A 60,948-nucleotide genomic window follows, 5' to 3' on the forward strand; every position below is an offset into this window, starting at 1 on the left:
CCTCCCAGCCGTGGTCTCTTTGGTTTTAAGCTGAGAATTCTGGTCTGAAATTATCAGAATAAAAAATGTTTAAGTTCATGGAGAAATAAATGGTTAGATAAAACAAAACAACAAACAGAGGCCCATGGAGTTTTTCTTTCATATACTGACTCTTCTTAGTCACTGTGACAGGGAAGAATGCACCAGCAGCTAAAGACAGATTTAGGATTTCAGCAAGGTATAGAATTTGACAAGGACACAAACAAGGGGTGAAAATGGCAAGTGACAGGCCAGGGAACAAGTTTGTTAAGAATGAGACAACTGCTAATAGTCTAAAAGAGGGCAAGCAAACTTTGAGGACAGTGGGAAAATGGGCAAATAGCACACTTGGGAATGTTCTGGAAAGAGGAAGCAGTACTCAGTACTCTGTAATGGGAAAAGAACTTAAGAAAGAATGGATATATGTATATGCATAACTAGTTAGGTATTCCTGAATACCTAAAACTAACACAGCATTGTAAATCAACCATACTCCAATAAAAATGAATTAAAAAAAAGAGAAAGCAGGACAGAGCTTATTCTTATAGCAAAAGTGGTAGAAACAGCAAGGATTATGTTCAAATCTTGTAATAACCTACAATGGAAAAGAATCACAACAACAAAAAAAGAATACAGATATATACATACATGTTGTAGTGCTAGAAACAGCAAAGATTATGTTCAAATCTTGTAATAACCTACAATGGAAAAGAATCAAACAAACAAAAAAAAAGAATATAGTTATATACATAAATGTTGTTGTTTAGTCGCTAAGTCATGTCCAACTCTTTGCGACCCCATGGACTATGTAACCCACCTGGCTCCTCTGTCCAGGCAAGAATACTGGAGTGGGTAGCCATTCCCTTCTCCAGGGGATCTTCCCAACTCAGGGATAGAACTCTACCACTGAGCCCTGAGGAACACCCTATATACATATATATTAATACACATATGGCTGGTGGACTAAGTCCATGTGTCGCAAAGAGGTGGCCATGATTTAGCGACTAAAACAACATATATGCATGACCGAATCCCTCTGCTGTACATCTGAAATGTATCCAACGTTGTAAATCAGCTATACTTCAATTAAAAAAAAAAAGTGGGAGAGAAAAGAGAGAAAGGAAGGAGAAGGAAAGTAGAAGTTTCAAAAGGAAATTCACCCCAAGTGGCTGGACACAATTTCTCAGACAAAAATGACCTTTGAGAAACTCTGTAAAGGGGCTCCTTTTCCCCAGGGCTCACCTGCACAGGTGTCTTGGAGAAATCTCCTCTTCCGGGTTCTCAGCTCCCCCTGGGTGAGCAGGCGGGGCTTGCAGAGATGATACCCTGGCACGTGGGGAAAGACACATGAGGTGGGGGGTGTGCAGGGTCAACACGGGAACTCTGCCCAGAGTAGGGCCGACAGTTTTAGCATGTGTGGCCCCATGAGCAGTAACACAATGATGGTTGTTGTTTAGTCGCTCAATCGTGTCCCACTCTTTGTGACCCCACGGATTGTAGCCCAACCGGCTTCTCTGTCCATGGGATTTCCCAGGGAGGAATACTGGAGCGGGTTGCCATTTCCTTCTCCGGGGATCTTCCTAGACCAGGGATCAAACCTGCATCTCCTGCATTGGCAGGCGGATTCTTCAATACTGATGCACCTGGGAAGACCAATATGATAACCCAAGACCCGAAACTATCTCACATCATGCCCTCCAGGGATCCTCAGACCCAAGCTCAGAGACACACATAAGGGGCATGAAAGCTTCCAATCATGAAGAAAATCAGGTTGATATAATGAATAAATCTTCACTCTCAAAAGGAAGACAGGAGACTAGGGGCTAGTGCCTGCAGCCCAGACATTAGCCACCTGCTTCTGTAAGTCAAGTGGTATTGGAACACAGCCCTGCCTATTTGTTTACATGCCATCTGCGGTGGTTTCGACACCATAGTGGCAGCATTCAGCAGTAGCAACAGGGACCCAGGGTCCACTGAGCTGAAAATATTTACTCCTTGGCCCCTTAACAAAAAGAGTGCTCACCCCCATTCTACACAGTCACTTTTTTTTTTTTTTTTTTTTTTTAGCTATGCTGCAAAGCTTGCAGGAGCTTAGCTCCCCAACCAGGGATCAAACCTATTCCCCTTCCAGAGGGGAAGTGTCAATCCCTAATCACTGGACTGCCAGAGAAGTCCCTACAATATCACTTCTTAAGGAAGGGCCACATACTCCTCCCAAGAGCAAGAATAGTTCCTGCAACACAGCAGGTGCTTGCGAAAGGTTTGCAGCAAAAACCTATGAATGGCACTTCCCTGGTGGTACAGTGGATAAGAATCCACCTGCCAATGCATGGGACATGGGTTTGATCCCTGCTCCAGGAAGATTCTACATGCTGAGGGGCAACTAAGCCTGTGCACTACAACGACTGAATCCTTGCACCGTAGAGCCTGTGCTTTGCAACAAGAGACACCACCACAATGAGAAGCCTGTGAACTGCAATGAAGAGTAGGCCCTGCTCACTGAAACCAGAGAAAACCCACATAGCAACAAAGACCCAGTGCAGCCAAAAAAATAAAATAAATAATTTAAAAAAAAAAAACAAAACCTATGAATGACATCCTGCCCATTGTGTACATATGGTGGGGTGTCACTCCAGGACCTTGCTTCAGACGTGTAAACTCCCCCATCATTAAACCACTGATCACTCTGAAGAACAAAAACAAACAAAACCTACTAACGAAGAGAGGTGGCCGACCACACTCACCCACAGAAGTCAGGTTCCTGCAGTTCTCCAGCATCATGTCTTGGTACAGGATTTTTTGAGCGGGGGCCAGCTGGGCCCATTCCTCCTGGGAGAAGTCCACCAACACTTCCTGGAAGGTCACTGGGTCCTGAAATATCACAAGCTCATCTCCATCAGTGTCCCAGGAGGGCAGGGCATCAGGAAGATGGAGCCAGACGACTGAGGCTTGGGAAGTTCAGACAGAAAGGTGACCTTGACCTCAGCAGCCCCATGTAGCCCCATTGATATGTTCATTCTTCAACACACAGTTGAACTCTTCTCCAGCTTGTCTGTGAACTCATCCTGCCTGGGTCCCCTCAGTCAGGTACACCCAGCCCTGAGCTCCCCAAGGTCCTGGAAGAATACTTGGTAAATGAATGAGTTAAAGCAACTATACTCCAATAAAAATTATTTTTTAAATAAATAAATGGTGACAAATTTTATTTTTTTTTAAATTTAGATAAACAAATGAGTGATGTTCCCAAGAGTTCCTGAGACAAAGTAGTCTCAGATTTTCTTGATTTTCTGTCACAGCCCAGAAGTGACTATACTGAGAAAAGTTCATAAATACTGAGGCAGTGCCAGCATTCTCTGGGAAGCTCCTTCGCCACCTTAGAGGAAGAGTAGGGACAAGTCCCGGTGGGGTTGGAGGCTGCAGGCCACCCACCCTCAGGGAAGGGAGATGCCATGTTGGATGGAGGGGGATTTCCAGTTACCTCTGACCAGGCTGTTGGCAGCTCTGCAGCTACTGCTTCCTCCTCCATGTTCCCCTCTTGGTGACAGGTGGGGTCCTGAGCAGGCATAGCTAGAGGACAGGGGAGATGCCGTGAGAAACAGGCCAAGCCTGGATTCCACTCCACCCAAGCCTGGACACTACTTCATACCACCCTGAATGAAGCACAGGCAAGCCCGCCCACCTGCCTTCAGGGAGGTTTCCTAAAAGGCCAGGGAGGCCCTGTCTCTCTCATATTTAGAAAAGGGGCCTGTGGACCTTGCTGGCCGGGGGAAGCCTAGTTATCTCCCATGACTATTGTGGGTAATCAAGTTTCAGAACAGTTTTGCAAGTCAGTCGTCCAAATTTATAAATTGAAAACAAGGAGGGGAATGCCCTGGCAGTCCAGTGGCTAGGACTCCAGACTTTTACTGCCAAGGGCCCAGGTTCAATCCCTGCTTGGTGAACTAAGATCCCACAAGCCAATTGGCAAGGGGGAGAAAAAAGAAAGAAAAAGGAACGGGATGTCCCTGGTAGTCCAGGGGTTAAGACCCTGCACTCCTAGTGCAGGAGGCCAGGGTTCTATCCTTGGTCAAGCATAACCAAAAAAAAAAAGGATGGGAGGGAGGAGGGAAGGAAGGAAGCAAGGAATAATACAATATTATCCCCCAAATATCCCAAACCCTAAAAAGCATCCATCCTGGGGCGCAGGGGCTCCTGGGGCTCCACTCCCACCTCGTCCTGGCCTTTGGAAGCCCTGGAGGGAGAGAGTCTCAAAATACTGGCCAGGGCACGAACTAGCTCTGGGAGGGGGCTCAAGGGGGAAGAAAGCCCGTGTGGGAGTGGCTGGAGCTTGGTGACTGGAGTGTCTGGGGAGGAAACCTGAAGGAGCAGAGGGACCAGGAGCTGAGTCAAGACCAGAGCAAAGGATAGACTTCCCTGCGTCCAGTGGTTAAGAGTCCTCCTGCCAACGCAGAGGACACAGGTTTGATCCCTGGTCCAGGAAGATTCCACACGCTGCGGGGCAGCTAAGCCCATGCTCCACAACAAGAGAAGCCACAGCAATGAGATGCCCATGCAACGTAACTGAGAGTAGCCACCCCTCCCCCCCCCGCACCACCCCACCACTCGCCCCCAGCTAGAGAAAAGCACCCGCAACAACAGAGACCCAGTGCAGCCAAAACTAAATAAATAATAATAAAAGACCAGGGCAAAGGGACATGTGGGTTTATATCCCATGACTAGTTGAGCAGAAGAATCTGGCACCAAGAGTGTTCTGTTCCTATTTTTATTTTTTTAAGATCATATTGACTGCTGCTCACAGGACAGAACAGGAGAGGGCAGAAATAGAAGCAGTGGGCTGGTAAGCAGCAGTGGCAGGGCCCAGAATGCCTTGGAAGAGGCCAGGAGCAGCAGAGACCATTCTAAGTCATTAGTATGGTATACATATCAGAGGAAACACCAAAGGATTTGCTAGGGAATTCAACTGGGGTGGGAGGGGAGCCAGTTGACCCTCAGCCAATGGGAAAAGGTAAAGAAACCAAGGAAGGATCACTGGATCTTTTATATTCACAATATTGAATTTTTGGAGGTGGGGAGGGGAGGAAGGCACAGCTTGCAGGATCTTAGTTCCCCAACCAGGGATTGAACCTGGGCCCCAGCAGTGAAAGCGCTGAGTCCTAACCACTGGACAACCAGAGAATTCCCAACAACTGAACTTTATGCCTGAGCCCTGTGGTCCTAGAAAACAGTGATGGGTAAGAACCACCTCTCCAACCCTTTCTGTCCTGCCATTAAATACCCTTCCCCACACAACTCAGGTAAGACCCAAGGACGACTCTGTTTACCTAGGACAAGGCCAGACAGAGGCTATCCGAATTCCCAATATCTGTCTTGTGAGTGAGTAGCTGAACTGTCTGTTCCCCTTGAACAGACTGGACAAAACTTCACCAAGCTTCCATCAGGCTTCTCCCAACCCCCCAACCCCCAACCCTCCTGAGTCATTGAACTTTGACCCACCCATGAACCTGGAAACCAGTTGTCCGCCCTGACAAACTACCCTACCACCCCATGAGTCATCCCACTTCTCAGCTTTGTTTATTCTTTCCTATCAAAAAAGTCTGACTTGGGATTTCCCCGGCAGCCCTGTGGTTAAGACTCCATGCTTCCAATGCAGGGGGCACAAGTTCAATCCCTGTTTGGGGAACAAAAATCCCACATGCTGCACTGTGCAGCCAAAAAGAAAAAAAAAGCCTGACCCTAAGATGGGAGATTTCAGCCTACAGCAAGTCTCTCCTTACAATATTAGTACACTGGCTAAAAGATGGCCACTACTTGAGAGGGAAAGATGGAGGAGAAGCAAGTTTGTTCAAGGTGAGGTTTGGCAGAGGCAAAAATATATGTATTATGTATAACATGTGAAAATTAATATGCATATATCATATATATTTTACACACAATATGCATAATGTATTTTACAGATTTAACAAATGGCATAATTTCCCATCAAATTTAAAAGGGTTATCCCAGGTGGTGCAGTGGTAAAGAATCCGGAGATGCAAGAGACTTGGGTTCAATCTCTGGGTTGGGGAGATCCCCTGGAGAAGGTAATGGCAACCCACTCCAAGGTTCTTGCCTAAAGAATCCCATGGACAGGGGAGCCTGGCAGGCTACAGTCCATGGGGTCGCAGACACGACTGAGCATACACATCACACATACACCCCAGAAAGCTCAGGCACTAGTAAACTTGGGAGGACAGAGGGTAAAGGGCATCTATTCATTCTGACTATGCTCTCCCATCTCCTTGGCAAAAGAGGAGGGGGCTGTTGTCAGCTAGAGGTTTCAGGAAGGTAAAGGAAATTTCCTCTTGGGGCAGTGCCACCTCTACAAGGCAGACTCCCTTGGAAAGAGGCTTGATACAGCAGAGGGGTTTTTTTTTGTTTTTTGCAAGAGGGATATCAAGGCCTGTTCTTAGGCTTGTGGGAGTGACAGGGGCTGGGGGGAATAATTTCAAAATGTGGTGGACCAGCAGGCTGAGAGAGAGCTTCAGGGGATGTCTCTTTTTTTGGGGGGGGGGGCCTACACTGGCTCTAAGTTGCAGCATGTGGGGTCTAGTTCCCTGACCAGGGATCAAACCAGCACCCCCTGCATTGGAAGCACGGAGTCTTAACCACTGGACCACCAGGGAAGTGCCCCAGGGATGTCTTATCTGGGCTCCAGGTTCAGGCAGCCACCTGCCCTCAGTACCCAGTAGAAAAAATTGTCTTTGCCACAGATGACAAAGATGACCAGGGGCCCATGGCAGTTGGGACTGTGCTGGGGATAATTTTAACTTATGTGTATAAAAATTTTAAATATCCCCATGCCTTCAACTAGCAACTTGCAAGATTGTAGCTAAGAGAAACCTTGGCAGAAACCTTGGCACCTATGTAGATATAGACAGATAAATAGATGTGTGTGTATATTCAAACTTGTTTACTATTATACAAACTGTTTATAATGGGTAAGAACTGGAACTAACCAAAATATCCATTAGAGTATAGCAAGGGGCTAAAGATTGACCAGATATTTGTATGTGGGATATGATTATGGCTTTTAAAACCAAAAAACTGACATAGATCTTGAAGTATTAAACACATTCACATAATCTATAAAATTATGTGCATGCTCAGTGGCTCAGCCTGTCCAACTCCTTGCAACCCCAAGGACTGTAGCCTGCCAGGCTCCTCTGTCCATGGGATTCTCCAGGCAAGAATACTGGAGTGGGTTGCCATTTCCTACTCTAAGGGATCTTCCCGAACAAGTGATCAAACTCAAGTCTCCTGCACCGCAAACGTGCAACTCTTGCACTGCAGGTGTATTCTTTACCACTGCACCATCTGGGAAGCTTGTAAAATATATGTATGTGTTAAATATGACTGAGAAAAAGGCCTTCAATGAATACTTCTCCAAAGAAAATACATAAATGGCCAATAAGCACACAAAAAGATGCTTGACATCACTAATCATTAGGGAAATGCAAACATGAACCATATTGAGGGACTTTCCTGGCAGTCCGGTGGTTAAGACCCCACACTTCCAGGGGCCATGGGTTGGATCCCAGGTCAGGGAACTAAGATCCCACAGGCTGGTGGGGCAAATAAATAAATAAATAACAAGATATCACTTCATACCCAGTAGGATGACTCTTATCAAAAGAAAAAAACTAACAATTGTTGGTGAGGATGTGGAGAAACTGGAACACTTATGCATTGCTGGTGGGAACGTGAAATGTGCAGCTACTGTTAAAAAGTGTGATGGTTCCTCAAAAACTGAATCACAGAACTACCTTACAGACCCAGCAATTAGAGTTTTTTCATTCTTTTGGATGTCCATACCCAGCAATAGTATATACATCCAAAAGAACTGAAAACAGAGACTCAAACAGATATGTGCACATGAATATTCATAGCTGCATCATTTGCAAAAGAGGAAAGGTAGAAAAAGTCCCCATGTTCATCAACAGATGAATGAATAAGCAACATGTGTATACTTACAATGGAATATTATTCAGCCTTGTGTGTTAGTTGCTCAATCGTGTCCAACTCTTTGTGACCCCAGGGACTGTAGCCCGCCAGGTTTCTCTGTCCATGGAATATGAAAAGTAAAAGTCACTCAGTCATGTCCAACTCTTTGCAACCCCATGGACTACAGTCCATGGAATTCTCTAGGCCAGAATACTGGAGTAGGAAGCTTTTCCCTTCTCCAGGGGATCTTCCCAACCCAGGGACTAAACCTAGGTCTCCCACATTGCAGGCAGATTCTTTACCAGCTGAGCCACAAGGGAAGCCCAAGAATACTGGAGTGGGTAGCCTATCCCTTTCTCCAGCAGATCTTCCCAACCCAGGAATTGAACTGGGGCTTCCTGCATTGCAGGCAGATTCTTTACCAACTGAGCTAACAGGGAAGCCATTCAGCCTTATAAAGGAATGAAATTCTGACACATGCTACAACATGGAAGAATTTTGAAAATATTATGCTAAGTGAAATAAGCTGGACGCAAAAGGACGGATACCATATGATCCCACTTATCTGAGGTACATAGGTAAGGGTCAACTTCACAGAGAAAGAAAGCAGAACAAAGGGTACCAGGGTTTGGAAGTTAGGGTTCTGGGGAGTTACTGTTTAATGGGTACAGTTTCCATTTGGGAAAATGAAAAAGTTCTGGAGATGGATGGTGGTGCTGACTGCACAACAATGTGAATATACTTAATGCTACTGAAAAGTACCCTCAAAAAAGGTTAAAAACTGGGATTTCCCTGCTGGTCCAGTGATGAAGTCTTCACCTTCCAATGCAGGGGGTGAGGGCTGGATCCCTGGGTGGGAGCTAGTAAGATCCCATATGCCTTAGTGCCAAAAAACCAAAAGGCAGAAGCAATATTGTAACAAAGTCACTAAAGACTTTTTTTTTAATGGTTTAAAAAAAAAAAAAAACTTTAAAAAAAGTTAAAAGGAACATTTTATGTTATATATCATTTACTACAATTTGCAAAAAAACTGCTAAGGCCTACTGAGATAGGTAACACTGGGACCCTCTGGAGAAAAGCACAACACTGTTTCATGGATATTTGGCAGGGGAAACATGAAGGGAGATGTTGATATTTTTACTCTACAGTTTTCTGAATTACTTTAATTTTTTCATATTCAGTTTATTTCAATAATATAAATATTCCTTCCACAATTCCTACTTTATGGAAGTTGTGAAAAGTGAAAGTGTTAGTCCCTCAGTTGTGTCCAACTCTTTGCGACCCAATGGACTGTAACCTGCCAGGCTCCTCTGTCCATGGAATTCTCCAGGCAGAAATACTGGAATGGGTTGCCATTCCCTCCTTCAGGGGATCTTCCCAATCCAGGAATCAAACCCACATGTCCTACGTTGCAGGCAGATTCTTTACCGTCTGAGCCACCAGGTAAGCTTAGCTGAAATAAAATGTGTTTTGACTAATTGTTTAAAGAAAATAACAATAGGGACTTTCCTGGTGGTCCAGTGGCTAAGACTCGGCGCTCTCAATGCAGGCAGCCTGAATTCCGTTCCTGGTCGGGGGAACTAGATCCTGTATGCTGCAACTAAGACCTGGTACAGCCAAATAATACATAAATAAACTATTAAAAATAAATAGATTTTCATCTTTATTTTTAAAAAAATTAAAAAAATAAAATAACACTACCATGCAAAATGACTTTTCAACTGGGCATAGAACAAAAGATACATGGCATGTAACATTTTCAGTTTGTTTCTGTTTTAAACTACAATATTTACTTTGAAAAGCACAGCACTGTTTCTTTTAGAAATATTCACTTCCCCTTTCTACATATACCAAAAATGATTCCTTCTCACCTCTCTCTAGAGTTAGACTCTTATCCAAAAAGTAGCAGGCATGAGATTGCAGCCACAAACAACTACAGATGGAAGATAACTAAAGTGTTAAAAATCGCATAAGGACAAATGGCAACCTCTGCCCCAATTCCATGCTGAATTCTCTTCTGTTCAACCTCCTTCATGAGTAGGAATGTACCCTTAGCTTAAAACTATCCCAATTTGCTGTTCAAGCAGTCATTGCTTTGGGAAAGATCCCAGTGTCCTCCTTACTTGCTGCAAGTAATAAATCCTTACCTCTCCTGCTCTTTGGCTTGGTTATATCATTTGGCTAGATGCTCACCAAGAGATGAACCCACATTTCAGGTAACATTGCGTCCTTTTCTCATCACTCTCTGCCCTTCCAGGTCAGGTCTCTCTTTCCTTCATTCAGGCAATACACCAAGCTCTGTCCTGCTTCTGGGATTCTGAACTTCCTTCCACCTCTCAGACCCCCTTCTTCCACAGCCTCTGCCCAGCTCTGTCCTACTTATCTTTCTGTTCTTAAATATCAGCACCTCCTAATATCAAGCCCCCTTCCCTGCTTGTCCATATAATTAAGCTCATCTGCCCATTATAGGCCCTCATATCAGTTTCACATCTGTTTCTTCTCTAAACAGCCTACTGGGGGAGACAGCACTGTGCGTTTTTTATTCTTCTGGTGCCCATGCATTGACTTAGGTTTGGCTCACACTCAGCACCCAATGAGTTTTGTTGAGCGCCCTGGACAATGTTCAGTTACAGCTAGACTGAGAAGGTGCACACATCCAATAAGAGATACAGTACAAATATTAACACTGGAATTAATTTAAATGGCTGTCCACAATATAAGCCACTCATGTTATTTAAGAAACGGTAAGGCAGGCAATGGGGTCGCAGAGTCAGACACAACTTAGCGACTGAACAACAAGGTGTGATAAGTTTTTCAGAAACAAGGAACCTGTGTTGCTGAATTTCCTCCAGAATCATTTTTCCTCCAATTTTTCACCCATGAGTTTTTAACTTCACTGAAAAAAGAAAAAATCTCACTTGGTCAAAACACATCTCGTTTAAGGCTACTAAATTCGATTTTCTTTTACTAATATTAAGAAAGCTGCTTCCTCTCTTTTACTGAAGAATCCTTTTGTTTTAATGAAATACAATCTCATGTATTTCACTTTGGATTCTTGTCACGCTTTCACTACAAATATACAACACCAAAATCCCTTTTAATAATATCAATATTAAGAGATCCCTATATTTTTAAACTCAGCGGCGATCACAGCCACTGGAGGAAAGTTGGAGCTGATTCTGGATGTAAAGAATTGGATAAACTTACTTTAATTTCAAGACCTGTTATTTCCGTTTTCACTTCTCCTCCTTTGTTTTCTTTATTACACTTGCTTATTTATACTCACCCTAGAATCCTGAAATTATTTTCCCAAGTGAATTTGTCAAATATAAATAAAAATTGAAAACAAGTTTATCTTAACCTCACCTCAATGCCGCTCACGAAAGCAAAAGTCTTGTACAAATAAAATTCTCTTGTACAAGGCAGGCAGAAAGGGACCTCCTTGATTAAATTTCACGGGCACACACAAAAAGTTTTTTCACCGGCAGGCGCCTTTCGCTGGAAAAACGGACGAAACGGTCAGATCACGAGAACCCAAGGACACGAGGATGGAAGGTCAACGCCAGCTGGATACCCAGTCGCTCGAATCCCCGCCTCCGGAGACGTAAGGCCCCACCCTCTCTCAGACCCCGCCCCTTGGAGCTCCACGCCCCCTCCCCCCTATGCCCCGCCTCCCAGAATTCCACATTCACGCCGAGACCCCGCCCCGCTGAGCCAGGTCTCCCCGCCCAGAGCCCGCCCCGCCCTGCCCCCGCCTAGACCCCGCCCCCAGAGGCCCATCTTCCCGCCCTTCTCAAGACCCCGCTCTGCGAGCACCGTCACCTGCCTCCCGAGCCCCAACTCCAAGTCCTTACCCAGACCCCACCCCACAAGCACCCTCTCCTCGCCCTCGCCGAGTTCCCGCCCCCCAAGAGGCGGAACCGCACACGGAGCTGCTCCTCGGCGGCTGGAGGCAGGTCGCTAGGAAAACAGTGGCGCGGTTTCGATAAGGATGGCCGCTCCAGGGACGCCCACTCTATTTCCTTAGAAGGGGGAAGACTCGGGGGCCGACCTAGCAGCACCTGAGGCGGCGAGAGCGGCGACAACAGCATCTTCTAGCCTCGGGGCCGGAGAGTCGCAGTATCCTCCCACCGGAGCCGTTGGGCCCGCGGGGCAGGCTCCAATAGGGATCTTGGGGGCGGGGCCGGGCGGGAGCCTCGGGCTGGGCGGGGCACCAGGGCCACTGAAGTCGGTTGGACCCGTCCTCGTGCACTGAGAATGCTTTTCTCCCAGGTCTAGCAACTCCTTAGTACCTCCTTTCACTAAGGCATACTAAGTTTGCTGGTGGTCTGTTATGCAGCAGTGGATAACTATTACAACCCTCTTCAGTTTTTTATTTCTATTATTATCTTTGAACCTGTGTGTTAAGTAACTTCAATAGTGGCCGATTCGTTGCGACCGTGTGGACTTTGTAGCCCGTCAGGCTCCTCTCTCCATGAGATTCTCCAGGCAAGAATACTGGAGTGGATTGCCATGCCCTCCGCCAGGGGACCTTCCCCACTCAGGGATCGAACCCGCAACGCTTAAGTCTCCTGCGTTGGCAACTGGTTTCTTTACCACTAGCGCCACCTGGGAAGAACTTCTCTTACATTTGTATATTAATCTTGAGACTTGTTCAGTCGCTCAGTCGTAACTGACTCTCAGCAACCCCATGGACTGGCAACACACTAGGCTTCCCTTTCCTTCACTATCTCACTGGAGGTTGCCCAAGTTCATGTCCACTGAATTGGTGATGCCATCCATCCATCTCATCCTCTGTTGCCCCCTTCTCCTCCTGCCCTGAATCTTTCTCAGTATCGGGGTCTTTTCCAATGAGTTAGCTCTTTGCATCAGGTGGTCAAAATATTGGAGCTCCAGCAGTCGGTCCTTCCCATGAATATTCAGGGTTGATTTCCTTTAGGATTGACTGGTTTAATCGCCTTGCTGTCCAAGGGCCTCTCAAGAGTCTGCTCCAGCACCACAGTTCAGAAGCATCAATTCTTCAGTGCTAGGCCTTCTTTATGGTCCACCTGTCACATCTGTACCATAGCTTTGATGATACCTTTGTAGGCAAAGTGGCGTCTCTGCTTTTTACACTAAGTTCATCATAACTTTTCTGTCAAGGAGCAAGTGTCTTTATAACTGCAGTCACTGCCCACAGTGATTTTGGAGTCAAAGAAAATAAAATCTGCCACTGTTTCCACTTTTCCCCCATCTTATTTGCTATGAAGTGATGGAACCAGTTGTCATGATCTTAGTTTTTTGAATATTGAGTTTCAAACCAGCATTTTCATTGTCCTCTTTTACCCTCATCAAGAGGCTCTTAAGCTTCTCTTCACTTTCTGCTATTAGAGTGGTGTCATCTGCATATCTGAGGTCACTGATATTTCTCCCAGTAGTCTTGATCCTAGCTTGTTATTCATCCAACCCAGCATTTTGCATAATGTACTCTGCATATAAGTTAAATAAGTAGGGTGACAATATACAGCCTTGTCATAATCCTTTCCCAATTTTGAACCAGACCATTGTTCTATGTTCAATTCCAACTGTTGCTTCTTGACCTGCATACAGGTTTCTCAGGAGGCAGGTAAGGTGGTATGGTATTCTCATCTCTTTAAGAATTTCCCCAGTTTGTTGTTATCCATGCAGTCAAAGGATTTAGTGCAGTCAATGAAGCAGAAGTAGATGTTTTTCTGGAATTCATTGATTTTTATATGATCCAACAGATGTTGGCAATTTGATCTCGTCCCTCTACCCTTTCTGAATCCAGCTTGTACATCTGGAAGTTCTCAGTTCACGTACTGCTGAAGCCTAGCTTGAAGGATTTTGAGCATTACCTTGCTAGCATGTGAAATGAACACAATTGTACAGTAGTTTGAGTATCATTTGGCATTGCCTTTTTTGGGGATTGGAATGAAAACTGACCTTTTCCAGTCCTGTGGCCCCTGCTGAGTTTTCCAAATTGTAGACACTATACATACATACATCTAAGTTTTAGTTTAATTTCCCATTTGATTGCTTGGGGGGAGTTCTGAGAGTTGAGAGACCCACTTTGATTTAAATCAAAGATGTAAATCAGTATTCACCTGATAAAGTAGATGCCCAACAAATATGCATTCCTTTATTTTTCCCCTTATGAGGAATGAAGGGGAATACAAATGTTAGTGCTTTCTTAATTCCTGTTATAAAGTTATATTTATAATTTACATGGCAAATATAATGATGGGTTGCCACCTGCTGGGGATCCAGGGTATCATGTGCTGTCTCAAGCAGCTGCTCTTGAAACCAACCACAAAATAATCCTTTCTGTATTGGATAGTTCTCATTTTTTAAAAAAAGCATTTTCCTGGCAAAGCCCCCTTGCCTGCCCACTTGCATCTCTCACAAGCATCCTGGATTCCTTCTGCACTGAGACATAAAAATAGCTGAGTCTCAGGAAGTCCAGATACAAGATACTGACACCCACTCCAGGTAGAAAAAGTTAATGATTAATGATGGTAGGCTGTCCACAAGCATGTAGACCCCAGATCATTTGGACCTGAGGGTTAATGATGCTGACTCCTACTTACCACACCACCAGTGCTCCAGAAGAATTCAAGCCCATCACTCCCTTGATCCTTATCACCTACGCCTGAGCATTAGCCCTGTCTATAAGACCTCTCCCTATTCCCTAAGGAGTGGGGCACAGTTCATGAGGCACTAGCCTGCTGTATTCCCTCTTTGCCTGGAGAAGGAATAAAGCCACTCTTTTCTTCTCCTCCGTAAGTAAATTTTCCTTTCCCAGGATAGCTTTGGGTTCTAACAATGCTTACTGCTTGGAGTTTGGCAGGAAAGGAGTGACAGTTTGGCAAATGAGAAAACTAGGACTCAGAGTTATCTAGACACAGTATTTCCACATTAACCACCCCCCTCAACCCCCAACAATCAGACTGAAGGGTTTTAGGGACTGTCTTAGAATTTCTGGAGGAAGAATGAACAGCAAGGGCAAAGATCCTGAGGCAGGAAATGTTTGGCCTCTTTGACCAACAGCAGAAGTTCAGTACCTAAGGTGATGGAAGTGAACTGGGCAGGATGGAAACCAGCAGGAAATAAAATTAGAGAAGTAACAGTGTCAGAGTATATGGGGGTTATCTGGGCAACTATAAGAATATTGGGTTTAACTCTGAGTGCAGTGGGGAACCCCTGAGGGCTTTGAGCTACAAGAGGAGCATTATCTGATATATATTTTTAAAAGATCTCTGTCTTCTGTGTGGGGCTTCCCAGGTGGTGCTAGTGGTAAAGAACCCACCTGCCAATGCAGGAGACACAATAGACAAGAGTTCGATCCCTGGGTAGGGAAGATCTCCTGGAGGAGGACATGGAAACCCATTCCACTATTCTTGCCTGGAGAATCCCGTGGACAGAGGAGCCTGGAGGTCTACAGTCCATGGGGTCGCAAAGAACTGGACACAACTGAAGTGACTGAGCATGCACGTCTTTTGTGTGACTCCAAGGAAGCAAAGATAGAATTGGGGAGGATGATTTTAAAAGTTAAGGCAAGAACCTCCCTGGTGGTCCCGTGGCTAAGACTCCCACTCCCAATGCAGAGAGCCCAAGTTCGAGCTCTGGTCAGGGAAACTAGATCCCACATGCTGCAATGAAAATCAAAGATCCTGAGTGCAATGAAAATCAAAGAACTGGAGCAGCCAAATAAATAAAATAAATTATTTTTTAAAAAAGAAAGTTAAGTCAATAATCCCGATGACAGATGGAAATGTCTGAACAAGCATGTCAGGGGAGAATAGACAGAGTAGGACGCCATTTGCAAAAAGTATGTGTTTAATTGCATGTACTCCCCCTTCACCAAAATAACATCTATATTGACATTTCCCCCGACTGTTTGGAGCATTTTCTCGGAGCTATCTGAGGAGCTGTCTCCCAGGCTACAGTCCTCATTTTGCTACAAATAAAATTTAACTCACAAGTCTCACTCTGTGCTTTTTTTTTTTTAAGCCAGCACTCTATCTCCTTCTATCTGAGACCTCAAGCATGCCCCTGGACCCTTTAGGACCTGTGACTAATGAACCTGTGTTTTCAAGTTCCCTGATGATCATTGATGAAGTGCTTCTTGGAATTGTCAACAAAACAATTAATTAGTAGTCAATCCAAGGACGAAATATAGAATTTTATTCTAGCCAAGCTAAGGGTTATCCGTATAATCTGGGAGAGAGTCTTTTAGAAAGCCCTGAGGACTTTTCCATTGGTTAGAGATCAAAGCACAGTTATATACTTTTTTTTCCAGGAAAAGAAAAGAAAAAAAAATCAAAGTGACATGCTGAGAGTTTACAAAGTACAGATTGGATATATAATGGTTCACTGTGATTCTAACAGGGTTGTGAAAGGAATATTATCTCTCAAGGAGTTACCTTGCTGGAGAAATTTGCTCTTTATAATTAAGCAGGTATTCCTGTGTCTTCTAAGGAGGTCTGATTTGTCTATCATACAGATGCACATTGCACACAAAGGGGAGGAGGTAATGGTCCAAATGGGCAAAGAGAGAATCCTATGTTTACATTTTTTCTCACCCTGCCTTAAAATAAGTTTATTTCATCACAATCATAATAAGAAACCATAAAGGCCAGTCCAGCCACACAGTGTTGGCCCCCATTGGGGGAATGTCCACGGGGGCTCATCCCAATGAGTCTGGGCCCAGGTGAGTGCCCAGGCACCCCTAGATGATAGCAACTCTATCAATATGCTGTTGTTCAGTTGCTAAGTCGTGTCAGACTCTCTTCGACCCCACAGACTGCAGCATACCAGGCACCAGGCTTCCCTGTTAACCATCTCCAGGAGCTTGCTCAAACTCTTGTCCATTGAGTCAGTGGTGCTATCCAACCATCTCATCCTCTGTGGCCTCCTCCTCCTCCTGCCTTCAGTCTTTCCCAGCATCAAGGTCTTTTCCAATGAGTCAGCTCTTCAAATCAGGTGGCCAAAGTATTGGAGCTTCGGCTTCAGTATCAGTCCTTCCAAAGAATATTCAGGGTTGATTTCCTTTAGGATTGACTGGTTTGACCTCTTTGCTGTTCATGGGACTCTCAAGAGTCTTCTCCAGCACCACAATTCAAAAGCATCAGTTCTTCATCACTCAGCCTTCTTTATGGTCCAACTTTCACATCAAAACAGGTATGCCTCTAAGTTAGTCTGAGTTAGGGAAGAGACTCCATTTCTCTGGCTTCCTAGGTCCAAGTAGGGGAAATTTCAGCTGAAGTGACAGTTCTGATTCTTTTCTGCTCATAAAACACCCACACACTTTATTTGACTAGTGGATTTGGAAGAAGGAGCTGAGTTTGAATGGTTCATGCCCTTTCTCTCTGGCTTTTGGAGTCAGCTGGACCCCAGAGAGAGAGTGTTGCCCTAAAGGTCCAGGAGAGAGTGACAAAACATGAAATCTGGTGCAATGGATCAGGGAACCTGCAACCTCTATTGGACTGAGATGCAGAGTCCACTCTGAGTCCAGCTTTTATTCCTGATTGCAGACTAGAAAACTTTCTTTGATCTATCTTTCCCAAGATACTATGTTGACATAGTCCAGATCTTGTTTTTACACCAGGCCATTCCCTTCTGGGATAGTCTAGGGAACAGTCAACAAGTGTGTAGACAGTGTTCATACCTAACGCCGACCCGGTGTTCCAAGGTCCATGCTTTCATGATCCCAGTCATACTCCTTTCTGGGTCTGGCCTTGGGGTCTGTAACAAGGCTATTATTCTAAGAAAAACATGATGAAAAAAATGTTTTTTTTATCATTGTTGATATATCATCAACACAGTTTCTTGATATATGCTGTTTTTCCAGGTGCTATTTCTATGAAATTTCTCAAGGCTGTGACAGTACATTATTAGAAATTCCCACTTCAAGAGGGTATTTTGGTCAGGTTGGGACCATGTAGCTGATATCCAGAGGAGCCTTGTGGTTGACTAGCTGTGCCATGCCTGAGTAGGTTGGGCACATTAAGGGGTGAAATGTCAGAAAACCCATCGAGTTGCATAAGGAAGCCACGTGTTCCAGTCCTGCCTTTATGGGCCATGAAGCTGATGTTTTCATTGCTAGTTCCTGTGACTGGTCTCGACCTCAGAAGCGAAACGAAGAGATGCCAATGATTGTTTTCTGTCCAAAGTCACAATAATAGAATGCCAACTGAAAATTGTCGCTTGCCCTCTGATTCTATAAGAATGAAGTCACTAGTGGGAATTCCCGGTGGTCTAGTGGTTAGGACTTGGTGCTTTTAGTGTGGGAGCCCAGGTTTGATCCCTGGTTGAGGAAGATCCCACAAACTGTATTGTGTCGCAAAAAAAAAAAAGAATAAAGTCACTAGCCATTGCAATGACTTCAACACACCCTGGAAGGAGTTCAGGATAGAAATCAGGAATGAGGCACTCTGTGCACAGAGAAAAACTGGCAGAACAGGTCTTCCAAGGGTTAGATATTTCAGGAGATTTTCCGAGTCTAATTTCTTCTCATATTTAGAAAAGCACTAAAATTATTAAGAGAGACATCTGCTCCTTGAGACTAACAGAAACCTTCTACCAAAATGTGGCTGGATTGCACCTATCCCCCTTCACTAGAATCATATATCTACTCACCTCCTCCCCTATTTGAGAGCAATTCCTCAGAGCTGTCTGAGAGACTGTCTCCTGAGCTTTAGTCCTCATTTGGTCCCAAATAAAAATTAAATCACAACTCTTACATTGTGCTTTTCTTTTTTTAGTCGACAAGACAACATTTTAGAAGATGATAAGCCAAACTTCTTACAGTGATTCCCTGTGGGGTCTAGGATGAGAAATAGACTCACTTTCTGTAATGTTAATTTTATTTACAAGGGACTTCCCTGGCAGTCCAGTGGTTAAGACTGTAACAGTTAAGACTTCCCTGCAGGGTCCACAGGTTCAATCCCTGGTCTGTGAGCTAAGATCCCACATCCCATGTGGTGGCAAAAAAAAAAAAAAAAAAAAAAAAAAAAAAAAAAAAAAATATATATATATATATATATATATATATATATATATATATTTACAACATCAGGACAATTTCTTTTTAACCAAAAACTAAATGTTTTCAAGGCTTGTATGTGTATGTGTGTGCTCAGTCTCTCAGGTGTCCATGACTCTTTGCAATCCTATGGACTACAGCCTGCCAGGCTCCTCTGTCCATGGAATTTTCCAGGCAAGAATACTGGAGCAGGTTGCCATTTCCTAGTCTAGTGGAGCTTCCTGACCCAGGGATTGAACCTGAGTCTCTTGTGTCTCCTGCACTGATAGTTCCCTGTGCCAACTGGGAAACCCTCTCTTCAAGGCTTTTTTTTTTTTTTTTTTTTTTAATATATACTTATGTACTTGGCTGCTCTTGGTCTTAGTTTTGGCATGCAGGATCTTTAGTTGGGGCACGTGAAATCTAGTACTCTGACCAGGAATCGAACCCAAGTCCCCTGCATTTGGAAACATGGAGTCTTAGCCACTAGACAACCAGGGAAGTTCCACGAGGCTTATTTTATACTTTATTTTCTAATTGAAATATAGTTGATTTTACAGTGTTGTGTTAATTCCCACTCAAAAATTCTATGTTTAAACACAAATAACCATCCATAGGTGAATGGATAACAAATTACTGCCTCTAGTCATATGATGGACTACTACTCAGGAAGAAATTTTTTGTTTGTCTGTTTGTTTTCTTTTTTTTTCTTTTTTCTTTTTGTTAGGAAGAAATGTTTTTTACTTATTTTTTTCTGTTTGTTTGGTTTTTAGGGGACAATTTGTTGGTTAATGTTTGGAGTTTTGGTGGGGGTTTTTTTTGTTTGTTTTTGCCATACTGCACTGCTTCCTGGATCTTATTTCTCCCACCAGGGATCGAAGCTGGGCCCCCTGCAGTGGAAGTGAGGATTCCTAATCACCTGATCACCCAGGAATTACTTTGAACAAATTTTTGATCCTTGAAACAATCTTGATAAATCTCAAAATTTTTATGCTGGGTAAAAGGAACAAGACCTCTCCTCCCAAATACACACACACACACACACACAAACACACCATATGATTGTATTTCCACAAAATTCTTAGAAAAGCAAAATAATTTCTAGTGACAGAAAGGAGATCAATGGTTGCCTAGAGCCTGTGCTCTGCAACAAGAGGAGCCAACCCAATGAGAAGCCCAGGCACAACAACTAGAAAGTACCTCCTGCTAACCACAACTAGAGAATGCCTGCATGCAGCAACCAAGACCCAGCACAGCCAAAAATAAACAAATGAGTAAATAAAGTTTTTAAGACAAATAAATAAAAGACAGTTGTTGGAGGATATAGGGAATGAAAAGTGACCACTGAAATGAGAAGGCTGAAGTGACCACTGAAATAAGACTGAAAAACAAGGCAAGCAGCTTTATATAGTCAATGGATCGATTTATTAGAGGGTGACTTGCTCATGGGCTTCCCAGGTGGTGCTAGCAGTAAAGAATCTGTCTGCCAGTGCAAGAGACATAAGAGATGCAGGTTCAATCCCTGGGTTGGGAAGATCCCCTGGAAGAGGGCAGGGCAACCCACTCCAGTATTTATGCCTGGAAAAATCCCATGGACAGAGGAGCCTGGAAGGTTCTGGTTCATAAGGTCTCAAAGAGTCAGACATGACTGAAGCAACTTAACACACTCACAACTTGCTCACAGGGTGGGATCAGGTATATGACAATTGAGAAGCATTCATGGCCTCACTCTCACCCCTGAGGGACCTTTGGACAATGTTTAGTTAACCTAGGGTCTGGGGGAAGGTGCTGGGAAACAGAATGTACATTGCTAAGTCAAGATTTATAAATGAGTAACTAGTCTCATGGGCACTGGGAATACAACAGTGAAAGTTTTCATCGCTGTTTGGGGACTATCAGAGCATAGAGGCCAACCAATCCTAACGACTGTTAAACAATATCTCTTAACTACAAGGCCCTTGATGACAGAGGTTTACTGTACAGTACATTTCTGCATGGGGTCAGTAGAAGGACAGGAGGAATTATAAGGGCCCAAGATGGCATCAGTTATGCTAACAGCCATCCTACCAATGTCTCCACATCTGTCTCCTTACTATACACAATTCAACAAGCTCCAGGTACATTCTGTTTTATTTTATTTGTATTTTTTAGTGGGGGTGTGAAGTAAAAGAGTAGCTTTATTGCTTTGCCAGGCAAAGGGGGCCACAGAGGGCTAATGCCCTTAAAACTGTGTGTTCCGATGTGGAAGGGGCAGTGAGGCATTTTTATAGTAATACATCAAAGAGGAAGGCATGATCAGCTCATGGACATTCTTCTGATTGGTTGGTGGTGAGGTAGCTGGGAGTCAACATCATCAACTTTCTGGTTCCAACCGTTCTGGGGTCTCTGTGCTTATGGAGAGCACACAGCCACTTTCTCCCACCTGGTGGGGGTTTTGTTACAGTAAGTCCCCTGTAGGAACCTTCAAGCTGAGAACTTTTGCAGATACAAACATAATCTGGTTCCAGCCAGAAACCAGAACCTGTGCCATCAACGTCATGCATTAACGAAAATGCAGCTGCACTCCATCTCCTATTGCTGACGGTCCTTCAGCTCTACCACTTTCCACCTCCTCTCCGTCCTCCAGTCAGTAACTCTTCTTGCCTGTTCACTAGAGGCCAACTCCTGTTTGCCAGCCATTGTACTGTACTACTGAATTTTCAATAAATTTTTTTAAGTTGAAGAAAGTAGGGAAAACCACTAGACCATTCAGGTATGACTTCAATCAAATCACTTACGATTATATAGTGGAAGTGACAAATAGATTCAAGAGATTAGATCTGATAGAGTGCCTCCATTCATAGAACTATAGATGGAGGTTTGTGACATTGTACAGGAGGCCGTGATCAAGACCATCCACAAGAGAAAGAAATGCAAAAAGGCAAAATGGTTGTCTGAGGAGGCCTTACAAATAGCTGAGAAAAGAAGAGAATCAAAGGATAAAAGGCAAAGGAGAAAAGGAAAGACATACTCATTTGAATGCAGAGGTCCAAAGAATAGCAAAGAGAGATAAGCCTTCCTCAGTGAACAATACAAAGAAATAGAGGAAAACAATAGAATGGAAAAGGCTAGAGGTCTCCTCCAAAGAATAAGAGATACCAAGGGAACATACCATGCAAAGATGGGCACAATAAGGAACAGAAATTGTATGGACCGAACAGAAGCAGAAGATAGTAAGAAGAGGTGGCAAGAATACACAGAAGAACTATACAAAAAAGATCTTCAAGATCCAGATAACCATGATGGTGTAACCACTCACCTAAAGCCAGACATCCAGATTGTAAAGTCAAGTGGGCCTTAGGAAGTATCACTATGAACAAAGCTAGTGGAGGTGATAGAATTCCAGTTGAGTTATTTCAAATCCTAAAAGATGATGCTTTGAAAGTACTGCATTCAATATGCCAAGAAATTTGGAAAACTCAGCAGTGGCCACAGAACTGGAAAAGGTCAGTTTTCATTCCAATCACAAAGAAAGGCAATGCCAAAGAATGTTCAAACTACAGCACAATTGCACTCAGCTCACACACTAGTAAAGTAATGCTCAAAATTCTCCAAGTGAGGCTTCAATAGTACATAAACCATGAACTTCCAGACGTTCAAGCTGGATTTAGAAAGGGCACAGGAACCAGAGATCAAATTGTCAACATCTGTTGGATCATAGAAAAAGCAAAAGAATTCCAGAAAAACATCTATTTCTGCTTTATTGATTACGCCAAAGTCTTTGACAGTGTAGATCACAGCAAACTGTGGAAAATTCTTAAAGAGATGGGAATACCAGACCACCTCACCTGCCTCCTGAGAAATCTGTCTGCAGGCCAAGAAGAAACAGTTAGAATCGGACGTGGAACAATGGACTGGTTGCAAATTGAGAAAGGAGTACCTCAAGGCTGTATATTGTCACCCTGCTTATTTAACTTATATGCAGAGTATATCATGAGAAACACTGGGCTGGAGGAAGCACAAGCTGGAATCAAGATTGCCAGGAGAAATATCAATAACCTCAGATATGCAGACGACACCATCCTTATGGCAGAAAGTGAAGAGAAACTGAAGAGCTTCTTGATGAAAGTGAAAGAGGAGAGTGAAAAAGTTGGCTTAAAGCTCAACATTCTCACAAAGAGTGAACTAACACATATATACGGAATTTAGAAAGATGGCAACGATGGCCCTATATGCAGGGCAGAAGAAGAGACGCAGAAGTACAGAACAGAAATTTGAACTCTGTGGGAGAAGGTGAGGGTGGGATGTTTCGAAAGAACAGCATGTATATTATCTGTGGTGAAACAGACCACCAGCCCAGGTGGGATGCTCGGGCCTGGTGGGCTGGGAAGACCCAGAGGAATCGGGTGGAGAGGGAGGTGGGATGGGGGACCGGGATGGGGAATACGTGTAACTCTATGGCTGATTCGTATCAATGTATGACAAAACCCACTGAAAAATAAAAATAAATAAATAAATAAATAAAAGCTCAACATTCAGAAAGCTAAGATCATGGCATCCGGTCCCATCACTTCACGGCAAATAGATGGTGAAACAATGGAAACAGTGACAGACTTTATTTTCTTGGGCTCCAAAATCACTGCAGAAGGTGACCACAGTCATGCAATTAAAAGACACTTGTTCCTTGGAAGAAGAGCTATGACCAAACTAGACAGCATATAAATAGCAGAGACATTACTTTGCCAACAAAGGTCTGTCTAGTCAAGGCTATGGTTTTTCCAGTTGTCATGTATGGATGTGAGAGTTGGACTATAAAGAAAACTGAGTGCCAAAGAATTGATGCTTTTGAACTGTGGTGTTGGAGAAGACTCTTGAGAGTCACTTGGACTGCAAGGAGATCCAACCAGTCCATCCTAAAGGAAATCAGTCCTGAATATTCATTCAAAGGACTGATGTTGAAGCTGAAACTCCAATACTTTGGCTACCTGATGTGAAGAACTGACTCACTGCAAAATACTCTGAAGCTGGGAAAGATTGAAGGCAGGAGGAGAAGGGGATGACAGAGGTTGAGATGGTTGGATGGCATCACCAACTTGAAGGACATGAATTTGAGCAAGCTCCAGGAGATGGTGAAGGACAGGGAAGCCTGGTGTGTTGCAGCCCATGGGGTCGCAAAGAGTTAGACATGACTGAGTGACTGAACTGAAATGAACTGGACTTTCAAGGTACCGTATTATAAGATTTAAAATGTTTTCCATATTTTTTGTTTGTTTTTCTGCATTATTTGTGTGAAAATTGTTATAAACCTGTTACAATATAGTACTGTACAGTAATTGTGTTATTTGAATACCTAGGTTAACAAATAGGACTTATGAACACACTCTTAGAACAAAACTCATTCATATGTAGGGACTTACAGTATCTAAAAAACAGCTCAAAGACAATGTTATTGCTTGAGGGGAGAACCAGGACTCCTGCCCCAAGGCTTCACTATGGTCCAAGTACTTATATATTTTTGGTTGTGCTGGGTCTTGGCTGCTGCACTTGGGCTTTCTCTAGCTGTGATGATGGGGGGCTACTCTTTGGTGCGGAGCATGGGCTTCTCATTGTCATGGCTTCTCTTGCTCTGGAGCACAGGCTCTAGGCATGCAGGCCTCAGTAGTTGCAGGACACAGGCTCAGTAGTTGTGATGTAGTTGCTCCATGGCAAGAGGATCCTCCCAGACCAGGGATCGAACCTGTGACCCCTGCATTGGAAGGTGGATTATTATCCACTGTGCCACCTGGGAAGTCCCAGAAACATTTTAAAACAGAGGACAGCCTTAAGTCCCCAAGTCCTTATCTAGGAAAAGGCACTGATTGTGATGGGGAGGATCTCAAGTGAGGAGGAGCTGTCTGATGTCCTACAACTCCACCAACCTTCAGAGCTAAACTCAAGGAAGGGACCACTAAGATAGAATGAGCCTCCACCAGGTGATCCTGGGAAAAACACACCTCTAACTAGTGGTGTGCTGCAGCCAGTTCATGCCAGCGTAGCGGAGCTGGTTGCTAAACTTTCATGAATTTCTTGAGCCAAGTTGTTAAACTGTTGGTAGTTTGAAACCAGCCATGGCAGAGAGTCTTACACCACAAAAATCTGCACATGCTACAAGTGCGGGGCGGAGGAATCAGAACTCCCCCCCGCCCCCGCCACCACCTGCTAACCCCAGCCATTAAGCATTTCTGTGTACCCCACTGCCTCTAACTCCATATCTGTTGCTCCATTCCCACTGGAAAGGCAGGAAAGGAGCTGCTCCAGGCTGAATATCAGTAGGAAATGGCAACACACTCCAGTACTCTTGCCTGGGAAATCCCTCGAACAGAGGAGCCTAGCAGGCTCCAGTCCATGGGGTTGCAGAGTCAGATATGACTTAGTGATTAAACAACAACACTCCATCTCCAGGGCGACCAGCAGAGGCCAGGACAGGGCTTCTGTCGATCTCTCCATCACACCCCCCCTCCCAACAGTATATACCAGATCTCCAAACACCCTCTACCAAGGTGACAGATCGCTTGGTCATTTCCCTTCCTGAGATGTTCCCAGGGCCCATGCCCCAGCCTGGATCAACCTGTTCCCCTAGATGCCTTGGGCAGGAGCTGCTAGATTTGGTCCCAGTGTGGGACAAAATAGACCCTAACTATGGCCACATTAGGGGAGCAGTCATACCCTGGTCTTCATGTGGTCAGATGGGAAGGACTGCCCCAGTGGGAAAAGAATGAAACATCTGGGTCCTCTCTGATAGGTGAACTTGAAAAAAAGAACCAAGGGTATCCAGCTCAGCCCCCTTTCCTGTCTCCTGGCTCTGCCCACCACAAAGCAAGCACACTGAACTGGCAGGCAGGTGGTGAGCCTGCAAAGCCATACACACCCAGCTCCAGTCAGAAGTAACACTCATGGATAAACAACACGGTCCTAGGGACTTCACTTGGTCCAGTGGTTAGGACTCCATGCTTCCACTGCTGGGGGCACAGGTTTGATCCCTGGTCGGGGAACTAAGATCTCACAAGCTGTGAGGTGTGGCCAGAAAAGACCAAAAAAAAAAAAGACTCAACAAGGTCCTATTGCATAGCACAGGGAACTATATTCAATGTGTACTAAGCTGCTTCAGTCCTATCTGATTCTGTGACCCTATGGACTGCCGCCCACCAGGCTCCTCTGTCCATGGGATTCTCCAGGGAAGAATACTGGAGTGGAAAAAAAAAAAAAAAAGAATACTGGAGTGGGTTGCCATGCCCTCCTCCACTGGGTCTTCCCAACCCAGGGATCGAACCAGCATCTCTTATGTCTCCTGCATTGGCAGGTAGATTCTTTACCACTGAGCCATCTGGGAAGTCCATTATATTCAATATTCTGGGATAAACCATAGTGGGAAAACATATAAAAAAGAATGCATAGGGATTCCCCTGGTGGTCCAGTGGTTAAGACACCCTGCTTCTGAGAGAGTTAAAGCTTAGGGCCCTTTAAAGAGGCCAACACTCTCGCTCATACTTTCCTTAAGCCTTGTGCAACAATGTATCTTGCCTGAGAACTGGCCTTGCTTTAGGTCTGGAACTAATGACTGCACAATGTCTTACTCATGGAAATGCTCTTTGTAGACTCTACGAATAATTATAATTGTAACAAATCTTGCCTGGGAACCTGCTTCTCAAGACTTGTAGTCCTGATGACACAGCAATAGTATATCTCGACCGGAGACATTGGCCAGGACCATTCCCCCGGCTAATCTTGTGCCAAAGTTATCACAGGATGTATGCCTTGGGAAAGGGTATGGTGAAACTTTTACAACCTTGAGGTGTTATTTTTATTTATTTTCACTAGCTGGCAGAAGAGTATATAATGCCCTGCCCAAACTAGCAAGCCAGGTATTCTCCTGACCCTTTCTGATGTCTATGTCAGAAGCTTCTTCTGTCATTTTCACTTCAAATAAAAATCTACACAAAGCTCTGAGTGACTGAGACTGTCTTTGGTCTGGAGTTAAATCTTCTCCTTTAGGGACCACAAACCCGGCAACACCATTCACTGTAAGCTTCTTTCACTTCCATTGCAGGGGGCACAGGTTTGATCCCTGGTTGGGAAACTAAGATCACACATGCCATGTTGCAAAAAAAATAAATAAATAAAGGATATGCACACATATATGTATAACTGAGTCATGAGTCACTTTGCTGTACGGCAGAAATGAACACAACATTGTAAATCAACTCTACTTCAAAAAAAAAAAAAAAAAAACCACCTCATTTCAAGGGTAGGCATTTAGGATCGCTATCCATCTGCCACCTGCATCTTTCAAGTGGTTCAGACTCAAAAGGCAGGAAAACGAGTTGCTACTTACTGAACCCCTAAAACCAAAGCCACCTGTGAGGCCCTTCCAACGTCTCCCCATCATGTTTGATTTCACTTTCTATTGTTCCCTCGGCCACTCGGACCTTCTTCCCATCCTCAGAAAATGCCAAGTTCATTATTTCCATCTCAGGTCTTTGCTTTCTTTTCTTTCCTAGTGCTCCCCAGGGCTGCTTCCTCATTGCCTCCCAGGTTTCCCCTCAGAGAAGCCCACCCTGCCCACCAAACCAAACACATGTGCATCCATCGTGTGGCCCTAGTTTATTAGCGCAGTCTCTAAAACTGTTCTATGCATGTGTTCACCTGTTGATCACCCTGCCTTCTTCCTTGTGTTTCATTCATTGCTGTGGTCCCAGTGCCTAGAATAGTCCCTGCAAAATAGTTTGAGACACATTTGTTGAATAAATAAACCAAACGCTTTTCTAAAAAAAAATGATTATTTGTCTTTAATAGCAAAATCACACTATGGAAAATTGGGAAAATCCAGAATACAAAATACAGAAGGGACAGCTTTGAATCTTTACTAACATTTTGATCATCAAAGCGTGAGTTGTATCTGCCCTCCTTTCCGTGTCTCCTGTGTGCATGTAGGTCTGTCAGTGGTGTGTCTGCGTGTTAATGCCATGTTAGTGTGCAGGTGTGCATGCACAGATAGCCCTTCCAGGCTTCCTAAGGGGTCTCGGCCCCTCAAGTCTCCCTAACTCCTAATCTGCCCTTCCGCACCATCCTGTTCCTGAGAACAGCTCTTCATGGAGGGCCTTTGGTGGGCCGGGGGTGGTAAACATTAAGGCTCTGCAAGGTAACCATGAGGTAGCTGTGGTCTTCTTCATTTCCAGATGTGAGGATAGGGCCTCCGAGAGGCTGGCTCATGTCACAGAGGCCATACAGCTGGTGAACCACGATTCTGATGACCTGAAGACACCAAGGCCTGGGTTCTCTCTACCTGTGGTCTTCAGGCCGCTCCAACCTGATTACTTGCCTACTGGCAAGGTGCTGTCCAGAGGGTCTGGATCTCATTAATGAAAGTTAAGAGGGGGGGGGGGGTCCCTGGGTCGGGGGTTGGGGGTGCAGTCACATCCACCAGTCCATGGACTCTTTGGGTAAGGCCCTGACAATGACCATACAGTGGGGTAGCCCCTTAGACAGGATTCTTTCTGCCTCCTGACCCTCCCAGCCCAGCCCCTGCAGCTCAAGGACCCTGAGCTTGGGCATGGTGAGGCAGGAGGCGAGGATCTCCTGCGGGGAAGGCATTTCCGGGGTAACAAGCGGCCCCAGCAGGCACAGACTCTCCAGGGCTGGCATGCCCTCCAGGACAGACAGGCCAGGGGCCGAGAGGCCCCGTACGGTCAGCCGTATCTTCCGCACGTCTCGGAGGTGGCGGCTAATGGCCAAGAGGGTGCTGTCGGCCGAGAGGGTACAGCCCAGCACCTCCAGCCTCTGCAGGTAGTTCAGCTCCTGCAGGCCCATATCCAGCCCAGTCTCGGTCACGCGGTAAGTGCCGCCCAGCACCAGCGAGCGCAGGGCGCGGAAGCGTGTGAGGCCCTGCAGGTGCTCGTCGCGGAAGGCGGGGACGCGGTCCAGCACGATGCGCTCGAGCAGGGGCAGCACTGTGGGGTCCTGCTCTTTATGGAGCCAGGCCATGGAGATCTCACAGCTGTGCAGCTCCAGGGTCCGCAGGGTGCAGGGCAGGCTGGCGATGGGCACCATGCTCAGGTTGGCCACGTGCAGGCAGAGGCGCTGGAGGTTGGGGCACTTCTGACCCAGGGCCCTCATCAGGGCAGGGGACAGCTGGGGAGCCTGGGAGCCTGAGAACAGGTAACCGCCCATCCTCAGGGAATGGAGCCTGGATGCCATGTACCGGCGGAGAAGGTGCCACATGACTTTGGGCCGCATCTGTAAGAGCCAGAGGTGGGAGGGTGTCTGGACCAGAGATATGGGGCATCTTCCAGGGACCCCACCCGCCTGGAGACAGACAAGCCCCAGCAGGTGTTCTGAGGCTCCCTGGGAATTCTGTCCTTCCCTCCCCAGCCTCACTCAACCAGATGCCTTTCCAGGAGTAACAGGATGGTTTAACCCCACCATTTTGACCTCTAAGTTTGAACAAAAGCAATGATGGATATCATCATATCTGTCTTTACCAGAACAGTGAGTCTCATTACTTTCTGGAATAAGTAAGAAAGTGAAACAACAACAACAAAAAGCCTGTTTCTAAACCTTTCAACTCCTTGCACAATGAAAACCACTATGATCTGTATATATACCCTAGGAAAATGTTACTGCTGTCTAATTTATGAAATAATACTACTGATTCCAGGTTTAATAAAACTTTATATCTTTTTAAGATTTTTTTAAAAAAGTGAATCCACCCAGCAATATTTTTATCTTTCTTTTCCTTTTTTTGGCCATCCCATGTGGTATGTGGGATCTTAGTTCACCAACCAGGGATCAAACCCTCGCCTCCTGCAGTGGAAGTCTGGAGTCTTAACCACTGAACCACCAAGGAAGTGCCTATCCCATTCTTAACGACCACCTTCTCATAGAAATGAGCAACACAAAATAAAAACTGAAAATGGTTAAAACTGCCCAGGGTAAATTAGATCTAGGTTTAAAAAAAAAAATCATAGCTTAGTAATAGTGAAAGCTGCAAAATTTAACCCTGGGAAGTTAGACTTGTAGAAAACAAACAAACTATAACTAACTAGTATTTCATGTATTTTATTGCATGTACGGTTTACCTTTAAAAAAAAAAAAAAAAGCAGAAAAAAGAAATTGCATGCCATAGAATTTGTTGACTTTTTCTGGTAAATATGAATTTTTTATTAGCAAAATCTATGACCAGTCAAGACGATAGTCTGCTGTCTCTCAGCTACTCCTTTTCTGTTGGGTTCCTGGCATTCCGAATCCTTTTATTCCTAAATTCATGTTTTTCACACTTTCATTGAAATATAGTTGATTTACAGTGTGTTATAATGTATTAGTTTTGGTACAGAGAGAAGTGATTCAGTGATTGCTATTTTGGTGTACAGCAATATATATATTATATATATACATGTATATATATATATATATAATATATATGTAAAAGTGAAAGAGTTAATCACTCAGTCGTGTCTGACTCTTTGTGACTCCATGGACTGTCACCCACCAGGCTCCTCTGTCCATGGAGTTCTCTAGGCAAGAATACTAGAGTGGGTAGTCATTCCCTTCTCCAGGAGACCTTTCTGACCAGGGATCAAACCCAGATCTTCTGAATTTCAGGCAGATTCTTTATCAGCTGAGCCACCAGGGAAGTCCTATGTATATATATATATATGGGTGAATATATATATATATATTTTTTTTTACATTCTATTCCATTACATTCCATTTTAGGTTATTACAAGATATTGCGTATTGTTCCCTGTGCTATACAGTAGGTCCTTGTTGGTTATCTATTTTCTATATAGTAGTATGTATATTTTAATCTCAAACTCCTAATTTATCCCTCCCCCCTGTTAACTACTCTTGAATCAAATCTTAATGATCAAATTTAGACCTGCAAATTTGGGCTGAGGAAAGGGACTCACTAGAAACACTGGCCACTAAAAGGTAACTCACAAGAGTGGAAGCCACTGTTAGCAAAATATCAAATGGCCGCAAAGCCTGAAGTTGAGTCATTTTTACTTTTAAAAAGACAAAATCAGAAAATCCTTTAAGTTTCATGATATCAAACACTAGCCAGGATGTGGAGAAGCAGTTCTTGGGTCCTGCTGGTGGGACTTGGTCTGGCTACTTTGAAATGCAATCTGGTTTTTACTGAAATTTAAAATATGGACACCCACTGGCACCTGTTCTGTTTTTAAAAATACGGGACTATCTACTGCCTTTCTGGGAAAGAACTAGGTGACCTGGGTGACAGACGCAGGGAGAGACCTTACTTTCCAATGTTCATAATTTTGTACATTTTCAATCCTGTGCATTTATCTTTGGCTCCTCCCCCACTTATGTTTTTTAAACGAATTCTTTAGTTGGTTTAAATGAACACAGTGCCTAACCTAGTAATACCTGTTTTGTGGAATTTACCTTACAGAAATGTTGGTTTCTGACATCCTGGTTTTAACAGCAAAAATGTCCAGTGATAACAGCCATGTAGATAGCAACTAAGAACAAAGAGGATTCAAAGATTCAAACATGGGTAACTCCTCAAGACATGCAGGAAGGAGTGGTAAAAGGATACCTTCAAGGTTAAAGAAAAAAGAAACAATAGTATTTTTGTTGTTTAGCTGCTAAGTCATGTCTGACTCTTTTGTTACCCCATGGACTGTAGCCCGACAGGCTCCTCAGTCCAAGGGATTCTCCAGGCAAGAATACTAGAGTGGGTTGCCGTTTCCTTCTCCAAGGGATCTTCCTGACCCACGGATTGAACTGGTGTCTCTTATGTCGCTGCACTGGCAGGCAGATTTTTTACCACTAGCCCCACCTGGGAAGACTATTATATATATATATATTATAATTTATATGGATACAATTATTTCAACCATAATGGTTAACTTGTATTGAGCAACTACTGTTTGCCAAACGCAGTGCTGAGTATTGAACTAGAAAGAGCTTGCACAGCAGGTCTCCGTCCCCACCCCCACCCCCTCACCTGAAAAAAACGCATTGGCCGAATCTTGCTGCAAGAATACAACTATGATTCAACACAGCCTGACCCCAAAGGCCAATCCTGCTCTTATAACTACCGCCCTTTCTTTCCCTATAAAGCCCCAAGGGTCCAAAAGCATAGAAAATGCTATAGAAGGAAATTCCACATAATAGTGGTTATTCTGGGGAAGGGTAGAGATACCAGGGGATGACTGTCAAAGGCTCTTAGCTTCATTTGTGACAATATTTCAGTGTTTTTTTGGTTTTGTTTTGTCTTAATTTAGATATAATTAACATATAACACTACATTAGTTTCAGGCATACAACGTAATGATTCAGTGTTTGTATGTATTATGACATGATCATCACAATAAGTCTAGTTAATAACCATCACCATACATAGTTATACCACTTCCACATTTTTGTAAGAATTATTCATGATGTGTGATTTTTAAAAATTAAACCTCAAAAAGAGAAATGTAAAACAAATGTCCTAGTTAATCTCTATTATGTATACTAAAGTGTTTTAGAAATGGACTCATCTGCAACTGATTTTGAAGCATACTTAAAAAATAAAATAGGAAAACAAAATAAATAATAATTTAAAAAATAAAAGTTTGATGGAAAGAGGGATGGATGAAGAGATGATAAAACAAATGTATTAAGTATTAGTGGTGGGCAACTCCATGTTCTCGGTACTGTTGTTTTAACTATTATATATGTTTGAAAGTTTTCATAATAAAATAGTCTGGTGGCTTGGAGGTAAAGAATTCGCCTGTTAATGCACTGGGTCGAGAAGATCCCCCGGAGGAGGAAATGGCAACCCACTCTAGTATCCTTGCCTGGGAAAATCCCATGGACAGAGGAGCCTGGCGGGCTACAGTCCATGGGGTTGCAAAAAGTTGGACACGAACGAGTGACCAACACCAACCTAACACCAACAGGTGATTCATATGCACAATAAAGTTTGAGACATGGTCTTACAAAGCTGTTCGTGATAGTAGAAAGTTGGAAATAATCTAACCATCTGTGAACAGGAAAATGGAGAAACAAACTGTGGTATATTCATTTAACAGCAATTAAAAGGAATGAAATAGACTTACAAGTACTAATTAGAATAAATCTCAAAAGTGATGTGTGAATAAAGTTGTTTATGGGTGGATATATTAATATAAGTAAAATAGCATTTAATTATCTAAAAAGTAGAATAGTTTTATCTCAATTTTAGAAACACTTTAACAATACTGTATACTGCTTATAAGCACACACATAGGCAGTAAATAAAAACATGAAGGGATACAAATCCACTTTATAGTCCCAGTTATCTCTGAGGAGGGTTTCAAAAGTGCAAGAAACATATGTGCAAATGTTGTATGCACATGTTTGTATTGAAACATTTGTATGTGTATTTCACAAGTTCTACAGTGAATAACGCCAAAGGTTTAAAAAGATTAAGTCTAGGTGGTGAGTACATACTTTCAGATATTATCCTCTGTACATTTCTATATCTATTTGAAATAGTTCATAATAAAAAGAAAAATGCAAAAGGCCAACTCATTGGAAAAGACCTGATGCTGGGAAAGATTGAAGGCAAAAGGAGAAGGGGGCAGCAGAGGATGAGATGGTTAGAGAGCATCACTAACTCAAAGGACATGAATTTGAGCAGACTCCGGGAGACAGTGAAGGACAGGGGAGCCTGGTGTGCTGCAGCTCATAGGGTCGCAAAGAGTCGGGCAACTTAGCGACTGAACAACAAAGAAAAATAAATAAAGCCCAAGTGGGAGAAAGTTGAAATGATTTGGTTGACTACTCAGGAGATTAATTTTAGAACTAAGTTGACTATTGAAAATTTCTCCATGAAAACTCATCAATAAGCTCTTTTCCTGCAAGACCTTGGTTATACCCATTCTGGAGATGGGGAAGCTGAGGCCTGGAGGTCACTGCAGAGCAAGTAAGGGACGCGGGAGGGACGCACCCGGGAGAGCCTCGCTCGAAACACAGGGTTGGAGGCGTGGTCCTCGAAGTCTGACCAACCCGACCTCGGCCCAGGACTGCCCGGCCAGACCCGCATACCGTGTAGAGCGTCAGGTCGACGTGTCGCCACAGCCACCGGTCGTCCACCAGCTTCTTCCAGTGATGACAGACCCTGGGGGAGGGGACCCGCCGTTAGAACGACCCCGGCTCCGCGAGGACCAGATGTGCATCTCCTGGTGCGCCCCCCGCCTGGCCCTTCCCTCCCGCAGGGGGCGGCCGCACCTGGAGATTCGGATCCGATCCCGGACCGGGAGGTAAGAGAAGATCTCCAGCAGGACCGAGTCGGGCAAGTCGGCAAAAGTCGCCATGATCCCGTTGACACGCACTTCCGCTTCCGTCTAAAGGAACTCGTGGACTCGCCCTGTGGGAGCCCTAAGAAGCGGGGGGAAGAGAGGGTGCGTACAGGGAGGTGGTCGCAGCTTCCGGAAGCTGGCGGAGTTTCGGCTTTCCTCTTGAGGGGATGTGGCTGGACCTGGGAGCCAGACCAGCACGGTATCAGAACTCTGCACAGAGGATTGGGACGGGGACTTGAACCAAGCCCTGGGAGGCGTGGCTAAGGCAATGACGAAGTCCAGGGCGGGGTTAAGGGTGGGAACAAGACTCGGGGGCGTGGCCGGAGAGGAGGGCCAAACTCAAAAGACGCGGCTCGGGCGACGTTGAGGCCTGGGGCGGGGTTAAGGGCGGGAACGAGACTGGGGGCGTGGCTGGAGATTAGGACCGAGCCCCTAATGCCTGAGTGGGCGATGCCGAGCCCTAAACGGCGGGATTGAGTGCGGGACCAAAAGCGGAGCTCTAGGCAGAGAGGGAAGTCCCTTTTTTTTTAACTTAATAATGCTTTTTTGTGCATGAGAATTCATTTGTAGAAGTGAAATAGCTTGTTAAAAGACACTGAATTTTTTACTTTTACTGATGGCGCCAAATTGTTCTCCACAGAGCCTGAATTGACACTTCCTCCACATATATAACACTCATTTTTAAAGCTGCCAAGTCATAAGGGTAGTGAAATTTATTCAAACACTCCTGTATTGATGAGTATTCAGGTTGCTTCCAGGTAAGCTAAACAATACTGGAGTTAAACATTCTCTTATATACATATGTTAGTTCAGTTCAGTTCAGTGGCTCAGTCGTGTCTGATTCTTTGCGACCCCCATGGACTGCAGCCCGCCAGGCTTCCCTGTTCATCACCAACTCCCGGACTTTGCGCAAACTCATGTCCATCGAGTTGATGATGCCATCTAACCATCCCATCCTCTGTCGTCCCCTTCTCCTCCTGCCTTCAATCTTTCCTAGCATCAGGGTCTTTTCCAATGAGTCAGTTCTTTGCATCAGGTGGCCAAAGTGTATATATATATATATATATATATACATATATAACATATACTAAGATCCCACAAGGTGTACAGCATGGCAAGACAAACAAAATCCCCAACAAACAAAAAACCGTGTATTGCCATTATAGGCTCTTGAAAGTGTGATTTGGCAAAAGCTATTCAAAATTAAACTTCACATGTCCTTTGACACATCAATCCAATTCCTGGTTTGATTTATCAAATAGAAATAAATTGTATTTATAATAGAAACATAGAAAATATATATTACACATATATATATATATAATGACTTTTGCTAGATCACACTCCCAAGAGCCTATAATGATAATACATGGTTTTTGTTTGTTTGTTGGGGGCTTTGTTGTTTTGCCATGCTGTGCAGCTTGTGGGATCTCAGTTCCCTAAGCAGGGACTGAAGCCAGACCACTGCAGCGAAAGTGCTGAGTCCTAACCACTGGACCACCAGGGAATTCCCTGGCAAAATATGTTTTTAATACACACACACAGAGAAAAAATTGTGTGTGAAATGCAAAACTGGGACTTCCCTGGTTGTCTAATGGTTGATGTGGTGGTCCACTGGACTCTGGTAGTCCAGGGGTTTCTGGTTTCCTCATCTTAACAGGTGACTACCACAGTGTTTTACTTTTTATGTATTTATTTATGGATAAGTGAAAGCAATATAGGTTTTTTAAGCTTTATTCAGATATAGTTGATAGATAGTTGCAGAAATTTAACACCTACATCTAAGAGTTTGCTTTTTTAAATTTTCTTTTGGCCAGCTGTACAGTGCATGTGGGATCCTAATTCCCCCACCAGGGATCCTGCTAATGTCATGTTGCTTGCTAGGGCCTCAAGCCCAGATTTTTCTGATGCCAGAGTGTGGGCCTCTATCTCAGTGCTCCCTGGCTGTGATTCTCTCTAGAAAGCCCATGGCATCATGAAGGGGCATTGCCTCTGTCAGTTACACAGGTTTCCTAGGAACCATCTCCTCCCCATCAAGCAAACAGGAGTGGAAGGATGGGCACCCCCACATAGAAGCTCTTTCCTCAAAAAAAAAAAAAAAAAAAGAAGCTCTCTCCTCTGGGTCAGAAATTTAGGTAATAAAGGGCAGAGGGGCCCTGCCCAGCTTGAGCCTTCAGTTGTGACTCAGAACTCTCCTTCCTAGGAAGCGCCTAGCTCCTCCCAGTAGCAGATGACAGCAGATCCTTTTGAGGCCCAGATGGGAGCGTGGGGCTGTCCTGACCCCCCGTGGGCAGGTACTGAGTCTCTTCATGAGACGTTCTGAATGACATTTATCAGGAAATAGAGAGAAGCCTCTAATGTGAGTCTGGAGAAGGAAATGGCAACCCATTCCAGTTATTCTTCCCTGGAAAATCCAATGGACGGAGGAGCCTGGTAGGCTGCAGTCCATGGGGTCACTAAGAGTTGGACTCGACTGAGTGACTTCACTTTCACTTTTCACTTTAATGCATTGGAGGAGGAAATGGCAACCCACTCCAGTGTTCTTGCCTGGAGAATTCCAGGGATGGGGGAGTCTGGTGGGCTGCCATCTATGGGGTCGCACAGAGTCGAACACAACTGAAGCAACTTAGCAGAAGCAGCAGCAGCTCTAATGTGAATTGTCCTGTCTCCTGAGGCCTTTCCCCCTCCTACCCAGCTCTGGAGGAGAGAGTCCTTGCAGCAGTGGCAGCCTAGTCCTGGGACTTCCCATGGCCTATTCCCTCCACTTCCTCAGGATGCCTTAGCCCAGTTGGGACTGGCAGGCCTCCAGTAGATCCCCAAGTTCCCAACAATCCCAGGCTTTATTTCCCTCCCCTTGCAGCAGCACTCTTCACCCCTTTTCAATCTCCCCCAGCCAATTAGCTCAGCAACACAATCTTGTGTTTTAGTTATCTTTTTTATAATTAAACAATTTTTTCTTTTTAATTTGTGGGGTTTCTTTTGAGGAGAGGGAGTTCTTTCTTTCTTTTTTTTTTTTTTCTGTGTTGCATGGCTTTCAGGATCTTAGTTCTGCAGCCAAGGACAGAACCCAGGCCTTAGGCAGTGAGAGAGTAGAATCCTAACCACTGGACCACCAGGGAATTGCCTAGCTACCTTTGAATCAAACATAAAAAATGAGTGAGAACTTTCTTTTTTTTTTTAATAACACTTACTTCCCTGGTGGTCCAATAGTTAAGACTTCATACTTCCACTGCATCGGGCATGGGTTCAATCCCTGGTCAGGATGCTAAGATCAAATATGCTGTGTGGTATGGCAAAAAAAAAAACAAAATTTCTTCTGGGACTTCCCTGGAGGTCTAGTGGTTAAGAATCTGCCTTGCAATGCAGGGGACCAGGGTTCAATCCCTGGTCGGGGAACAAAGATCTCACATATGGCAATTAGGACCCCATGCAGCCAAAGCAATCAATAAATATCTTTTAAAAATTTATTTTCCCCCTCATTACAAGGGTAACATATGTTCATTGTCGATAACTGGGAAAACACCAAAAGCACCAAAAAGAGGAATATGGACTCAGCGATTCTGCTGTCTAGTGGTCAACACCATCAACACCTGATGTGACCTAGTTTTTCTATGTGAATGCAAAGCTGTGCTCTTTCTAAACTTCCCCAGGCACATCAGTCCCTTCAAGCTTACCCCTTACCTTCCATCTCCCTTCTTGCCCCACCTATTCTTCTGGATAAGGAAAAGAAGAATCAGAGGGGAAGTATTGGGATCATGTGTGTGCATGTGTGCATGCTAAGTCACTTCAGTCGTGTCTGACTCTTTGCAACTCCATGGACTGTAGCCCAGCAGGTTCCTCTGTCCATGGGGTTCTCCAAGCAAGAATACTGGAGTGGGTTGCTATTTCCTTCTCCAGGGGATCTTCCCAACCCAGGCAGGTGTATTCTTTACCACTAATGCCATCTGGGAAGCCCGTTGAGACCATGCAGCTTAATATTAAGGAATGAGACTGAGGTTTTGATTCATCATCTGGATCTGTGTCTGCAATCTGAATAAACTTTCCATAAGATTCCCTGCCCTCTGAAGCTCACTCAGTGGAATTCTGCAGAGGCTGGAGAAATAACAGATTTCTGCCCTGAGGCAGAAAAAAAGGAAAAGTCCTGAGGCAGGAAGGCCCCTGAGGCTAGTGTTTGAGGTGGCACTTCTTGAGCCAGTTCCTTAAGTCAGGGCAGCCCCGACAAGTTCGCAGAGCATCCATCCTTTCGCCAGGAAGGTATCTCACGTCTTCTGCCTAATCTCACATCCTATTTTGAGAAGGTGGATTGGGTGAATCAGAGGTTGCTGGCCCCTTTTCAGAGTGAATCCTTTTAGGCTCGTCAAACTAGGAGAATCCTGTCTGCTGAGAAGAAACAGTCCAATAGTGAGTTCTACAGGCAGGTTGTACTTAGGAAGGGGTGTTCCCTGTCCCACCAGCCCTGGGGAACCAAATCAGTCCAGGGGCTGCTCTGGGGCTGAAAAGCAAGCTTGGGATTTGATACACAGTGCCCTCTGCAGGGCAGGAGCGACCTTCCTTGAAGACACAGACCTGGGAGCTGTTGCACGTGTGCTGTTTTCCAGCTTCCTCATCAGTGCTGCATTCTAAGTGCTGAACTCCATTCTGGAGTGCTGGAAAGTGCTGGTACCCAGGCCAGAATCAGAAGACTCCTTACTTACTGATTGTGGTCAGCACCTCAGATGTCCCTGGGGGCAGGCGAGATAACCAGAGGGGAGGGATGAGCAAAACGCTTCCGGGGTCCAGCCCTGAATGAAGGCGGCGGGGGAGGGGGGGGGGGGTCGGATAATACAACTGCAGGACTTGATCCAGGCTCCCCGTAGCCCTGAAGTTGCTGTTAGAGGCTTCGTTGGTCTCCGGAACAGAAGGTCAACCCTGTTCCCCAGGGATGTGCCTGGGCGTCCCCACCAGATGCTACACTAGACGGTGTCTCGGCACAACGAAGGGCCTTCAACCAAGGCTCTCCAAAAGGTTGGGCGCCGGTCCAAGACCTCTGACACTCCACTCCTCTCCCTAGCCTGGACCCTCACTTGGCCCAACGCTTCGTTCACAGGCGTCCCTCTGCTCAGGCTTGGGACTCCAAAACCGCTCCTGGGAATTGCAAGCCCATGTCGTACCCTGGGATGAGCACTCCGCTGTGTGTTGACAGTCACTGGGGGGCGGAGCTTCCGGCTGCGCACTTCCGCTTCCTGTTTTAGCGTAGATTCTTAGCGGCGACTCTGGCCTGGTCTCAGCAGCAGTGCGAGGAGGTTGTGGCGTCTGCTTCTTCCAGGCTATTTGAGGTGAGGGGGCCAGGTAGAGGAGTCCGGAGTTGGGGAAAGGGGATGGGACCCGGCCTTCGAGAATCCGCCGGCCTGCAAGAGGCTCGGCTCTGTCTTCAGGCTACCTGAAGTGGGTCGGGGCCTGGGCGGGTTACTGGAGGGGAGGAGCACGGCTGCCCGGCGTCGGCGGTAACCCTGGGGTCCGAAGTCCTGGGACACGGAACTTGGGGCCTGGGGAGACTCCGATCTGGGGGAGTGATGGGGACGGGGAGTGATGGGGACGTGAACGTTAAGTCTCAATAACCGGGTGTCTTGGGGCCTAGGGGATCCCTGAAGTCCCGATTCAGTTGCCTCCCGGTCCCCGCCTTGTGCTGCTCCAGCCAGGATGATCGAGGTTGTTTGCAACGACCGTCTGGGGAAGAAGGTGCGCGTTAAGTGCAAGTATCCACTGGCGACCAAGAGGCTGTGGCTTCCGAGGGATGCTTGGCATGAGGCAGGCAACTCAGTCTTTGTTTTAGGGTGATTGTAGTTAAACCCGGGGGTTGGGGCGGGGATGGGAGAGTCCCCTTTCCATTTTCCTTAACTCCTCTGCGTCCAGTACGGATGACACCATCGGGGACCTTAAGAAGCTGATCGCAGCCCAAACTGGCACCCGTTGGAACAAGATCGTACTGAAGAAGTGGTGAGTACATGGGTAGAGCTAGGGGTTGAATAGGAGCCGGCCAGAAGGGTTTGGTTGGGGGAGGGCCGCAGCCAGCCATTTGTTTAGGCAGAACTTTTTCAGCTGGTCTCCGGGGTGAAGAGTCTCCTTAGACATTTTTCTAAAAAGTTTTTATCCCACAGGTACACGATTTTTAAGGACCACGTGTCTCTGGGGGACTGTATCCTTTTTTGACTTCTTGAGGAAGGATCTACATACCCAGACTGGGTTCTCTATGTTCAATACTCGGGTCTGTATGAGATTATGCACTATACACATAAGCTATTTAACTCATAATGTGGCACATAGTAAGTATTTAGAGAGTGGGAACCATCTAATTATTTTGTTGGGGGAGGAGGGTGGTTGGTGAAATATTTTGACTTCACTGCTAAGACTTTGACACTTTCTGGTCAAAATATTTATTACTAAGCCCCACCTGAGTGGAGACAGGAGATCAGGGTGGAGCAAGATTCCAGGATGTCTGTTGTGCAGAAGGAACACGAACTTTGTAAAAAGTTTGGATTCTTTCCAAATCAAAATGATCCAGTCCCAAATGTGGCAGTTGTGAGAGATGGGGATGGGGATGGAGCCCACCGTAAGGATTCCTTAACACCTTCACTTCAGATGAAATTCACGATGGGATGAACCTGGAGCTTTATTACCAGTAGAGCAGAATTCCTTCTTCCTGCCCTTCCCCCGCTTCCACCCTCACTCCCCACACTAATATGGATGCTTGTTTTTGGAAACTCATGTTAATAAAAACTTAGAGGCTGCTTCGTTGTTGTCTTTGAGTGAGAGTTCTCTCTTGAGGGGAGGATTGGTATCTGGTTGTCACTGTATTCTCAGTACCCACCCAGCTGCTTAGTAAGACTTCAAGATTGGATCAAGGAGGGAGCCAGTAGACTGGGAGCCTGAGTGGAAGACCTGAGCTCTAGGGCTAGCCATATGTCTCTGGGCCTCCTAGGTGGCTCAGACAGTAAAGAATCTGCCTGCAATGCGGGAGACCTGGGTTTGATCCCTGAGTGGGGACGATCCCCTAGAGAAGAGAATGGCAATCCACTCCTGTATTCTTGCCTGGAGAATTCCATGAACAGAGGAGCCGGGCAGGCTACAGTCCATGGGGTCACAAAGAGTTGGACACAACTGAGGGACTAACACTTTCCTGAAGGTCAAGAGATGATGGGATTATTGTCATCAATAGACCAAGGATCCTCTGGGCAGGGACCTTAGCAGAAATAATAGCAGTTAGGAATACAGGTTTAGATTCAGACAGACTATGGGTGGAACCCCAGCCCTACCAGGAACTGTGGCCCTGGGGAGTTACTTAATCTCCCTTAACCTTCATTTCCTTATCTAATCGAACTGATTGTGTTTACTTCACTTCATTGTGAAGTAGAGATGAGATAAGCATGATTAAGCAGCCACAGTTCTTGGCACCTGTGAAATGCCAGTGGACAGAGTAAAACAGTGTGACCTAGGCTATTCAGCCCTTCCTGATCCTCTGTTTCTTCCTCTAAAAAGGGGCACCATGATGACACCCACATCTCCATGAGATAATGAGATAATGCAGTTAAAACAGCAGGATGCCCAGTGCTATATCCATCTCTGGCCTTCTTCCTTCAGGTATGAGTAGACAGGATATCAAACACTCCATTTCTGTTCCCTTGGCTACAGCTCCTGAGGTCAGCCTTGAACTTGTCCTTACCCAGAGCCACATTCTGGAGCTGCTTTGAGAGTTTCACCTAGAACCTTGCTCCAACTCTTCTCCCCTCTCTGTGTATTGACCTGGTAGGTCCTTCCTCAGGACATAACCGTGTTCAAGTCTAGTCCAGTGCTCCTCCCTTTCCCCCAAGCCTTATGCTTTCTTTTTGCCATCAAGCTTCTTGGGACTCAGTCTTACGGACTGCCTGGGATGCTGGCCTATAGTCCACTAAATCTGGTCTCTCCTTGGTCTCTGCTGGCCTCCTTTATACCTGTCCCCTTGGCTTCCCTACTGTCCCTAGGATTCCCCTTCCTCCTGACATATCAGAAATGTCTGTCTGCTGGTACCCCTGCTCTTTTAGCTCAGTCTCCTCCTTATCTGTCTGCTTAGAAAAGAAACCCCCTCCCCCCCAATTCTTTTTTAAATTTCATGACAGCCTTGACATGCTGGAGTCCTTGTTTTCAAATCAGCATAGAAAAGTACAAGCTAAAAGTAAGACCCCACTCCTGGCCCCATTCTCTCTCCTGAGGTGAAGGCTTTTTCAGTGTATTTCTGTAAACTTCCATTTAAAAAATTGTTTTAATTAATATTTATTTTTAGTTATTTACTTGGCAGCACATGGGATCTTTAGTTTGTGTCATGCAAACCCTTAGTTGTGGCATGTGGGATCTGGTTCCCTGACCAGGGGTTGAACCAGGTCCCCCTGCATTGGGAGCATGGAGTCTTAGCCACTGGACCTCCAGGAAGTCCGCAATTTAATTTTTTAAAAAATTACTATGCTAATATCTGCTTGTAAAAAAAAAAATCCATATGTTTGGAAAAAAATTAAGTTTCTTACTTTTACAACACCCCTACTGACAGTGGCAATAATTAACATTTGAGTGAATCCAGAAATTTTCTGAAATACAATTGGAAAAATTATACATTCTGTAATATTTGTATACCATTCAGTAGTTTTTTCTTTTTTTATGCTTTTCATCTTTCTATATTAATGATTTTTTTGGTCTCATTCTTTTTAATTGGTATTTTTATTGATTTTTTTTTTTTTTTTGCTTTTTTTTACGTAAAAGGGCAGTATGGATGAGGGATTTTTGTGGTGATGTAATTGCCACACCTGGAATTATGGTGGTGGATGCAGGACTCCAAATTTGTCAACCAGGATATAGAAAGATCAAATGCAGCCAGTCAAACAGATCCATATATATATGTGAATTACAAGACCCCACTGAAGGAGGTGGGGGAGAAAGGAGCTGATCTAAATAATTTTGGAAAATGTATTTTGATTTGATACTATAATGCTAAAGACAGAAAGAATTACACACAAACACTGTACTGTAGTTGGTAAATATGTTCCTCACAGCAGAATGATTCTGCAATTTCAAGTCCAGTCTTACTAATATACATCTGTACACACACAGAGTTGAATACATATATTGCAGATAATTATACATATAAATATAAATATACATATATTGCAGGTAATTAAGCCAGGTGTCTTGCTGCTGAAGAAAGAAGTTACTGTGAAAGAGGGTGAATAGAACCCCATGGGACTGATTAGAGTTGGAGGCATCAGTATGAACTCATGGTTTTCATTTAAAATGTTTACAGACACACATAGAAATACAGATGTGTGCATATGTACATACATTTCCTTGTTTATCCATTTAGAGGGACCAGAAGCAGTGATTCCCCAGTATCAATAGTTCCAGGTCTTGGTTTCTTTATATATATAATTTTACTTTTCATTTATTTTTGGCTGTGCTGGGTCTTCATTGCTGCTCAGGCTTTTTTCTAGTTGTGGTGAGGGGGGCTACTTTCCATTGCAGTGCATGGGTTTCTCATTGCAGTGGTTTCTTTTGTTGCAGAGCACAGGCTCTAGGACACAGGCTTCAGTAGTTGCAGCTGCCGGGCTCTAGACACAGGCTCAGTAGTTGAGGTGCACAGGCTTAGTTGCTCCACGGCATGTGGGATCTTACTGGGCCATGGATCAAGCCTATGTCTTCTGCATTGGCAGGTGGATTCTTTACCACTGGACCCTCAAGGAAGCCCCAGATCTTGGTTTCTAAACAATATTCTCTCTAAACAATATTCTCTTGGTTTCTGGGAGAAGTGATTGATTCCTGAGCTAGAGCAGGGAAAATTCAAGCTCAGGGTGGAGCATCATGAGGTAGAAGTACTCAAAAACGATGGAAGCATGTTGAAAGAGTGCAGAGGCCAACCTGTGAAAAAGCTCTCAGTGGCCAAACGTAGAACAACTTGAGCAACAAAAGAATAATATTGGACTATAACCCAAAGAATAAAATAAATATCTTCAAGCCCATGCTCATAGAAATAAATAGCTGAAAGTGTAAATGAGTGGGGAAGAAGGGATAACCCTTGATTACAAAAGGATTTCAATTAATTGTAGAAGGAAAGAGGAAAATAAGAACTCACCAATGCTTTAAAAAAAAAATCACCAATCCTTACATCACCATAGTAATTATTGCTGTAGGCAAGATGCACTAAGAGATGTTAAAATTTGGGGGTGAAAGTTTAAGTAGAAGGATATTTGCACAGACTCAAAAGTATCTTCCAAAAGTATTTACTTATTACAAAAGGGAAAATAGTTCAGATACTGTCTTAATCAAGTGATCAAAAATACCACCAGGTGTGGGAGGTGACCTCTAAGATGGCCCCTAATGAGCTGGGACCACACTCATACTGTTGTGTAATCCCCTCCTCGTAGGCCAGACCTAACTTCTAACATTATGGCAAAAGTGATGGGATATTGTTTCTGAGATTAGTTGTGAAATGTAATTTCCGTCTTGCCCTCTTGTTCATATGAAAGCCAGCTAGATACCATGTTGTGAGCTGCCCTGTTGACCCCCAGCCAATAGCCAGTGAGGAACTGTGGTCTTCAATTCCATACTGTTAGCAACTAAATCCTGCCAGCAACTAAATGAGGGTGCTTGGAAGCAGATCCTGCCTAGTCAAGCTTTGGGATAAGACCATTGCCGCTCCTGCTGATACCAGCTAAACTGCACTCCATTCCTGACCCACAGAAATTGAGATGGCAAATGTTAATCCACTAGATTGTAGGCTAACATGTTAGACAGCAATAGAACTCTAGTACAACCAGTAATACATTGCAACGTCATTAATCGCCCGGTACAATGCACTGAGAACGGCATATCATCTTTGTGGTGTCCTTCCCAATGATGTATGGGCTGGTGGTGCTTAGTCGCTCAGTCATGTCCAACTCTTTGTGACCCCATGGACTGTAGCCCACCAAGCTCCTCTGTTCATGGGGATTCTCCAGGCAAGAATACTGGAGTGAGTTGCCATGCCCTCCTCCAGGGGATCTTCCCAACCCAGGGATCGAACCCAGGTCTCCTGCGTTGCAGGTGGATTCTTTACAATTTCAGCTACCAGGGAAGTCCAAACCTCAATAAATCATGAGAAAAGATCAGACAGACATCATCATGTCCAAACATCAGAATGAAAGCCATATAAAAAAAAAGAATGAAAGCCATTGTACCCTTCAAAAGTATCGAGATCATGAAAGACAAGAAAAGGCCTAGAAATGGTCACATCGTGGAGGAGGATATTACTAGGGAAACAGGAAATTCTTTTAAAATCTAATTTAGTTAATTGTATTGGACCAATATTGATTTCTTAGTTTTCATCATTATTCTGTGGCAGAATTTCTCGGTTTTGACACTGTTAACATTTGGGGGGATAACTCTCTGTTGTGGAGGCTGTACATTACAGGATGTTCAGTAACATCCTCAGCCTCCACCCACTAAATGCAAGTAGCCCCTCTCTCCTTTTGTGACAACGAAAAATGTCTTAAACTTGCCACATGTCCCCTGGGGAACAATATCACCCCTGGTTGACAGCCTTTATTCTATTACGAAAGATGCTAATGTAAGGGATGGCTGGGGGAAGGACTTTGAGAACTATACTACTTTTGCAGTCCAGCCCTAAATCTAAAATTATCTTTAAAAAAAATTATTATTATTATGCTAATACATGCTTGTTTAAAAAGTCAGAATGTTATACCTTAAGTTCCTCATTTCTTCCTTCACCTGCATCACCAGTATTAGTCATTAACATTTGGATAAATTCAGAAATTTTCAGTGATACACAACTATTTTTATACAGTTTGAGTTAACTATAACGCTCTAATAATATACAAAGTTAATACTCTAATAATATACAAAATAAATAAAATACAAACTCTAATAATAAAGATCTTTTTGGTTTTATTATGCTTTCTTTTTTTAAATGTATATTTATTTGACTGCACTGGGTCTTTGTTGGGGTATGTAGGATCTAGTTCTCTGACCAGGGATTGAACCTAGGCTGCCTACTTTGGGAGTACAAAGTCATAGCCACTGGACCACCAAGGAAGTCCCTTATTATGCTTTTATACATACTATAATTGCTATGCTGTACTATGTTTTGCTTTTTTTTTTTCACCCAGCAATACCTACCCTTGCTATGGACCAGACAGTGTTTTTGAGTGCTTTCTATAGATGAACTTATTTAATCTTTACATCAAGGATATTCATGAGACATGTTTTTTTCTTACCCTCATTTTGCAGATAGAGAAGCAGAAGTACAGAGGTTAAGTAATTTGTTAAGGTCACAGCAAGTGGTAGAGCCAGGCTTTGAACTCAAAGCAATCTGGCTCCTGAGTGCTCTTAACCTTCAGCTGCATTCTGCCTCTGTAATTTGTCCTAGACATGTTTTCTCGTGTTTCATGTCACTGCGCCTCATTCTTTTTAACAGTTACATAAGGTTCTATGCTCTGTTGTTCAGTTGTTAAGTCGTGTCCGACTCTTTGCAATCCCATGGACTGCAGCACACCAGGCTTCCCTGTCCTTCACCATGTCCTGGAGTTTGCTCAAACTCATATCCATGGAGTCAGTGATGCCATCCCACCATCTCATCCTCTGTCACCTTCTTCTCCTTCTGCCCTCAATCTTTCCCACCATCAGGGTCTTTCCCAGTGAGTTGGCTCTTCACATCAGGTGGTCAAAGTGATGGCACCAGGTGGAACTTCAGCTTCAGCATCAGTCCTTCCAGTGAATATTCAGGATTGATTTCCTTTAGGATGGACTGGTTGGATCTCCTTGCAGTCCAAGGGATTCTCGAGTCTTCTCCAGAACCACAATTCAAAAACATCAGTTCTTTGACACTCAGCCTTCTTTATTGTCCAACTCTCAATATCCATACATGACTACTGGAAAAACTGTAGTTTTGACTATGCAGACCTTTGTCAGCATAGTGATGTGTCTGCTTTTTAATACCCTGTCTAGGTTTGTCATAGCTTTCCTTTCAAGGAGCAAGTGTCTTTTAATTTCATCACTGCAGTCACCATCCGCAGTGATTTTGGAGCCCAAGAAAATAAAATCTATCACTGTTTCCACTTTCCCCTTATCTATTTGCCATGAGGTTATGGGGCCAGATGCTATGATCTTAGTTAATGTTGCACTTTAAGCTAGCTTTTTCACTCTCCTCCTTCCATAGATGAACTGTAGTTGAACTCTTCCCTGTTGGTGTCCCAATTCCCACGTCAATCTACAGCCCTAGGTCTCCAACCAACTCTTCAATGTCCCTTGAGTGCCACAGCCTTCATTTTAAATTGACTTATTCAACTGATATTTCAATAAAAAAATAAATTTAAAAAGTAAATTGATTCAAACTGAGCTCATTATCCTCCCACCCGCGCTTCCACCCACAAATTTCCACCCACAAAGCCACCCTGTCATCTGAATGGCAAAGCCAACACCCACGAGTCACCTGGGACAGAGGCAGAAGCCAAAGTGGGAAGGAATTAGTGAAGTAAAGTAGATTTCAAAGGAAGTGGAAGGTGTTTGGGTTAGTAAAATAGGGAAAGAGTCTTGTACAAAAAATTAAAAGGAGGTGGGCTAGCTTTGGACATCTGGGGGAAACAGGTGGGACGAGGGAGAACGGAGGAGCCAAATATAGGCTTCTGGATTCTTAGCTGTTCATCACCAAGGTAACGGCGCTGCTATGGCAACAACAAAGTCAGCACCGCCTTTTTCAAGAACCTCCTTCGCTGCTGTTACCTCCACACTTGCAAGACACTTCCGCTTGGGAGGCTGCAGCCCGCGGGCTATGGTTTAGGAAGGCGGGAATTGCTGCAATAGTAACCAATCGGATGGGCTCTGTGGCGAAGGACGCAAAGGAGGGGTCGGGACTTTTGGAAGTTCAGCAGAGGGCGTTGATAAGGCGTGTTCGCGTCCCTTTCCCACCATTTAGCGGCCGAAGAAAGGAAGAAGGCGGGACCTGCGTGAGGCCGACCGGGGGCGAGGCCCAGATTAAAGGTGGGAGGCTCCGCCCACCCCTGTTTCTACTCAATAGGAAGCCAGAGAGTCAGTCCGGACAGTTAAGGTGCCCAATGAGTGCTGTCGCCAGGACCCCGTGCGGGGCGGGCTCAGCCAATCGACAGCAGCGGTGGGCGGACGCGGGCGGCAGAGGCGGTGCGGCGGAGGCGGAGCGGGCTCTGCGGCAGGAGGGAAGATGGCGGACGAGGAGAAGCTGCCGCCCGGCTGGGAGAAGCGCATGAGCCGCAGCTCAGGTGCCGCGGGGGTCGGGGCTGGGACGGGGCCGCGAGGGCCCGCAGAAGCAGGGCTCGAGCTTGCCCCTCGAGCGCGGCGCCGCCGCTCGATTCCCGTGGGGTCCTGGCTCCTCCGCGTCTTCCTCGGGTAACGGCCCCGGCCCACCCCGTGGGGGCTGCGAGCCTGAGGAGAGGGTAATTCCGAGGAAACTGAGGCAAGGGGCGTGGCCGGGGAGTTCCAGGGTGCTCCCGGGGTGGCAGGGGGATGGTGATCCCGCGGCACTCCCTCAGGCAATGGCCCTGGCTCTGCCGGTCTGACTGACATTTTCGTTCGGGCTAATGCACGAGAAGTCCTGAGGGAACGTCTATGCAACCCCTGGTCCCAGGGGGGACCCCTTGGGGAGGACACCTCAACATCATACTCAGGGCGGGGCCTTAGGGTGTTGTTCGGCCTCGGATCCACAGCCTCCTTCTGCTAATACGCTTGCTGCCATCCACACCATGTTCTGAGTTTGCGATATCCGGCCGGTGGTATTCTACCTGAGAACTGCCCTTGTGCTCCGGAACGCGATTTAGGGCTTTTCCCCAATAATAATGTCAAGAATAGGGAACGTTTTTCTCAGGACCAAGCATAGTTCCAAGCATTTTGGGTGTGTGCTTTCTCTAATTGGCCATAATTTGGGGAGAGAGGTAATAGTTACCCCCGTTTTGCAGGTCAGGAAACTCGAGACCAGAAAACGCAAGGAACCCGCCCAAGGTCATTGATTTCAGGAGGTGGGGGCTGGGTTCGGACCCAGTCATTCTGACTCCAGAGCCCCCTCCCCTTCTTGCTGCAAACTACCAAGATGCAGGTTCCAATATTTCACACTTCTTTCTCCACAGAGCCTAGCAATCATAGTAGCAGTAATAATTTGATTTTTTGAACATCAGGAGCACTTTGCACACAGCACCATCCACTCTGCACATTAACCCCTCAGAGGTGTGATGTCCTTATTCTCTCACCCCCACTTTTCAGATGAGAAAACTGAGGTTCAGGGAGATGGAACCCATTGCCAAGGTTTTTGAGGCAGTCAGTGGCTCAGCTCTCACCAGCCCCCACCCCACCCTGCAGCCTTGACCTGTGAATGTGACCTACAATGTAAAGCTGATGCTCTGCCCGATTTGGGGCTCCCATTCCAGCCATTTCTGCCCAGTTCAATCTTGACAGTGTTCCCTGAGGGTGGCATCCAGCCCTTCATGGTGTTCGGCACAAGTCCTCCGTGTAACCAGGGCAAACTCTGCTCCAGAAGTGACACCCTGTCTCTATTGGGTCCTATTTCAAGCTTCTTGTTGGCAGCCCTCACTCCATGCTCTTTAGTCTCTGGATAACATCTGACCCCAGTAATGCTGGACCCCAGTTCGGTAGGGGAAAAGGACAAAGCTTTTGTGTCTGACACACATGGGTATAGTTTATGCAGCAGAAAAAACAAAGCAGAAAATTGCTTTGTTTTGAAGGTACTAGTAGCTGTTGCACTCTTATTGACCAGACGCCTCACAGTGACATGTGCATGCTCAAGTCATGTCCTACTCTTTGTGACCCCATGTGCTATAGCCCACCAGGCTCCTCTGTCCATGGGATTTCCCAGGCAAGAATACTGGAGTGAGTTGCCATTTCCTCTTCCAGAGTATCTTCCAACCCAGGGATCGAACCCAAGATTCTTTTGCTTCCTGCATTGGCAGGCAGATTCTTTACCTCTGTGCTACCTGGGAAGCCCATGTTTTGACCAGAGATGTATTAGTATGTCTTTTGTTACCCAAATGTTACTGGAGTGTCTCAGCATTCACTTATATAACAAATCACCAGCCACAGGTGTTAGTTTCTGCAAAAATCCCCCAGTCGATAATGTGTTAATACATATCAAGTGCTATCCTGAACTCATTACAGATGTGAACTCATACAGTCCTTCCAAAAACCATTCAGGCAAGTACTGTTGTTATTTCCATTTTACAGGTGAGAAAACTGAGGCCCGGAGAAGGGAGCTCATACAGGGAGTGAGTGGCAGATTTGAACAGGGAGTCTGGCTTGCTGAGTGCACGCTTCAAACCTCTCTTCCTCACCTTGGGTTATTTTCCCCCCTTGAAGTTATTAATGACCAAAGTTATTATGTGGTCTTACTTGCTTGTTTATTGTCTGTCTGCCTCCCACCTAGAGGGTTAGCTCCTTAAGTCCTGGTGACACTGGTGGACAGCAGTGGGCTGACTGAATGAAGGCATCTTGTTGGCCAGTTCCTTATCATGGCTTGACGGTGGTATCCTCTGAGCAGGTCCCAGCTGAATTCTGTCTCCCCCCCACCCCTTCTAGGCCGGGTGTACTACTTCAATCACATCACTAATGCCAGCCAGTGGGAGCGGCCAAGTGGCAACAGCAGTGGCAGTGGCAAAAATGGACAAGGGGAGCCCACCAGGGTCCGCTGCTCACACCTGCTGGTCAAACACAGCCAGTCACGGCGGCCCTCATCCTGGCGGCAGGAGAAGATCACCCGAACCAAGGAGGAGGCCCTGGAGCTGATCAATGGTGAGCAGGGGTTGGAGACCAGGCTTGGGGGGAAAAGGATGGTCCTCCCCAAGGGCAGTGCAAGCTTTGCAGAAATCACATGAGATCCTCCACCCCAGCCAGCTTAGCTGTCAGCTGTGGCCTTAGCCGACCTATAAGTGCCTGTTGGTGGCATGAGCCTGGCTCCCACGGCTGTCTCTCATTTTCCTCCCCAGCTGGTGTTTGAGAGGGGGGCAGGGTTGGTGGAGAGGACACAGCCTTAGGGCTGGCAGACCTGGGTTCACATGGTCACTATGCCCTTAGGAGCTCCTTGACCTTGAGAGATTCATGTCACTTCGTTGAGACTCGGTTTTCACCTCTGTAAAATGGACATCATCATCTCCTTGCCTTCATGGGCCATTATGAAAGCTCAGTGAGATGAAATGGTGTAATGGGTGGCCCATGGTTGTCACTGTGTGTGTCGTCATTCAGTGGGAGAGTAGTGTCATCAAGCAGGGTCCTGGGGCACGTATGTGGATGGGTCAGGAGGGAGGTTGGAAAGGTAGCAGTGTTAGAACTAGCTGACAGTCATTGAATTACTTCGGCTCTGAGCAGCCTGTTCCTCACTCAGTTCTGTGTTTCCTCCACAGTCTAGGGCAGCAGTTGGTAGGCAGACTTTTTCTTAAAAGACCAGATGGTAAATAGTTTAGGTTTTGTGGGCCATACAGTCTCTGTCAGCTCTGCTTGGTAACTCCGTAGCAGCTGCAGGTGATGTGTAAACAAATGGGCATGGCCATGTGTCAATAAAACTTTATTTACAGAAACAGCAGGATTTGACCCCTGGCTGTAGTTCTCAGCATCGTGGTCTAGAGCTATGTAGTGTGGCCGCTTCTATCTGCATGTGGTTATTTTCATGTAAATTAATTCAATTTAAGTCATATTGAAGATTGGTTCCTCAGTCACACCAGCCACACTGTTCAGTAGTCCCACTTGGTTATAGGCTGCCATTTCGGACAACAGAGCTGCAGAATATTTCCATCCTTGCAGGAAGTTCTCTTGGCCAGTGCTGGTCTGGATCACAAGTGTGGTTTCATCATCCACTCAGCCTCTCTCACCAGAGATCCAGACACCTCCCAGGCCCTCCGACCCCACAGAACCAGTGTCTCACCCCTGCCCAAACAGCCTGAGTGCCCATCTAGTTCTGCCAGGTCATGGCTGTGTGACCTCGAGCAAGCTACTTAACATCTCAGCCGCAGTCTTTTCATTTATAAAGTTAGTGTTAAGATAGAACGCACCACATAGGGTGAAGAAAAAAAATTGTTAGTCGCTCAGTCTTGTTTCTTTGTGACCCCATGGTCTGTAGCCCACTAGGCTCCTCTGTCCATGGATTTCTCCAGGCAGTAATACTGGTTGGGTTGCCATTTCCTTCTCCAGGGGATCTTCCTGACCCAGGGATTGAACCTGGGTCTCGTGCACTGCAGGCAGATTCTTTTATCTTCTAGCCACCAGGGAAGCCCTAGTGCAGTAAAGCACGAATAACAGCTCTTGGCATCTAGTAAATGTTCTGTGATTGCTGGTGGCCATTATGATGGTGGTTATTAGCACAGGCCTGGCATGGTTAGTCCATATTGGCTGTTGTTTTGTGCCACATAACTGTCCTGTAGGATATTACTGACACACACCTACACCCACACCTGTTCATACAGTCCCCAGCATGATAAATGGCACCTGTTAGCCACCCACCTTTCAGTCTTGTAGAGTGGAGACAAGTTTTTGCACAGAATCTTGAAGGCAGATTTAAAGAGCTTACTTCCGGGGACTTCCTTGATAGTCCAGTGGTTAAGAATTCACCTTCCAGTGCAGGAGATGCGAGTTCCAACCCTGCTCAGGGAACTTAGGTCCTATATGCCTTGGGGCAACTCAGTCTGTGTGCCACAACTAGAGAAACCTGCATGCTTCAATCCAGCCCAGCCAAAAAAAAAAAATAGAAAAGAAAAATAGCTTGTCTCCCAAACTCCCTGGGGCAAGGGCTGTGTCTGTCTCTTTGCCCACTGCATACCGGACACAAAGCATGGCCCACAGTAGCGCCCACAGCCGGAACTCCTGAACCCAGAGGAAGCAAGAAGGATTCCTGGCAGAGGAAGCAGCAGAAATGAAGGCCTGGGGCTGGGCTGCAGGCAGGACTCAGGGGGAGACTCTGCAGGGGACTGAAGAGAGATGAAACCCGTCAGGGCAGGTCCCAGCCAGGTGGAGGAGGGCCCAGGCTGAGGCCAAAAGTTTGGGTCCTTTTCCAGAGGCTGCAGGAAACACATGGCCGTGTGACCCTGGGAGAAGGGCCCTACAGTCCTGGCTTTTCAGAAAGAGCTGTATGGCTGGAGGGTGACAGGCAAGGAAAGCCGGAAAGTCCAGCCCCAGACTGGGTGGGCCAGCAGTGAGCAGTAAGTGATGTGTGGGGTCTGGCTGCCACTCAGGGGAAGAGGACATGGCGGGAAGCTCAGAAGAAACCACGAGATGACCTCTTGGATCCTTTTAGCTCAAGTGGTCCCAGTTCTGAGGCTTCTGAACCACACAAGAGTGCACAGAAGGTGACGGGCACTTGGAGAGTGAGTGGCAGGAGATGTCATCACTGGCCGAGGGGACTTGGGAAGAGGCGCAGTCTGGGGAGAGTCTCACTAGGTCTGAAGGTCGGAGGAAGAGACCTTGGCGAGGCAACCATGAGAGGATCTGGACTGAGCAGAGCAGCAGGCCAGAGACCGAAGCCTGGGGGACAGTCCCAGCCAGAGATGGCAGGTAGACATGGGGACATCTGAGCATCGCTTGGAAGAAAAGCTGTTGGGCTGTAGGGAGTGGTGCCGCCTGTCCCATCTCCGAGGGCCAAGGACATGTCTAGTGGGGCTGACACTGCAGTGGGAGCCTGGGAGTACTAAGGTCAGCTTGGGTCTGGGGAAGGGGTATCTGTGGGTGTGCCCAGTAAGCAGCTGGGCCCTGGGGCCTCACCTTAAATCAGTGTACACTCGGAAGTGTTAGCAGGGGTCAAACATGCCTCCCTGTGCCACCGGGCCTGGTGGAGGCCATGGGAGGAATTGCAGCTAGAAACTTGAACTTGGAATGGGTAGGAGGCAGGTGGAGTCGATTCTAGCGAGCTTGAGTAGGCACAATTAGGAGGACTGGGTGATAGATTAGAGGGGCGGGGAGCAGGTAAGGTCAGAAGTAGTGTGACCCACCTTGGACTGGCCCACAGATGGATCTCGGTGCCAGCAGTGTGAAAGTTGCTCCGTCATGCCCAACTCTTTGTGACCCCATAGACTGTAGTCCATGGAATTCTCCAGGCCAGAATACTGGAGTGGGTAGCCATTCCCTTCTCGAGAGGATCTTCCCAACCCAGGGATTAAACCCAGGTCTCCTGCATTGCAGGCGGATTCCTTACCAGCTGAGCAACCAGGGAAACCCAAGAATACTAGAATGGGTAGCCTATCCCTTCTCCAGTGGATCTTCCCAACCCAGGAATCGAACCGGGGTCTCCTGCATTGCAGGCGGATTCTTTACCAGCTGAGCCACCAGGGAAGCCAACTGTGTAGCTTCAAGCAAGTGTCTTCATTCTCAGAGCTTCAGTTGGCCTCATCTGTAGAATGGGCACAGGGTGGCCTGAAGATCCAGGGGCCAGCTGACCACTGAACGCTTAGCAGAGCAGTGGGCTCAGTGTCAGCCACTTGGTGTCTGCATGGTAGAGCCTTGACCCCAGTCTTGTAGGTGTGTGTAGTGGGGACCAGGGTCAGGACAAGGCCCTTGCCTACCGCAGCCTCTCCTACTTGCTCATGGTCCATGGGTGGAGCTCTGGGCCAGGACATGGGAGGCCTGGTGGGCTCAGTATACAGACCCTCCACTGACATTGGCATGTGGTCTTACTCAGTGTCCTGAGATGGGCCCCCTCGGGGGTCATTATGAGGGTGCAGTAAGATGGCGCAGACTGTGGTACACTTGGTCACCAGACACCCATGTGCCAGGTCAGCAAGCTTTGGGCATCGGGGCCTGGTTTCCTCTTTTATGAAGAAGGATGTTTCTCCCCCCTCCCCTCTTCTCATCATGAGTTTGTTCCAGGTGATGACGAGATCAGCCTTTTGGTGGCACAGTCTGCCGCTGGCAGCCGGGGTCCCTCTGTACCCATTTAGAACCTGTGCTCCTGAGTTGCCTTGAAAACCAGTGTGTTCACATTTTCTGCCGAGGCTTCTTTCTCTGGGCCAGCTCCTCTGCAGCTCTTGGGCTGCGGCCAAAGGCTTCTCAGGGATCTGGGGACTGGTTACCTGTCCTTGCCAGTGTCCTTGTGTAAGGAAGCCAGGCCACAGAGAAGCCCTCCCTGCCTGGTGCCCATTCTTCCATCCCCACGTCCCAAGGTCGCAGAGAGGCCCCAGTGTGAGTCCCATCCCCGTACCCCGTGCCCAGGGTCTGGAGGGTTAATAAGTGCCTTCCACCCAGTGTCCCCACTCACGGTGGGTGGCTCCTTTCCAGGCTCCTGGTTTCAGGCTGGGGTCTCTGGTCTCTAGACATCCCCTCCTGGAATTTGAGTTTGTTTTTTTTAATATTTAATATTTACTTGGCTGTGCCTGGTCTTAGTTGCAGCATGCAGACTCTTAGTTGGGGAATGTGGGATCTGCTTCTGCAACCAGGGGTCAAATCTGCCCCCTGCATGGGTAGCACAGCATCCCTAGACCACCAGGGTGGTCCCTGGAATTGGGTCTTGAGGAAGACAGACCTAATTCCATCACCTTTTCCCCATCCACACCCCTTCCCTAGTTTGTTTCTAAACCTCTTTAGAGTCAGAGACCACTCCCCTTGTTCACTCACTGTCCCTGGAATTATGGTGTAACTCTGGCTGCTACAACAGAATACCACAGGCTGGGTAGCTTAGCCACAGACATTTATTTCTCACAGTTCAAGAGACTGGAAGTCTAAGATCAGAGTGTTGATTGATTTGGTTTCTTCTGAGGCTTCTCTCCTTGGCTTGCAGATTGCCACCTTCTGTGTGCTCACACGTCTTACCTCAGTGCATGTGATGGAGAAAGAGCTTTGGGGGAGCCTTTTTTTTAATAGATATTTTTATATTTTGTTGCACTGGGTCTCAGTAGTTACAGCAGGCAGGCATGTGGGATCTAGTTCCCTGACCAGGGTTTGAGCCCAGGCCCCCTGCACTGGGAGTGTGGAATCTTAGCCACTGGACCACCACGGAAGTCCCTAGCCTTTCACCTTGACTTGTGGCCAGACTCCCAAAGGTCAACTTTAGAAAGGAGAGCTCAGAAAGGAAGTCTCGTTTCTTTTTAAAAAGTCATTTCAGGGACTTACCCTGTGGTTCAGTGGTTAAGACTCCATGCTTCCAATGCAGGGGATGCGGGTTTGATCCCTGGTCAGGGAACTAAGATCCCACATGCCGTGGGGCGTGGCCAAAAAGTAAGAAAAAAAAATCAGGGCCCCGTCCAAGCAGAATATTTTCTTTTGTTTTGAAAACAAAATGTGTTTATGTATTTGGCTGCATCAGTCATAGTTAAGGCACGCAGGCTCTTCGTTGGGTCATACAGGATCTGTCACTGCAGCATGAAGACTCTAGTGGCGACTTGTGGGCTTGGTTGCATGTGGATATTATTTCCCCAACTAAGGACTGAACACATGTCCCTCCTTTGCAAAGCGGATTCTTAATCACTGGACCACCAGGGAAGTCCTGAAGCAGAATATATTCTGAGAGCTGCTGATCACAGGAAGATGTGGGTGCTGTGAACGATGGGGAGAAAAGCTTGGCTTTTATTCAGTTCTTAGGCTGCCGTTGCTTGCATGCACACACACTATGTGTGTGCGTCCCTTGCCAGGCCACCTAGTTTCGATGATCCCTGCATCTGTGCCTCCAGCCCCAGTGGCTGGAGGATGCTGCAAGGGGTGCTTGAACCAGGCTCAGGATCGGGCCCGACTCCCCAAATGCTGGGCCTGTGCAGCGGTGCTCCTGCAAAGTACCTGGAGGCGGGCAGGTACTCTGGGGGGTGCTGCACTCAGGATTCCCTGGCTGGGTTTACTGGAGTCCAGCCAGGAAACGGGGGCGGGGGGCGGGGGGAACACACATATCTCAGTGTTGCTTGGGAGAGACAGAAGACATAACCAGAATCCAGGGAGAGGAAGAGATGGAGGAGGGGAATCCTTGTGCCATCCAGTTCAGATCGGAGTCACCCGTGGGTGCGTCAGGCACAGGGGGTCCACCTGGCAGCTGCGGGGGGCATTGGGAGCCCACCTGGGTTTTCATGGCAGAAGGCATTGCCCTTCTGTCTTCTGCCGAGGAAGGCACTTCCCTGGCGGTTCAGTGCGTAGGACTCCGGGCTTTCACTGCTGAGGGCCTGGCTTTGATCCCTAGTCAGGGAACTAAGATCCCACAAGCTGCAGGGTGCAACCTCCCCCCTACTGCCCCCCAGAAAAAGCCGCCACAGCGTGCAGGCCACAGGGGGCGGGGCTGTGTCACAGCAGAGAGCCTGTCCGACCAGGCAGCGCAGTGCGGTGACAGCCAGCGCAGACCACAAGGTGCAGACGAGGAGGGCCGGGGCACGCAGGTCAGAAAGAAGCAGGGGCAGTCCGAGTGGCGGGGCCCACAGCAGGGAGAACAGAGTGCTGACAGCAGGTGCCGTTTGCCGAGGGGTCTCTCGGTGCCTGGCACTGTGCCTCGTGTCCCTGTGACTGGCTGGCAAGTGCCCGATGGTCGAGGCTCAGAGGCACAGGGACACAGGGCAGGCAGGGGTCACGGGCACAGCTGTGGAAGCAGCCACGCAGATCAGATACCAGGACACGAGTTACTGCCATGACCTGTAGTGAGATGGCAGAGTGGGGTGACAGGTGTGCTGTCATGTCGTCCCGGATGGACACATGGATGACAATGACAGGTTAGACCAGAGCTGGAGATCCGTGGGCCAAAGTGAAGTTCCCACCAGCTCAGCGACAGGCAGATGGTCTGGCTGGGGGTGTGGGTCTCTGAGCACCAAGTGGATTAATCAGCAGCGTCTGTGTGGCGGTCAGAAAGGTACCAGGCGTGTTACAGCCTCGTTTAGGTCAGACGCTGGGAGCCCTTTCCCTCAGTCCTCTTCCTTCCGTCCCATCAGTCCAGTTTCCCTGTCCCCCCAGGGAGAGTCGGTATCTAGTTTGGGCTGCACAGAGGGTGAATCTGGGGCGCTGCCAACACACCCCATCTAGGCGGCTGGGAGAAGACCCATGTCAGCTGCCCCGGGGTGCAGTCTGATGCCTGTCCCTTGCCGAATCCCAGCCAGGCCACCTCCAGGGTTCTTCATGACACCCCAGTAAGTGGCCCTGGCCTTTCTCACACTTTGTACAGCCCTCGGGCTGAGGGTTCAGCCATTTCCTGTGGCAGAGCTGGGCTAGTGCTGTGACCTCCTGCCTTTGTCCTAGAAGCCTCTAGAAAATTTTCCTACCACTGCCCTGGGGCGTCCCAGTGTCCCTTTTTATTTTTATTTTCTTGGCTGCGCTGCTGTGGGATCTTAATTCCCAGCCAGGGATCAAACCTGTGCCCCTTACGTTGGAAGCCCCAAGTCTTAACCCCTGGAAGTTTTAACTACCAGGGGAGTCCCCAGTGTCCCTATTTAATGTCTGTCCTGTCTTCTGCTCTCCTCCCCAACAGAGCCTGGAGGTAGATTTTCTCTCAGTGTGTGTGGGGGTAGGAAGAGGCCATGCCATGTTCATTATTTGTTCCTGTGTGTGTGTGTGTGTGTGTGTGTGTGTGTGTGTGTGTGTGTGTATGGGGGGGGGCGGGGAAAGTGACAGAGAAAGGGGTGTGGGACTGGGGTATGAGACCAGCTGCTCTTGAGGTCACCACAGGGTCACAGGGTGCATGCACGTCGTGGGTGGTGTGTATGGCTCTGGCTCTGATTGTGCATGCACACTCATGCACACACGATCGGCAGGGGTTGCAAGCTCCTTTCTGAGTGAAGTTCTGCCCTGCCCGGAACCTTCCGCCCACCCACCCCACCCTGATGAGGAGGCCTCCCTTTGTGTCCCTCTTGCAGGCTATATCCAGAAGATTAAGTCTGGAGAGGAGGACTTTGAATCCCTGGCCTCACAGTTCAGCGACTGCAGCTCCGCCAAGGCCAGGGGAGACCTGGGTGCCTTCAGCAGAGGTGCGCAAGGAACGGGCACCCCTGACCCACTGGCGCCTGCATCCCAGGGATGGCCCAGTTGCACTGTGCCCTGGGGCCCAGCAGGTGGCAGCAGGGTCCCTTCCTCAGGCTGCAGTCCCTTCCTCAGGCTGCAGTCTTCTCCCGGGTGGCGGTCTCTGGGGTGGGGTGTCCGCCTGTGTCTCTCTGCTTAGTTGTCCCCATCACGGGCCCACCGAGGTGGGTGCTCCCTGCCATTTCCCTCTCCTCCTGTTGAGGTGCAAAGCTGGGGCCCCTAAGAGTCCCAGAGCACATCTCCCAGAATCCTCTGCCCGCCCTCCTGGGGGGAGAAACCAGGAGTGAGGGGAGGAGGGGGTGAGATCGGCAGCCCCGCCCAGTTCAGGCCTCTCCACCTGGGGAGAAAGGAGCAGAGGGAACCAGGCTGCTGCCGCCTCCCCCCTCCATCTTTGGGCTCTCTAGAGCATCAAGGAAGGGCCCAGAATAGGCTGAGGGGTGTCGGGGAGCCAGCAAGGGGCTGTAGGCGGCCCCAGGAGGCAGGCGGGACAGACAGTGTGGCAGGACCCAGGAACCCGGCCTGGGGAGACCAAGTTCATCATTAAAACTCATCTCTCCGTGCACAGTGGAGACAGCCACTCTGCCCTCATTCGTCATGCTGTCCTCAGGCTTCCCGGGGCCTCCCTAATAGCCTTGCCGCCCCCAGCTGCGCCCAGCTCAGGCGCCGTGACAGGACCATAAAGTGTGTGACGGATGAGTCAGAATGAGGGCGCTGGGGGCGCAGTGGGAGCCCCGTCTGCCCGGTCCCGCCTGCAGGTCTGGACCCCACACGCCATCTCTCCTGCTTCCCCCCCCAGGTCAGATGCAGAAGCCATTTGAAGATGCCTCCTTCGCGCTGCGGACAGGGGAGATGAGCGGGCCTGTGTTCACGGATTCGGGCATCCACATCATCCTTCGCACGGAGTGAGGGGTGTCGGTGGCCCAGGCCCGGCCCCCCGGGGGGAGATGGGTGGGACGGGGTGGCTGGGCCCGCAGACTCTGCTCCCCGCTGCCGGCCGACCAGTGGGGACCCCTCCCTTCTCCTGTCACACAGTATTTATTGTTCCCAGATGGCCGAGAGGAGGCCCTTCACCACCGGGTGCTCCCTGTCCGCTCCCGTTGGGGCTGTCCCTGCTAGACCCCCCTCCCCTTTAGGAATCGACTTCAGAAGGGCACAGGGTGGAGAGACTCCCTGGGCTCCCAGACCCAGGGTTGGGGGTGACCTGTCCCAAAGAGAAGGCCTAGTTAGCTGCCCCCATGCCACCCCAGGTCCAGGATGGGGGCAGGTGGGCCTTGAGTTGTTGTTGATTAGGCCATGTTTCTCTGTTCAGTTGTAAAAAGCATACGCTCCGCGTGGGGCCCAGGCTGCTGGCTGCTATGGGGCCTCTCTAAGCAGCCATGCAGCACCTTCCCCACCCTTGATTAAACCTGGAACCACTGCTCTGCTGTCTGGCATTTCATTTCCCACCCTCGGGGCAGCGATCATCTCCCGCCACCCCTGGCGTCCAGGTGTCCAGGCCATGTTGCCTCCTGGGGAAGCCGCTCCTTTCCTGGGCCAGGGGTGCTTCATAGCAGCAGCAAACTCTCAGGGAAGTGGAACAACAGCAGTCCTCAAACTTGGATGTTGAGGAATGTACCAGAATGCAAGGGGCCTGACTGC

The 60,948-nt window shown here is 46.8% G+C and overlaps 4 protein-coding genes across 12 annotated transcripts in view; 2 read left to right on the top strand and 2 right to left on the bottom strand.

The window, feature by feature from the left end:
• Positions 1-12,145, bottom strand: part of LOC136155712 (zinc finger protein 177-like) — a 15,165-nt gene extending 3,020 nt beyond the window's left edge. The window contains exons 1-7 of one of the 6 annotated variants that reach the window (XM_065917730.1): positions 12,050-12,145; positions 11,365-11,496; positions 8,029-8,115; positions 3,497-3,585; positions 2,733-2,889; positions 1,261-1,344; positions 1-44 (exon numbers count right to left, since the gene is read on the bottom strand). The exon at positions 1-44 is cut by the window's left edge and continues 39 nt beyond it. In XM_065917730.1, coding sequence (XP_065773802.1) covers positions 1-44; positions 1,261-1,344; positions 2,733-2,889; positions 3,497-3,583 — 372 coding nt within the window. In that variant the 5' untranslated portion in view covers positions 3,584-3,585; positions 8,029-8,115; positions 11,365-11,496; positions 12,050-12,145. Of the gene's footprint in view, positions 45-666; positions 717-1,260; positions 1,345-2,732; positions 2,890-3,496; positions 3,586-8,028; positions 8,116-11,364; positions 11,572-11,924; positions 11,979-12,049 lie in introns of those variants that run through there. The other 5 variants (XM_065917728.1, XM_065917729.1, XM_065917733.1 and 2 more) reach the window with 5 other exon arrangements.
• A 15,652-nt stretch (positions 12,146-27,797) lies between these two features.
• Positions 27,798-34,571, bottom strand: FBXL12 (F-box and leucine rich repeat protein 12). 4 transcript variants are annotated; one of them, XM_065917723.1, is made up of 3 exons: positions 34,259-34,571; positions 34,076-34,148; positions 27,798-29,272 (listed from the first exon to the last, which is right to left on the bottom strand). In XM_065917723.1, the coding sequence occupies exons 1-3, from the start codon at positions 34,342-34,344 to the stop codon at positions 28,451-28,453; spliced, it is 981 nt and encodes a 326-aa protein (XP_065773795.1). In that variant the 5' UTR covers positions 34,345-34,571; the 3' UTR covers positions 27,798-28,450. The 4 variants fall into 4 exon arrangements, with proteins under 4 accessions (XP_065773795.1, XP_065773797.1, XP_065773798.1 ...); XM_065917725.1 differs by lacking the exon at positions 34,259-34,571 and adding an exon at positions 31,442-31,518 and having other exon boundaries at positions 34,076-34,119; XM_065917726.1 differs by lacking the exon at positions 34,259-34,571 and adding an exon at positions 31,442-31,518 and having other exon boundaries at positions 33,978-34,076.
• A 4,933-nt stretch (positions 34,572-39,504) lies between these two features.
• UBL5 (ubiquitin like 5) lies at positions 39,505-41,096 on the top strand. Its single transcript, XM_065932521.1, has 5 exons — positions 39,505-39,644; positions 39,947-40,064; positions 40,222-40,305; positions 40,467-40,504; positions 40,948-41,096. Exons 2-5 carry the CDS (start codon positions 40,009-40,011, stop codon positions 40,989-40,991), a joined length of 222 nt encoding a protein of 73 aa, XP_065788593.1. The 5' UTR covers positions 39,505-39,644; positions 39,947-40,008; the 3' UTR covers positions 40,992-41,096.
• Positions 41,097-48,489: 7,393 nt separating this feature from the next.
• PIN1 (peptidylprolyl cis/trans isomerase, NIMA-interacting 1) lies at positions 48,490-60,727 on the top strand. The gene is made up of 4 exons (XM_065917735.1): positions 48,490-48,614; positions 50,935-51,147; positions 59,148-59,258; positions 60,107-60,727. The coding sequence occupies exons 1-4, from the start codon at positions 48,557-48,559 to the stop codon at positions 60,214-60,216; spliced, it is 492 nt and encodes a 163-aa protein (XP_065773807.1). The 5' UTR covers positions 48,490-48,556; the 3' UTR covers positions 60,217-60,727.
• The last annotated feature ends 221 nt before the right edge of the window (positions 60,728-60,948 follow it).

This window comes from Muntiacus reevesi, chromosome 1 (genome assembly GCF_963930625.1).
Source record: "Muntiacus reevesi chromosome 1, mMunRee1.1, whole genome shotgun sequence".
In the NCBI taxonomy this organism is placed as follows: domain Eukaryota; kingdom Metazoa; phylum Chordata; class Mammalia; order Artiodactyla; family Cervidae; genus Muntiacus; species Muntiacus reevesi.

Coding starts and splice junctions, on each gene's coding strand:
- FBXL12 (XM_065917723.1), bottom strand. CDS start 34,344: ATGGCGACTTTTGCCGACTTGCCCGACTCGGTCCTGCTGGAGATCTTC. Junction 34,149..34,258: donor GATCGGATCCGAATCTCCAG/GTGCGGCCGCCC, acceptor CCCCTCCCCCAG/GGTCTGTCATCACTGGAAGA. Junction 29,273..34,075: donor TCGACCTGACGCTCTACACG/GTATGCGGGTCT, acceptor TGGCTCTTACAG/ATGCGGCCCAAAGTCATGTG.
- PIN1 (XM_065917735.1), top strand. CDS start 48,557: ATGGCGGACGAGGAGAAGCTGCCGCCCGGCTGGGAGAAGCGCATGAGC. Junction 48,615..50,934: donor GCGCATGAGCCGCAGCTCAG/GTGCCGCGGGGG, acceptor CACCCCTTCTAG/GCCGGGTGTACTACTTCAAT. Junction 51,148..59,147: donor GGCCCTGGAGCTGATCAATG/GTGAGCAGGGGT, acceptor TCCCTCTTGCAG/GCTATATCCAGAAGATTAAG.
- UBL5 (XM_065932521.1), top strand. CDS start 40,009: ATGATCGAGGTTGTTTGCAACGACCGTCTGGGGAAGAAGGTGCGCGTT. Junction 40,065..40,221: donor AAGGTGCGCGTTAAGTGCAA/GTATCCACTGGC, acceptor CTCTGCGTCCAG/TACGGATGACACCATCGGGG. Junction 40,306..40,466: donor AAGATCGTACTGAAGAAGTG/GTGAGTACATGG, acceptor TTTATCCCACAG/GTACACGATTTTTAAGGACC.